We start from the raw sequence: 72,089 nt of genomic DNA on the forward strand, positions 1-72,089 counted from the left end.
TTTTTGAACTTAGAAATGCTATTAATATGATTTATAATAGTATAATTATTTCGAACTTAATAATACTATCAATATATTTAATTATAGTATAATTATTTTGAACTTAGAAATACAATGAATAATTCATAATAGTATTATTATTTTGAACTTAATAATACTATTAATATAATTCGTAATAGTATAATTATTTTGAATTTAGAAATACAGTTAATATAATTCACAATAGTATAATTATTTTGAATTTCGAAATACTATTAATATAATTCATAATTGTATAATTATTTTGAACTTAGAAATGCTATTAATATAATTCATAATAGTATAATTATTTTGAACTTAGAAATACACCTAATATAATTAATAATAGTATAATTATTTGTAATTTAGAAATGCTATTATTTTAATTCACAATAGTATTGTTAGAAATTTCAGAATGCAAGGGCGATAACCGCGTGATCGTTCCAATCACGCGATTATTTCGACCAATGGTATTGCGTTGTTCAGTTGCTGCGGAGGATTCAGAAGTGGCGGGAATATTATGTTTCAAATAACAGATTCAATTTTGTGTCGAGCAAAGCAGACGCGTAATCTCGCTCCGTGCCTAATAAATTAAGGCAGGGTTCTACCTATTTATTTCTCCGCTCATTTAAATGCGGATACTAGCCGGAGGCGGAGGCTAACATGTTCTACGGATTAATTACTTCATTATCATTGCCCGCAGGGGGGCATATTATTTTATGAACATCGATCGCAAAGTGCGTTGTTCGTATCGACAGTCTGGAAGGATTTTGAGAACCCTCAACCATTTCTACGAGCGGCCGATTCTACCAGCATCTTCAACAAAAAAGAAAACTACCTTCGCCTTTCAAGGCATGAACTACCCGCCATTTGGCAGAAGCTGAAGAGGGCACTCTTTTGCAATATGGACTCCTTTTTTACCCTTTTGTAAATAAAATTATTCTTGGATTTAAGGTGAGCCTTTGTTGCTTTTCTGTGTCTCTTTCATTCTGCCAAAGGCAAAAACGAGTAAGAGAATTTCTTACACCGTAATTATTTTAAACTTCGAAATGCTATTAATATAATTTATAATAGTATAATTATTTTGAACTTAGAATGCTATTAATTCATAATAGTATATTTTGAACTTAGAAATGCTAATTATATAACTAATAATAGTATAATTTTTTTTAACTTAGAAATGCTATTAATATAATTAATTAATAATAGAACGATAAAGAAAATTACATAAAAGAACAAGCAACCTTTTTCTGTTAAAAACCGACATGGGACCAAATGGACGTTTAAATCATATAAAGGAAAATTAATATATAAATATACATTTATTTGCCAAGGAAATTATTTGTTTTCTTACGGAAGCAAGAAAAAACGAAAAAGAGCAAAATATAAGAGAGATAAATGTTGCAATTGCATGTGTATTTTCGTACAAAGATTACAAGAACAGAAAACAATAGTCGTTGTGCTGCTTTTATGACTATTTTATTACTTTACTATTACTCGAATATAATTATTTTCTAAATTATTTTTTCCTTAAAATATTAAGAAATCTTAGTTTTATTTATTGATAAATATTAACATGTTCTGGTAAAAAGAAAAACTAGATGGGTTCTACATGTTCGTGTAATTTGTCCTATAAAATAGTTTTCCACTTTAGAAATTGAAATTAACTGAGAAAACGTCACTTTTGCCATTGTTTCGAATATGTTTGATCATGATTTATAATTTACAGAGTGTCAAAAGTGGTGATTTTTTAGCCAAAAACAATTCTAAGATGGAATCAAGTAAAAGATAAAAGTACCAGCACAATAAAAACATAGCAAACATCAATAAGACAAATCCCGTTCGCTTTTTATATTTTTCCAAGATTTGTTTTATTTAAAAAGTAAGAATAACAAAATTTTCCTGAATATGCTTTCATGAATGCGTATTTGATTACTTCGTATTTCTCGAATATTCATTGAAATAAAAAATAATCAATAAACTAAACTATTTTTTAAAATCTAATATCAAATAGAGAATGAGAGTAGGTATTCTTTAAAAATTTGTACCTAAAACCTACAATTGTAAACACATCTTGTTTTAGATCTACTAATAAATATAGATGTAACCTATTGTACTGTGATACAACAGATTCGAATTCATTACGAACTAACAATAAAGCTAAAATGTTGCTCACGAATTAAAGCTGGAAAAATAATGGAGGATTTCAAAAACTATGATGAAATTTCTAAAACAAGGTAAATTACACCAGGAAAAGTTGGGGAAACAATGTTTTGAGAAGCCGTCAAGAAAATACCCAACTAACGCAAAAATATATCAAACGACATTTAAACATATAAAAGATTTGAGAAACTAGTAGAAAAGTAACTTAGCCTTCGGGACAAGATCAAAGTGTATTATCTGTTCTTCAGATGATGCACTTCAATTTCTTGTTCTCTGTCAGTGGAGGAGAAATCCTTCACGACTGAGACAATTTTTTATTTTTGTTCCTTTTCTCCACGTTAAAAAACGACCCTGGTGTCTAAGTTTGTCCCGTGGGGAAGCATTGTAAATAGGAACTAGTAGTAAAGTTTGGCAAAACTGAAATTATTCAGCAAAATCGAATACTTTTCATAGGAGTCGATAATAAATTCAGCCAGCAATTTTATTTACAAACCAGAAGTTACATTCGAAATATACTCACAAGAAATCTTTGACAAAAGACTAAAAATTGGGATGACAAATAGAAAATAAGATTCTTATCAGGAAAATTCAAACCATTCGAACCTAACAAATATGCAAACTTTCTCTTGCCAAAATACCTGTTGAAGTGATGTGCCAAGCAATAATGCACAAATAAAAAAGGCGATGTTCCAAGTATAAATACAAATATAAACGACGATATTTTAAGAACAAAACTACTTAATACTCATTGGAAAAAATTAGAAATGAATACCTCGTTACTAATCAAAGATGAACCAGAAGCTAAACCTGTATATTCTATACTTCAGAGTGGATAACGCAAAAATGTAATCTAGTAAATATTCACATAATAAAAAACAAATCTGAAGGTTAAAAATAAACTTACTCTTAAAATTAATCCTCATTGTTTGTGGGGGATTATATTTATCAAACTGGACTCTTATCAGCATTCGACCATCGTTATAATCTCCAATCCGTTCAGTCTGCTTCTCCAAACTTGACTCCTCGCCATCTTCATTTCAGGTCTTTTATTACATCATTTTGTCGTGTAGATTTGGATATGCAAATTACTGCATATCAAACTACATCACCTCTGATCCTTAAAGAACACCTCAGCCAGTTGGACCCCTGCTAGCCTCTACTGTAGCCTATTGGACCCCTGCTAGTCTCCTCCCTAGCCAATCGGACCCACAGCAGACACACAGCCAGCTCTCACTAACCGGCTTAGCACACCGAATTTCTCATTTAAAAATGACGACTTTTTTTTCCCCAAAACAAAAACAAAAAAAAATCCGACTCGAATTGTACTTTCATTGAAAGAGCTCTTGTTTAAATGACAACTTTTTTCTTTTCAAATATAACCGAATTTAAAATGGCAAATTTTCAAAGTTCGATTTGTATGTATATATAAAAAATTTTCCATAGCCTGACACATTATCACCAAGTTCGAGCTTCAAATGCGTATTTAACTTTTCCATAGCATCAAATTTTTGCAAAGTCAAAGTTTTGAATATGTATATAAAATTATCCACGGCATGACGAATTTTCACTTTGACTTTCAAATGCGCATTTAACATTCAAACGAATAATCGTATGTTAACAAAAAATCGTTTAACTTCTGCCCAAAGTGTATTGAAATATTTAAAGCATGTTACATTTAAACGCTATTAAAAAATTTATGGTTTTATCAAAATAACTACCGGTTAAGTGTTTAAATAAATATGCACATATTTTAAATTATCCATAGCATGGCGAATTTTCTCGTTGACTTTTGAATGTGCCTTCAACATTTAACTGAATCGTATTCCAACATGTTCATTTCACGGGTCACGATGTTATGATGTTATGATTTAGATCTCGTTTTGACTTGAGGACGCCGTCATACTGTCTGCCACGTGTCACCGTGACGACCACCACTCAAGTTTCATGATTCCTGACCGCTTAAGGGAGAAATTGACTACGTAGGGATTCACGCTACGATCGCTACCATGGCACCAAAGTCGAGGCACATGATCATGGTTACCTCCACAAAATTACGAGCAGAACGCTAAGATGCCTTACACACCGTAGCGAAAATAACAACTCAAAAGAAACACAGTTTTCTCGACATGGGGGCAATTTCTTCATCACTAACCATTTGTCTACAACTACGTCCGCGTGCTTGCTATATTTAGCGAAGCCAAGGAAAAGACAGCAGAAGGACCACCAGCCTCGCCATCACCACAACGCTACGGCTGTCGCGACCAATGCTACTACTACTACAACGAAGGCTTCGGCGCGCCTTCTAACAACAACAACTATCGCTATTGACACAGGATTATAACCATCACTGCTCCTACTACCATTACCAACGAAGGCTTCGTCGCGCCTTCTAACAACAACAACTATCGCTATTGACACAGGATTATAACCAGCACTGCTGCTACTACTATAACAAACGAAGGTTTCGTCGCGCCTTCTAACAACAACTATCGCCATTGACACAGGATTATAACCAGACACCAGCACTGCTGCTACTACTATTACAAACGAAGGCTTCGTCGCACCTTCTAACAACAACAACTATCGCTATTGACACAGGATTATAACCATCACTGCTGCTACTACCATTACCAACGAAGGCTTCGTCGCGCCTTCTAACAACAACTATCGCTATTGACACACGATTATAACCAGCACTGCTGCTACTACTATTACAGACGACGGTTTCGTCGCGCCTTCTAACAACAACTATCGCCATTGACACAGGATTATAACCAGACCAGCACTGCTGCTACTACTATTACAAACGAAGGTTTCGTCGTGCCTTATAACAACAATAACAACAACTAACAACAATCTGCCATCTTCACCCCAAGGACAGCTCGTTATTATTCTGTGTTATTTATTCGAAAATAAATTGTTGAGTTCGTTCAAATTTTAATCCTGTGTTGTCTATTCTTTTTGCGTGTCACCATACACTTCGTAACATAACAACGATAACAATAAAAGAAAACCCATCAAATCCCACCAGCAGTTTTTAAAATTCGACGCTAATTCTCTTGAAACTCATTTTTTAAAGGTTGACGTTAATCATGTAAATCTCTTTCCTTCTCAACAAATTTCGACATGGCTTTCTTTTCTCAACGCCTCCAAATTTCGACATGGCTTTCTTTTCTCAACACCTTCAAATTTCGACATGGCTTTCTTTTCTCAACGCCTTCAACTTAAAATATTTTAAGCATATCGTGTAATATTTCCATTCTCTTGACACTTTCAATTGTTTAAGTTCTATGTGAATCATCTTAATCTTTCCATTTGTCAATGTCCTCAACTTTAAAAATTCAACGAATATCATGTAATATTCCCATTCTCTCAACACTCATGTTCATGATGTTCTTCGCTGAAATAGTTTGTAATCAAATCAAATTGGACTCTTATCAGTATTTGACTGCCATTATAATCTCCGATCCTTTCAGTCTGGTTCTCCAAATTGGACTCCCTGCCATCTTGATTTCAGGTCTTTTATTATGACATTTTGGCGTGTAGATTTTGGTATGCAAATTACTGCATATCAAACTACAATTTATATCAAAACTGTAAAAACAAAAATGCTGTAAATTCAAACAACATGAATTTAAACGCAAATCAAAAAAAACTGTGAAAGGATAAGAATAAAACATAAAACGTTGAACAACGGAGAAAGTTCAAGGAAAAATCTATCAATATTTAAATAATAAAAGACTAAACTTACAGGTAGACACTGAATCGAATTAAGCCATAACTAAGTAGACAAAGAGTCGGACATATTAAAAATGCTGAAACTTGAAAAATTAACTAAACAAATTTAAAAAGTAAAAAGTAACAGATTAGAAAATTATGCAAAATTAACAGAATTTATTGAAAACAAAAGGAATTTAAGTCAAAAAAATGCTATTACAACAGATTCACTTGAGTAAAAAGTTTTTAAAAATTCTCAGAAATGTTTCCAAAAAGACATGGATTTTATTCTAAATCTCAGGCAAAGTTCATGTTTGCAGAAAATATAAATAACTAGTTTTCTAAGGAACAGTATCATATGTGTCAGTAGACATCATTGATAAGGAGATAGAACGACTAAAAATTGATAAAATGCATTTTGAGATTGACACCTATTGTTTATGGAAAGGAAAAAATAAAATCAGAATTTTGCTGATTATTCTTGATGTTTTTTGAAATAAATTATTTCCTCCTTCTCAGTGAAAAAAAATTGCAAAACTGAATGAAGAATGTACATTTTCTAATTTAGATTTGTGAGATTCATATTTACAAATTCCAGTAGAAGAGAGTGTGGTAATATATTAACCATTAATACGTATAAGAAATTATGAAAAATAAATCGACCAAAATAAAGGTGGAATCTGCTAGTTTTCAACAAATGGTGAATGCAAACCATGAAGAGCACACAAAGTATGTAACGCAGGAAAGTGCGCCTTTTATTATCATGAATCGTAGCAAACATCTTGTTCTTGTTCCACTACTTAATTATTTATCTACATTTTGTTTTTCATTCATTTAGTATTATTAATATTTTTTCTTCGGTCGAATAGATATTTGTATATGAGTATCAAATACTTTTCTTTATTCCTTTTTACTTGTTTGCTGTATTCGATCTTTATTTTGGAAGGTTACAAGAGGGTATTTGAACTTCAGACACAATGAATCAGCAAGAAATACCATTCTTCTCAATAGAAAATTTAACTGAATTATAATTTCTTTTTATGGTCTTTCTTTGGTGTTGCTGGATTCTTGGAGTAAAGTTAGGTTAATCTGCTGGTATGTTCAGCATAAAGAAGGCATAGCATTGTTTCCTCATCTGACCATAGTAATGTTGAAGGGATCTTTTTTATTCTAGGCAATAATCTGTCATTTTATTAATCGTAGACCATTTTTCATTTTCATTTTAGTTTGAAGTATCTTAAAAGTCAAATCTCTGAAAAACCAAAAAAAAAAAAAACTGAAGACATTGAGTTTTGTCTCTAGTAGCCCCGTCTTTTTCATTTTATTTCAGAGATCAATGGACTCCGTCATGGAGCTAACATCTGAGTTCATTACAATTTGAATTTAAGAAAGTGTTGTGTCCTTACACTATCTTTATTTGTTACAGTTCAGTCTACCAAGTCATAGTCATTTGGAATGATGACACCAATAATGAGTTAAAAGAGGTTTCATATTACAATGTGTGTCTTGATGACTGTATGGCTTTGCCATAGAATACTGACATTTTCTAAGTTGATGTTATTGGTGATGGTTCATGTACTCAGATGTTTGATAATCTGTCAAGTTTCATCTCTCACAGATTTTCCAATGGAGGTGTTTATGTACTTTGTTGTAGTGGAAAATGTAAAGGCCATCAGCCAATAGAATTTCACATCCAGACACCGTTTCATTTTACTTCAGTTGAAGTTCTTTGAAAAAATTGCCCCTTTCTATATAAGATACATCGATAATTGAATATTCCATTAAATCTCTTTACCATCTAAAACACAGATAATAAAGAAGATGTGTTCGAGTATGTCTCGATTTGCTTTCTAAGAGGAGTCACACAATCTACAGGAGTATATATTCATGAATGAGTATGTGCTCATGAATGTTTCAAATAAATTGCTTTCTGACAAAAAACGACAAGAAAATGTAAAGAATATAGTGTTTGTTCACATATGCAGAAAAGATTGTGATGACGAACTAAAAGTCGAGCCATACACTCCACAAGAAAATGATTTTTCTTCAGTGTTTGTAGCTTTATGATCAATCAAGGATAAGAATGTGGCTATTATACAGCATGTGTTAGCCTATGATTAACTAATGTTGATTTTAAGCTAAATGACGAGCCACAAATATCACAAAAATATGGTTTTTCTCCAGTATGTATTCGCATATGTGTAACTAATGTTGATGACCTATTAAAAGACGAACCACAAACATTACAAGAATATGGCTTTTCCCCAGTGTGTATTCGTATATGCGTTACTAATGTTGATTTCTTGGTAAATAGAGAGCCACATATATTACAAGAGTGTGGCTTTTCTCCGCTGTGTGTTTGCATATGTGTAGCTAACGTTGATGATCTACTAAAGGATGAACCACAAACATTACAAGAATATGGCTTTTCTCCAGTGTGTATTCGTATATGATTAACTAATGTTGTTTTCTTGCTAAATGAAGAGCCACATACATTACAAGAATATGGCTTTTCTCCGGTGTGTGTTCGCATATGTTCAACTAAATTTTCCTTAAGACTAAACGCAGAATCACAAACAGTACAAGAATATGGTTTTTCTCCAGTGTGTATTCGCACATGCTTGACTAAAGTTCCTTTCTCACGAAACGAAGCAGCACAGACTTCACAAGAAAATGGCTTTTCCCCAGTGTGTGTTCGCATGTGTGATAACAAATTTGCATTTTGATTAAATGAAGAAGCACAAATTGTACAAGAATATGGTTTTTTCCCAGTGTGTAATCGTTCGTGTCTCAAAAAATTTGCATAATGGTTAAAAGAAGACCCACAAACTTTACAAGAATATGGTTTTTCTCCAGTGTGTGTTCGCATGTGTGAAACTAAATGTGATGACCTATTAAAAGTCGAGCTACACACAGTACAAGTAAATCGCTTTTCTTCACTGTTTTTTTCCATATCTATAACTAATCTATACTTTTGATTAATTGATGAGGAACTTACTTTAGAGGAATGTTTTTGCATGCAGACAACTGTTTTCTCAGAAAAAGAACATCCATACTATATGAGATACATATTTAAATATTCATTTCAAGCATTGAGTTAGTAAAAACGTTAGGAACATAATTTTTTTCTCTCTCTAATTGATCGTTTGTTAAAGTATGGTTTTGTGGTATATTGTTCTTATCATGTTTCCTTAATCAAGTCTGGCAAGATATCTCGCTTATTAATGTTACTAAATACAATATTACTTGATGAAAGTGCACCATTCCTCAAATCTTATTTGTGCATTTAATGGAAAATATCCTCATGCAACATGATCCTGACAAAGAGAGGCATTAACCACTGGGGGATAATAGTGTCTAGTTAGCATTTAGCAACTTTTTCCATTTTCTTCAAATGCTTTTTACCAAAACAATTAGTATCCATTAAAAAATCCAGGAACATCTGTAAGAAAATATAAAAATAATTTTATTATTTATACTCCACGTTTTATATAAGCATTCAATTTATTATAATCATATTTTAATTGATCTAATCACATGGAATTTACACGAACAAATCACATTAGATTGTCTAAATGTGCAAAGCATAGCAAATAAAGTTAAAGTAATAAAATAACGTGTTACAAATCGGAGGGAGAAAAAAAACAACATATTCTATGCTATTGTTGGTATTAACTCATTCGAATATAATCTAAGCCTAAATTCTACAATATCGCTTCAACATTTTGAGTCATAGAATATTGAGAACTTTTTGAGAATTATATATTATATATTATATATACTATCTGTTCTATGTGAAGTGGAATAAATTTTCTTGCATTGAATCGTATAACAAAACATTTTCATGTTTTTCCTGGGAACTTTGGATTGACTTACCACTTATCAAATGTGATACTGTAGTATTACTTGTGTCATTTGGTCAACATCATCTGCTTTGTCTAGTATACAACTAAAAGACAAAAAATTATTTCCACATGCATTTAAAAAAGTAAAATACTGAGCACTATTTCATTGTGCATCACGTACCAGATAAGGTAATCATTATTATGACTCCAAACAATACCGATTAGACTTTGTTGTATAAAATAGTAAAACATAGTGAAGTTGCTTTTCTCAGACAATGCAGCCTTGAAACATACCTCCTCTATCCAGGATATTGATCACTTAAGATTACTTAATGTATATAAATTTATAGATATGATACTGTATTATCCTCTGTATTACTCCCCAGCAAAAATTATTTATTTTGATAAAAGATAAAGCAATTTCCTTCAGCAATGCTGCATTTTAGAATATACTTGCTCTATCTAGGATACTGAGTACACTGCGATATTTAAATAACCCTAACCAGATATGATATTGCATGCTTAATATTATGAAGTTAAGCACTGCCGAGTAGATTCTCTTGTCTAAAGTAGTATAACAAAATATGATATTTTCACCCAGTCAACACAGTCATTAAACATACTTGCTCTATCCAAGGTACTGAACAATTTGGATTGACAACTTAGCAGATATGATATGATATTATTATGGTACAGAACACATTCTGCTTTCTAAAGTATACAAGATAACAAAAGGCAAAACCATTTTTTCTCCTGGGTAATGTTTCATTTATTTATACCTGCTTTTTTCCCCCTAAAATATTGAACACTTTTGACGACTATTTTTATTAAGGAAAAAAAATATATTTCAGATATCCTTCTGTGCATGACCATATGTGTTTTCTAACCTTGATATTTAAAAATCAACATTAATAACACCAAATGCATCTTGTTTTTCTTAGTAGCATCACACCACAAAGAATATTAAAGGTGAAAAAACTATGTCTATCCTAATTGCGCCATCATTACGTCAAAGTCTGTTTTATAATATATATATATACATATATATATATCTATTATGAATTGTCGGTCAATTTAGCTCTTATGCATAGATCATCATATAATGTTTAGATCACTCTGACATAAAAATATTTAAACATAAAAAGCTTAATTTCGATGTTATTTTATGCGATTAACAGGAGCTGAATGGACATGGTCCTTGTTAATCAAGACAAAAATAGCTTGTGTTGTACAGTTTGAATCTATTGATTAGTGTTAATAGTAACAGCCTGTACTGAAGATTCCTGAAAGAATGAAACACTAGTGTCTGTAGGTATGTAATTATCATCGTAAATAATTATGTGTATATATATATATATATATATTGCACTTGTGCTCACACATTAGAGATTACACAATAACACAGAAAATAATAATTGGTAGTGCTGCCTAGAATCTAAGCTTGTGTCGTCAGGTGTGAATCTATCGACTGGTGTTAATCGTAACAGACTGCACTGAAGATTCCTTAAAGAATGAAACACTTATGTCTGTAGGTATTTAATTATCATTGTAAATAATTATATATATATATATATAATGCACTTACTTGTGCTCACACATTAGAGATTACACAATAACATGGATAATAATTGGTAGTGCTGCCTAGAACCTGAGCGACAATAAATTTCCACAGATTTCTCACACACGCAACCTCTTTTAGCTTTGTGTCTCTTGCCATTGATACTGTCAGTGATCATTGGTGTTCACTGGGATTATGGTAGTAATAAGCCTCCTAGAATATCTCAGTCCTCTCTGCACTGTAATCAGTAAATCAAAAAGATAATTAAATTATAAAAAAATGCAAGAAATAATTAAAACAACAATGTATTTCAATGAGATCTGTTTAGTTTAATCTTTTTAAATATTTTATTATATGTTTAAAATACTACAAAGATAAAATATGAAATACCACCATTTGCAATCAAAATAAAAACTGTAAAGATAAAGCAATTATTAAGTCAGATATTTAAAATGGAGTTGAAAGTTGGTGCTGTCTCACATCCGAGCCCTGCCAGAACATTTTAAAAGCTGATTTTTTAAAACTATAAAACCTAAGCGTTCATTAACAAAACTATAAAAATATGTAAGAAAATCAATGGCAGAAAATTGTTATTTGTTTGAATGTAATTTTACTTAGAATAAAAATGGAAGATTTTTTAATCCTGCTGTAAAATGACATCCGAAACAATTTATTCAGCAGAGTATTTTTCTCAAATCAAAATTAAACAAAATTGACATTATTTTTTAAGTTTAAATGAGTTATCACAAACTTAGCAGAACAAGTCTCTCAGCACAAAGATAGCAATGATTATCCAGGCAAGAAGCGACTTGATAATAAAGGCTCAAATGAGTAGAATGTCTAAGAAAAATAGTTTTAAAGCCAACACTTTTTCATTTCACTTTATTTCTTTACAATTATTGATATCTGAACATTTGTAATTGTGTACGAATTCTGTATTCTTTATAAATATACAGAAAAACATTTTTCATTTTATAGCTTATGATATTTGAACATTTGTAATTTAATTAATACAGAAAAACATCTTCAATGTTATATGAAACTAGCTAGGCTACCTGACATTGCCTAAAGCCATGAAAGGAACGTATTTGCATTTGAAAACACCTGTATCTTAGAATATTGCTATTGTCCTGTACACAACATAAAAAATAACAAAGAATATCTTTCTCCCAAGTAAATAACATCTATCCATGTAATAGTTATCAAATTATATACTTCATGATTATTATGACTCCCGACCATGTTATATTGATTATGTTGCATTACATAGTAACACTAAAACATGGTGACTTTATTATTTTTCAGGCTTTTTTTACAAAAGAGTCACCACTTATCATGTGCTGTTTTTTAATATATAATGATTAAATGTTTTTATCGAACAATTAAATGTGCTGTTTGGCATTTAACGGTAGAAAGTGAAAAATACAAGTTTGGTAGCAAAAATAAAAATTCAAGTGTGGCTAAGCAAAGACGAATCATTAAGGTGCCAACAAATTCTACTCTTTAAAAAAGCATGTAAGCATAATACCAAGTTAACAGAGAAACAAACCAAGAAAAGAAGTTTCCTCGACGACTGGATCAGATGAAGTTGAAAGAAGTTTATTAATGTCAAAAACTCCAGGGCAAAAATAGTATATGGACATCATACAATTAAATATAGATGTGTGAGCCCAGTATGTTTCAAAGCCGGACTCTCCTTCCCAAACAGTCTACTTATATAATTCCAAGCCTTATCTTAAGCCAGAAGATGTTATCTGATTCTCCACTGACCAAATATATGTCAAAGAATAGTAATGCAGACCGATTCCTCTCTCAAAGAAAAGCCTTTTCTCTATATCTTTTCAGTTTACTACTCGACAAAATACCCTGCTATTCACTTAGAAAATCACAGCTTTCTGTTTTTCCAGTTCTAAATAACACACATATTAAAAATAACTCTTTACTTCCCAATGAAAGCAGACATTCTCTCTTTATTTTTATCACAGAAGCGACAAAAAGAATAAAAAAACACTTTTCTCCTTTAAAATCACTGTATGTCACAATGAAAAATGATTAGATTTTCAGTTGAAGGTCAGTGGAGAACTCTTTTAGTACACTCAATGCTCCAAGGATCCTTATTGTCATACAAACAAAAAAGGCATAGAATAGATGGAGAATGCTGAACATCTCATCTTAACCATATTTTAAAATACACATTTCTGCAATTTGTAAAATAATACAAATTTGGAATTCAAATCCCCATGCGGTAGTATGGACTTGAATGACTAGACTCAACTTAGATTCAGTATAGCGTTTAAGTGATATTGATCTGTTTGTAATAAAGAGTTAAGTTTACAACTTTTCATAATATAGATTACTTGGATCATAAAATTATTGTTTGTGTAAAAAAACATTGACAAGTTACTGGAAATTAATATATAGTTGTAGGATGTGTAGGACTACTGAAAACAACAAACACTAACTATAATACAGGAAATGACATTAAATGTTGTGGTTAAGAATAAGTGCTGCCATGAACTTAAGAAATCATCAAATCCTTCATTGCAAACTTTATCTGACAAGTTAACACAAAGCAGCAAAATGGACAGTAGAATCTAGATTAGATCAGGTAATGAACGTGAGGGATTGCATTAATATAATTAAGGATAATTTATGTTACCATAATTCGAAAGAAGATAGAAAGAGAGCATTTCTGGCTTTGAAAAGATGAAGATGAGAAAGTTGTATGATTTGGGAAAAAAATGTAAATTTTTTGCTTGTGAACCATTGTCTGAATATAAAATTTCTGGTGCTTTCCTTCCTCAAATATTGCCATTATATTTTTTTTATGAAAGTTGCCCTGAGGTGGAGTGGAGGCTCCATATGAATGGACTTTGACTGTACTGGTCTGCTACAAGTAGATATTTCTCTGGAGCCATAGAAAACAAATGTGTGCTGACATATTGCCAAGAGTAGCTAGGGGTTTCATGTAGGTGCATCGATTCGATTGGAATACTTGTCTGGTATTTTTGGCAGGTGTGACAAGCACTATCTTCAATGTATTATCAGGCAAGTATCCCAATCGAATCGATGCACCTGCATGAAACCCCTAGCTACTCTTGGCAATATGTCAGCACACATTTGTTTTCTATGGCTCCAGAGATGCATGAAGTTCTTCCAATATACCTCTTTGTAGGGAGGCTAGTATTATAATTTTATTTTTATTTCAAAATACCATCTTAAACACCAGTCTCATCTCTTAAGTTCCAAAACGATAAGAGGCATCTTGGGCAGTCAGTTTGATTTGCTGGCCATCCGTACATTACTATATTTGCAAGTTCTTTTAGTAATGAGTCTTGCAAGGTTTCAACTCTGATGTTCTCTAGTCTGTAGTCTGGTTGGTTAAAAATTAAGGTAGTTCACCATATTATGGACATTAAGGTCAGTTCCTTCGATGTGCTTCGGCAATCTGCAATTGGTATCATTTTTTCTGGAGTATAATTCACAATGAAATCGTATCCTTCCACTTTCAGTAGCATCCTTGCCAATCTTGGGGGTGCACGTGATCAGTTTTTTAGCACTATCGATTCCAATGGCTTATGACGTGTGCATTATTATTTTGTGACCCCACACATTTCTCCAAACAAAAACAATGGCTAACATTCCCTTTCGATGCTTAAGTATTGAATAGGCATAGCCAAAATAAAACAGGAGGAAATAAGTATTTTTTGATGTAGTCTCTCTTTAAAAATCTTTCAAAAATCAAGTAATTATCCAATCAATACAAATATTTTCATCAATTATTAAGTGAAGATTTGCGTACAAATTTTGTAGGTACAAATATGTTTAAAATATCCGAAACTAAGCAAAATATATTGTTTCATAGAGAGGGTGAGGATTGTAAATAAAACAAACACAAAAAAGAACAACTATGCATGTATCAGATTTTAAGGTTGAAAATCCGAATTTTGAATGTGTTTGAAATTCAGGTACTTATAATATTTTTGCATATTCTTATAACACATCATCCTAAATATAATTTAGATGAAAAAATAAAATTATTTGGTTCAAAAACCTTTTCAGAAAATATTTTAATGTTTTAGCGATTGAGACAAAAATGGATGGTGTGGTTTTGGAGAAGTTAAAATTTTTAATTCTGTTAAAAATAGTAAAAACAGTTTTATATTATCCTGCTTTTCTTCTTTCGGGCTTTCCATTTGATAAGATTCAGGCTTTTATCTTATCCAGAAAAAAAAAGTCGCTCAAGAATTTAATAGATTTTAATTCATTTTAAAAACAACAAATACTTGTTTATTTTTCAATTTTTTGGCCGTGTCTAATATTGAGTTTCTAGGTCTAAGAGTGTCCTGCTTGCAAATGCAACTAGCATTCCCTTATGTAGCAGAGCTGCACCCATACCTGCATTTGATGCATCCACCTGTAACACAATGGGTTCCTTCAAGTCAAAATATCTTTCGCCACAATATTCACACTGTGTTGGCTTTTTACTATTCCTGAATTGCATGTGTACTGCTCTCTTCAACTTTCTTGCAAGTCGCCTCCTCTGTCTCCATTATGCATAGTGCTCTTGCTATAATCAGATCATTACCTTCTTTGATTAAGAATTTCTGTGTTGACTTTAGATAAATTTAATGGAGTTTTCGACAATCCTTTCTTCTTAATGCCGAAAGATGAATGCGTCACTTATTTCTTGTCCTTCAACACCAGCCCATAACAAAAGATATCTAACCTTGATATCGTTGTTAACATTATGTGGTGGACCTTCAAAGTGAAGCCTGACCTGCCCATTAAATCTGTCCATCGATTTGGTGAGGTTTGCACTGGACCAATCCATTGTTGGTGGTGCAACTTGGGATGAAGCTGCCATGCTTAATTATATTTGGTATAAGATGATTATTTTTTCTTTTGGGTTTAATTTTTTTTTAACTTGTGTTAAAAACAAATGTCACTGCTTATTCATTATTTCTAATTTGATTCATTTTGATAAAAAATGTGTCCTTGTATTCCGACTTCTGAAACCTAGTTATGTTGGGGGGAGTTAATCTGATAAGATGGCTGTGATACAGAATGCATTAGAAGGAGCGAGGCTAAGAATAACCGCCTTTTTTTACAACGGAGTCACAAATAATCAAGGCCAGGAAGCCACTCGAGGATACGGGTTGATGAGTGTACAGTCGTCAAGGGTGGTAATAATTGTTTGTAGTAGAAATTTGGAAAATTGAATCACATAATGGGATGGCTCATCAAGAACTTGTTCACGTTGAACTTGAAGACAACCATATTGTAGTCAGTTAGAAAGTAGGAAAACGGAACAGAGTTCCACAATTGTGCAGTTCTAAGAAAGAAGCTTTGTTCATGGAATCTACATTTTGGTTAAGGCACAAACAAAGAGTGGATGAAATTATTGGTTTCAGCTAGACGAGTGTTTTTTATGAAAGTCAGGCAGTTGCCATAAAAATAAAGACAAAATCGAGCACTTGCCATGAAAAAAAACAATAAAACAAAGACAGGCTTGCAAGGTGTCTTCTGTGGGAAGAGAACAGGGCATCCACCACTAGGCTATGAAGTATATTTTGAACATTGTCAAGGCAGGATAAGCTGCTTCTAGCAGCTTCTGCCCAAATGTGGCAATAGTACTCCATCCTTTCATGTACCTGGCTCTTATACAGGTAGAGAATTGAATCAGCAGTTAGATATCTACTGAGGCGGTAAAACAATCCCATCATTTTTCCAGCAGCTTAGATGTACGAGTTTCATCTCAAATCAGATCAGACCTAGAAGCTTGTTAAAACATGGAGTCGCCTCAAGACAAGAGCCACTCATTTTGATTTATGCCAGGCAAAGATCAGAGCATTGATGATGGAAAGATAGAAACTTGGTTTTAGATGAATTAAAATTAACCAGCCGCCTCTTTCCCATGTTTGTCATAGATTGTAGTGCTGTCATCTTAGAATGTGATTTGGGAGATCATTTATGTAGAGAGTTGGGCTCAGAATTGACCCTTGAGGGACTCCAGCAATAATACTGTGAGCTTCTGATTTCTGCCCATCAACCACTACAGAGAGAAATGATTTAATAATTTGTAATAGAAATCATCACTCTTGTAAACGACCTCATGCTTGCTAAGCCTGTAAAATGCCAGCAGAAAATGTAGAAAAGAAGAAAAGACAAGCATAATTTTGTAGGTCGCCTATTGTTGTAATCAATCTGCATATGTACACAATTGGTAAGCATTAAAGTATGCAAGATTTTTTTTGTTGGACAGTTTAGACTGAGAACAGACAGTGGAAGATAATATTGAATACACGAGGAGTTGTTGTAAGTTGAGAAAAGAAAGGGAAATAGGACGTTTTTTGTATTGACAAGAGGACGTTTTAACACTACCTTTTGTTCCATTTTCATTTTATATAACTGAAAAGACATTTCCAACTAAACCGTAGCTGCAGATTTTGTGAAGTAGACTTTTATGCCATACCCTATCAAAGGCCTTTGATGTGTCAAGAACAATTGCTCAAGAAAGGAAGCCTCTGTCAAGAGATTCGCTAATCCTATGAGATAGAACTGTAGATCTAGCAGAACAGAATTCATAATGTATGTCATGGAGGAGGTTATTTTTGTGGAGATGGTTGACGAGTTCTCTATTTAACAGATTATAGGAACTTATTCATGACGCAAAAAGACTGATTGGTCTGTATTGAGAGGGAGATGACTGATTACCTGAATTTTTAAATACATGATAAACCGATGAGGTTTTCCAGAGTGTTGGGAAGTAATTCTTTTTAAAACATCACTTAAACAGCGTTGGGAGCTAGTTCAGGTTGAAAATTTGGAGCATTATAATAGGAATGCCATCAGAGCCAGTTGCTTTATTGGTATCAAGGTTTTTCATTAGCTTGGCAACATCATGCACATATATTTATATGTCGCATAACATGTTTTTAGACACAGGAGGAAATATGATGAGTTGGCGGCACTGATCACATAGGGTAGAATTAGCTGCAAAATTCTTGGCAAAGAGTTTGGCTTTGTCCGATGCTGACCAGATTACCTTAGGTCCATAGGATGATGGTTGGGATAGAGCACACATTTCAATTCAGGACCATGTTTGTTATTTGCCAAAATTGGTGGGAACCAAGCCGCTGCTCAGCTACTTTAGACTTGACAGACTCTCTTGTGTTCTTTATTATTATTTTACAGTGGTTGCTGGGAGTCCTGAAAGCGGCTTTAGTCTCAGTACATCTATTACATTGGAAGCAATGGGAAAAGTGACTTTTGTGCCCAATGGCAGCAGCACATTCTGGAGAGAACCATGGCTGGCTGTTAGGGTTTTGCTGGAATTTTTTTGGTGGGTATGGTACGGTCTATACCTACAATTAACCATTCCATCAGGTCTGACACTATGGAGGAGACATTCTTTTTAAACATGGAACATAGAGGTAGATCGGATATAAATGTGTGAAAGCTATCCCAGTCAGCAATAGAGTATCGATATACTGTACGATGGAGAGGTATGTCAGAGGACTTATTACATTTGTTTTTATTTTAACTGAGACAACCGAGTGGTCGGAAGATCCCAGTAGGGACAGAATGGAAGATGAACATAGCTCTGGGCAAGTTGTGAGAAAAAGGTCTAAGAGACTTGCATACTGACCAGCAGTGTCGGGTCGGGCACATATGTGGGTTTGTGAACAATCTGAGTTAGGTCAAAGCAATCGAGAAATCGTGACAGAACCTCCCCGCATCATTTGTTTTGTTTGAGTGGGCTAACCATTCCACATTGTGAACACTGAAGTCTCCACAGACGTGAATGTTAGCTAAAGGATGAGCAGACAGGATGTGGTCAATTTTCTCAGACATGCTCTTAAAGATAGTAACAGTTTTGGGACTGATAGACGGCAATAGTGTGAGCACATGCAATCCAAAAGAACATATAGGGCAATTTAGGGTATTTATTTACAAAAAACATCATGAGAGAAAGTGCACAAGGGAAATAACTCTTCCTAACTTTCAATTTGTACAAAAGACTTAACACAACAATTAAAATTACATTTTTTCAATTATATTGTTTTTGAGAAAATATTGAATAAATAATATTTTTTCTTTGAGTTATATTGGCTTCTTTAACAAAGCTTTAATGGCTTTTCCATAATGTTCCTGAAATATTTTTTAATTCATAACATCTACATCTTTTTATTAAAAAAAACAAACAGAAATTCATGCGTCTTTGCTTTAGTACATAAAATTAAACCTGTTTTTTATAAAAATAATACATTTTCACTAAAAGTGATTTTTTAGTAAAAATAATACATTTTCACTAAAAGTGATTTTTTAGTAAAAATAATACATTTTCCTTAAAATTAAAAAAAATAATAATGAGTTCTTTATATTCTATGATCATTAATTAAGAAGTCCAGAAAATTTCATTAAAATTGGTTTATTTTCTGAATTTTAGTGAATTTTTTAAATGTTTATTCACTTTAGGGATCTGCCATTCATTTTTCATGTACCTATACTTGTTTATTATTTGGTTATTAATTGTTTGGTTAGTAATCGTTTGGTTATTCATTGTCTGGTTATTAATCGAACAAAATGCCACAAAACTATAACAAATCTGATTAAGATAAAATTCCTAAATTGGCAGTCATCTAAAAGCTCAAAACTTCAATATAACTGATTAACACCACTTTAGAATTTATTTTAATGATACATTTATTTTAGTAATAGAACTTAAGAATTTGTAAGTAAAAAAATGATAAAAAAGTACCACATGGAGAAAGGATTTGATTTTTTGTTGTAAAATTTTAAACAAAGCCTTTCATTTAAAATAAAGGTAAATGTTTATTTTAACTGCAACATAACGCCGACAACCATTCTACTTTGTGTTTTTAGAGGTTATCGCGGCCACTAAAAATGAATCTGGCATTTAAACCCATTGCAAATTTACCATTTGCATGGTATTAACTCCTGGACCGTGGGACTATTTTGCACCATTTCACTGCCTTCATTAACGCTTTTCTTACATGATGCATTTTCATGTAATAAAGTGACTTGTCATATCGCAGAGGAATCTTTAGTGGACATTTGAAATAATAAGTTTTCAAAAATAAAATGTGGCACATTTTTTTTGTCATGTAGATTTAATGCTTTTTAATTGATCTGAAAAATCAAGTTTTCACACGTTGTTTACAAAGACATATTTTTATGTTTTTTGTTCTTTTTATGCAGAGGGATATTTGATTATATAACCTGTATGGTTTTAAATAGGTGCTTTTGCAGTTTAATTAACTGCTTTTCCAAAAGAATTTGTACATTTTTAAACAGGTGTTTTAATTATTTATTTTTTGTAAGTAACGTGCCAACATTAACCGAGCAGAAGCACCATTAATTATTTCACACAAATTCTGTTTAAACAACATCTCCCCCCCCCCCAATATAAACAGAACTTGTGCAAAATGTTAAACAGGTTTTCTGCTCGGTTAATGTTGGGGTATTACTTGTGTAAAAACAATTAAATTGCTAAAACACTTGTTAAAAAATTTACAAGTTCTATAATTGAATACTCCTGCAGAAAAAGAGAAAAAGAGAAAAATGTTTTTATAAATCGGTCATGAAAACTTAACTTTTTAGATTGATTAAAAAGCATTAAATGTATGTAACAACGTAATAAAATGAACTACATTTTTTTTGGGGGGGGGGAACTTATTTATTTCAAATGTCAGCTAAAGATTCCTCTATGATGTAACACATTACTTTACTATGCATGCACGTGCAAACGCATCATGTGACAAAAGCGTTAACGAAAGCTGTGAAATGGTGCAAAATAGTCCAGGGTTTATTTGCAATGGGTTCAAATGCCAGATTTGTTTTCAGAAGCCTTGATAATCCCTAAAAAGCATAAACTATAATGGTCGGCTTGTGTTACAGTTAAAATTAGATACGGGCAAAATGAATGCCGACGCTCAAATTGTATAAACATTTTGACCCTTTCCTTTACTTAAAAATTCACCAAAATTCAGGAAATTAACAAATTTTAATGAAATTTTCAGTATTTATCAAAATTTTGAACCCATTATTTAAATCTTAGTGTAAATATATTATTTTGTTTAAACAAAAAATACTTTTACTAAAGTTATGCTTTTCTGTAGTAAAAATGAAATGAATGATTTTACTTTTGCATTAAAAAAATAAAGCATCGTAAATTATAACAATTAAAAAAATAAAGCATCGTAAATTTTAACAATTAAAAAAATAAAGCATCGTAAATTATAACAATTAAAAAAATAAAGCATCGTAAATTATAACAATTAAAAAAATAAAGCATCGTAAATTATAACAATTAAAAAAATAAAGCATCGTAAATTATAACAATTAAAAAAATAAAGCATCGTAAATTATAACAATTAAAAAAATAAAGCATCGTAAATTTTAACAATTAAAAAAATAAAGCATCGTAAATTATAACAATTAAAAAAAATTATTTAACTTTTACAGGAACATTACAAAAAAAAACAAAAAAAAACTACTAAAGTCCAGATTAATGTATTCGATATAATTCAAAGAAAAATTTATCTCTCGAACTACCGATATTATCATTGGATGAAGCATTGTTTATTTAATATTTTCACACAAAATATTAAATAGCAAAAAATATTTCTACTTTTTTTTAATTACGGAGTTCGCATAATTTTTATATATAAGATTTTAATATTTTCTTTGCTTGCATGAATGTGAAATTTTTGATGTAACATAATAATTATATAATCTTGAACAATAATTTTAAAAAAATTAATTTCAAAACAAGAACATAGAAAAATAATTAAATTTAAAAATGGTAAAAATGATACAAACGTTCAGGATATGAATGTACGGCTGCATGTCTGAGGAAAAAGGAAACTAGCACCCCTACCTACGTTTAATTACATGACGTCATTTTTAGTCAGCCTTTTGACTGACTGACATTTTGGGCTTCCATATAATCCGTGTTTACAAAACTTCCGGTTGTGTTTACAAAACTTCCGGTTGTTGTGATTTTGCAAATGGCAGAATCCCTCACCCTTTTTTAGGCTAATTAAGCTGTTTTTTGTACAAACAAGCTTTTTTTTTAAATTTTATTTAATTCAATATCTCAGGACTTTACTAATAATCTTTGAAATAGACCCAGAAAACTAATATTTATCTTTTAAAGGACTTTTTCAATGAATTTCTTTAACTTCCAAATTTAGCTGAATTGGTTAGCTCGCTGTGAAAACATTTTCATAACTTTTTTTTTTTTTTTTCACGTATACAAATACTTTTTTCCTTTTGGAAATTAAGTTTAGTCCTTAATCTTTAAAATACAATCAAAAAGTAGCCGGAAACCTACAAAAAAAATATGATAAATCGGCTTTCAAAACTAGGTTCCCCTATCTTTATTCGTTTATTTTTGCCCGTACCTAGTTTAAATTAAACATTTACCAAAATAAATTATGTTTTATTTTATTCTTATCAGTTATGAGTTCTCAAGTGTTAACTATACTGCACTTTCAAGAAATTCGTATTTATTTTATTCATATGCCCCCACCCCAATCCATAAGATCGACTCGTATTTATCTTACTAATTTTGCTTATAAACGATTGTCGCAAAATCTTTTGTTGAAATCTTTTTAAAATATCAAGAAAATTCTTCTTTTTCCATGACTTCAATTCTCCAATAACTCGTCTGCATTAATAAAATGCCAACACGATTTGTCAATTTTTAGAAAATCAGAAAAAAAAATTCAATACTTACTTTTGTTTCAATCTGTTTTTAAAATGAGTGATTTGCTTTCAAGAAACGAACGTATGAAAATGAGAAGAAAAAAAAACAAAAAACTTCCTTTGTATGCAAGATGGCGTAGGGCAGATTCGCAGAAAATGAAAGCGGAACATCAGAGTGAGAGTGGATAACGATTTCGTAACATTGCCGACTTCTTTAATGATCGCAGGTGAAAATATTATCAATGGATTTGTTTCAATGTTTTAACATTTTGTTGCGAAAGTACGAAGGAGATACCATCTTGTGTTTTTGATGAAATAGTCGCGCGACAATAGGAGAGAGGGTATAAGAGGAGGAGTAGGAAAGGGGGAGGAAATGGCGTCACAGATTGATCACGTGACGTTGTTTGTTCCCCCCCCCCCCACACACACACACTCATGTTTTACATTTTTATTTTATTTTATTTTATTTACGGCACGTGCATTAAGGACGAAAACTGATAGAAGGAAATAGTTTCAAAAGCCATAATATTATAATTATTTGTAGGTTTCCGACTACGTTTTTTTTATTATTGTATTTGAAAGATTAAAGCGTAAATTTTTTATTATTGTATTTGAAAGATTAAAGCGTAAAGTTAATTCCCAAAAGGGAACAAATATTTTTACACGTAAAAAAAAAGTTATAAGGAAAAATGTTTTCAATGCGACATTGGAAAGTGACAAATTCAGCTAAATTTGGGATGCTTGTTAATCAAGACATTAAAAAATTATATATATATATATATATATATATATATATATATATATATATATATATATATATATATATATATATATAATTAAGTTCTCATAAAGAAATCACTTAATTTGATCAAGTATGTTGTTATATTAAGGCGAGAAGGAACCAGACAAACAATATGGGTTTAAATTTTAAATGATTGTTTTCTCAATCGTTTATTTAAAAAAAAAAAAAAAAAAAAAAAACATAACGAAAGCAAAAACAAACGAAAGTGTTCAAAGTTCGTAAGGAAAGAAGATTTTTGGCGTAAAGTTATTGTTTGTAACTTCTTAAGAGAGAAAAGTCGGGCGCTTAATGGGAAACATGATGAAATAAGAAATGTAAATTTTAATTGGGTTTGTATTACTGTACACATAGATTCGAAAAAGTTGTCAAAACTAGACAAAATACTGTTAGAAAACAACCGAATATATGTCAACTTATGTCACGGTAACATATATTGAGCGAATTTCTAACGGTATTTTGTCTAGTTTATTATTTATAATACCTTTTCCCAAACGTACCCTCTCCGAGAGAGAGTCGGCTGCCATTTTGAATTTTCCAATACATCGGTAAACACTGCATGTTTTTCGAGCTGAATAAACATGTTACACTGAATAAAAACACAAAAAATATATCCAGTTAGGTAGAAAAGTAACTTATCTTGCCTTTGATAACATTTATTTGTTCTATATTTGTTTTTTGACAACTTTTTCGAATCTATGTGTACAGTAATACAAACCCGAATTTTTGACACCCCTAACACGAAACTGCGAATAAAATATAAAAATCTCGTAATTCCTCTTTTAAAAGTGGGTTGTTTATTTTCTTTATGGGTTATACTTCCAAAATAAACCATTAAAGTTGTTTTAAAAGTAATAGAAATATTTTTTTTTTTAAAGCAGTAATGAATTTTACGAACTCAATATTTTTCAATTTTTAAACTTTAAAAATCTATCAAAATTTTTCTATTGATTCTATTTTCACGATATTTTCAGGGTCAATGTGAAATTTTATGCTCTTTCGAATATAATATTTTAGACAAACGTTTTTTTTTAAATTCACGCCCCCCCCATTTTCAAGTGTCTATTAAAAAGTAAATAATTAATTTACTCACCAAAGTGTCATATATCAAAAATTGAAGAAAAAAGGTCAATAAATAATATATTCAAATTAAAAAAAAAAGTAGTGTTTTTTAGAAATTTACCTGTAAAATTCGAAGTTTAAAATTTTTTTTTTTTAACCGCGTTGATTGTTTTTTCTTTTTTTTTTTTTTTTAATGGAACCTTGGTCCTTGCTCCTTTAATTAAAAAAAAAATAGGGGTTGAATTACATTTTTCGAGTAGTTATAAGCTTGGAAGGACAGGGGGTCGAATAATTCATGCCTCCCATTTTGAAATGTATATTAAAAAGTAAGTAATTAATTTACTCACCAAAGTGTCATATATCACAAATTGAAGAGAAAAGGTCAATAAATGATATATTCAAATTTAAAACAAAAAAGTAGTGTTTTTTTTTTAGAAATTTACATGTAAAATCCGAAGTTTAAAACCTTTTTTTTTAAAAAAAAAAACGTTGTTTGTTTTTTTTTTTGTTTGTTTTTTTTAATAATGAAACCTTGGTCCTTGCTCCTTTAATTGAAAAAAAAATTGGGCTTGAATTACATTTTTCGAGGAGTTATAAGCTTGGAAAGATGGGGTGGAATTATTCACTATTTTTCACGAAATTTCTGACACACCTAATGATGCCGTAGCAGTGTCAAAAAACGCCATTAAAAATGCGTGATAAAAAATTGAATAATTCGACCTCTTTTCTTTCCAAGCTTATAACTACTTGAAAAATGTAATTTAAACCCTAAATTTTTTTTCAATTAAAGGAGCAAAGACCAAATTAAAAAAAATAACAGGTTTAATAGTGAATTATGCAATATTTGTTTTTTTTTCTTTTACATCTATTTTCTTTAAAAAAGATTTAAAGAAAATCAACGAATTTTAAATTACTTTGAATATCAAAAAATATATAAATTCCAAAAAATCACTTACCTATAAAGAATACTAATCAATGGGTACTTCCATTCTTCATTGTTAAGAATTTATCCATATTTATATTTTATATTCTATGTCCTTTTTAAATACAATAATTTTTTTTAGTGAGTATTAAAAAAATACCACGACATGAGAGATGTTGCACAACTGGAATAAAGGGAGACAAACGCCGCCTTGTCTTCAAGTGGAGAACTTTGGTGCCAGAATTAATCTTCCTTTCTATTGCGGGCTGTAAACAAAAGTTAGTAAATATGAGCCACCGTAGGTGAAAAATAATCCCATTTCACTTATCAGTTTTTGCAGATAAAAAAAAAAGGAAAAAAACAGTCGACCTATTTTTTATTTTATTTTATTTTTTATTCTTTTAAAGAAATACATGAGTTTTTGATTCAATATATTTTATTTCTTCTTTATGGAGTGAATTTTTTTTAAATATCTAAAAAAAAATACATTGAATGAAATAGAAAAAAAATTATTGTAACTCTACGAAATTTTCTGAACAATATAACAAGATTATAATAAGGTTTCACATAAAAAAAACAAAAAATTCAACGTGTTTTTTTAAAAAAGGGTTTTAAACTTTGGACTTTACAGGTAAATTTGCAAATAACTGTTCTTTTTCTTTTGTTTGTTTTCAATTAGCTTATTTTATTCATTGATCTTTTATCTTCAATTTGGGATATATAAATTTGAGGTGAGAAAATTAATTATTTTCATTTGAATAGACATTTCAAAATAGGAGTGGGTGAATTTAAAAAATTCCCTGAAAATATCTTAAAAATTGAACCAATAGAAAAATTTTGATAGATTTAAAAATCTATCAAAATTTTTCTATTTTATTAATTATTGATATATTGGATTATTTTTTATTAGTTATTGATATATTTGATTATTTTTTTATTAGTTATTGATATATTGGATTATTATTTTTATTAGTTATTGATATATTGGATTATTATTTTTATTAGTTATTGATATATTGGATTATTATTTTTATTAGTTATTGGTATATTGGATTATAATTTTTATTAGTTATTGATATATTGGATTATTATTTTTATTAGTTATTGATATATTAGATTATTTTTTATTAGTTATTGATATATTGGATTTTTTTTATTAGTTATTGATATATTGGAATATTATTTTTATTAGTTATTGATATATTCGATTATTTTTTATTAGTTATTGATATATTGGATTATTTTTTTATAAGTTATTGATAAATTTGATTATTATTTTTATTAGTTATTGATATATAGGATTTTTTTATTAGTTATTGATATATTGGATTATTTTTTCTTAGTTATTGATATATTGGATTATTTTTATATCAGTTATTGATATATTGGATTATTATTTTTATTAGTTATTGATATATAGGATTATTTTTATAAGTTATTGATATATTGGATTATTTTTTATTAGTTATTGATATATTGGATTATTTTTTTATTTAATTATTGATATATTGGATAATTTTTAATAAGTTATGTATATATTGGATTATTTTTTATAAGTTATTGATATATTGGATTATTTTCTGTGAGTTATTGATATATTGGATTATTATTTTTATTAGTTATTGATATATTGGATTATTTTTTATTACTTATTGATATATTGGATTATTTTTTATTAGTTATTGATATATTGGATTATTATTTTTATTAGTTATTAATATATTGGATTATTTTTTTTATTAGTTATTGATATATTGGATTATTTTTTATTAGTTATTGATATATTGGATTATTTTTGTTTAGTTATTGATATATTGGATTATTTTTATATTAGTTATTGATATATGTGATTATTATTTTTATTAGTTATTGATATATTGGATTATTATTTTTATTAGTTATTGGTATATTGGATTATTATTTTTATTAGTTGTCGATATATTGGATTATTTTTATTAGTTATTGATATATTGGATTATTTTTATTAGTTATTGATATATTGGATTATTTTTTATTAGTTATTGATATATTGGATAATTATTTTTATTAGTTATTGATATATTGGATTATTTTTTATAATACAATTAGTTTTACATATCTTAAATTAATTCTTAATATTCCAATTACTTTAACATATGTTGAATTAATTTTAATATTCCTATTAATTTTACATATGTTATATTATATCTTCGTCTTCCAATATTTTTTACATATGCTAAATTATTTTTTAATATTTCAATTTGTTTTATATATGTTAAATTATCTTCTGTATTCCAATTTATTTTACATATGTTAAATTATTTTTTATATTTCAATTAGTTTTACATATATTAAATTATTTTTTATATTTAAAATAATTTTACATATCTAAAATTATTTTGCACATTCATTATACATATGAAAAATTCCAATAACATTAAGATATGTTAAATTGTTTTTAATATTCCGATTAAGTTTACATGTATTAATTTTTTTTACATTCCAATGTTTAACGTATGTTAAGTTATTATTTACAAATTATGAAGTATTATTTACTATATTACAATTAGTTTTACATATGTTTATTTATTTTTTTCTATTCCAATTAGTTTGGCATATGTGTAATTATTTTTATGACCAATTAGTTTTATATACGTTAAATATTTTATAATATTGGAATTAGTTTAACAAATCTTAAATTAATATTTTTTCTATTCCAATTAGTTTTACATATTTTTAATTATTTTTCATTATTTTCCATATCCCAATAAGTTTTACATGTGTTCAATTATTTTTATATTCCAATTAGTTTTTTATATTCAAATTATTTTTTATATTACAATTACTTTTACTATAATTTATGTTAAATTACGTTTTATATTCGAATTAATTTTTTTAATATTCAAATTAGTTTTCAAATGTGAGATTTTTTTTTGTTCTATTCACATTAGTTTTACAAATGTTAAATTTTTTTCTCTATTCCAATTAATTTCACAAATGCTAAATTATTTATTTCTCTATATATTGGATTATTTTTTATTACTTATTGATATATTGGATTATTTTTTTTATTAGTTATTGATATATTGGATTATTTTTTATTTGTTATTGATATATTGGATTATTTTTTATTAGTTATTGATATATTGGATTATTTTTTATTACTTATTGATATATTGGATTATTTTTTTTTATTAGTTTTGATATATTGGATTATTCTTTATTTGTTATTGATATATTGGATTATTTTTTATTAGTTATTGATATATTGGATTATTTTTTATTAGTTATTGATATATTGGAATATTTTTTATTAGTTATTGATATATTGGATTATTTTTTATTAGTTATTGATATATTGGATTATTTTTTTTATTAGTTATTGATATATTGGAATATTTTTTATTAGTTATTGATATATAATGGATTATTTTTTTAATTAGTTGTTGATATATTGGATTATTTTTTTTATTAGTTATTGATATATTGGATTATTTTTTTTATTACTTATTGATATATTGGAATATTTTTTATTAGTTATTGATATATTGGATTATTTTTTCTTAGTTATTGATATATTTGATTATTTTTTTAATTAGTTATTGATATATTGGATTATTTTTTATTAGTTATTGATATATTGGATTATTTTTTATTAGTTATTGATATATTGGATTATTTTTTATTACTTGTAGATATATTGGATTATTTTTTTTTATTAGTTATTGATGTATTGGATTATTTTTTATTAGTTATTGATGTATTGGATTATTTTTTTATTTAATTATTGATATATTGGATTATTTTTTATTAATTATTGATATATTGGTTTATTTTTTATTACTTATTGATATATTGCATTTTTTTTTATTAGTTATTGATATATTGGATTATTTTTTATTAGTTATGTATATATTGGATTATTTTTTTATTTAATTATTGATATATTGGATAATTTTTAATAAGTTATGTATATATTGGATTATTTTTTATAAGTTATTGATATATTGGATTATTTTCTGTGAGTTATTGATATATTGGATTATTATTTTTATTACTTATTGATATATTGGATTATTTTTTATTACTTATTGATATATTGGATTATTTTTTATTAGTTATTGATATATTCGATTATTTTTCATTAGTTATTGATATATTGGATTATTATTTTTATTAGTTATTGATATATTGGATTATTTTTTATTAGTTATTGATATATTGGTTTACTTTTTTTATTAGTTATTGATATATTGGATTATTTTTCATTAGTTATTGATATATTGGATTATGTTTTATTAGTTATTGACATATTGGATTATTTTTTATTAGTTATTGATATATTGGATTATTTTTTTATTAGTTATTGATATATTGAATTATTTCTTACTAGTTATTGATATATTGGATTATTTTTATTAGTTATTGATATATTGGATTATTTGTATATAACTTATTGATATATTGGATTATTATTTTTATTAGTTATTGATATATTGGGTTATTATTTTTATTAGTTATTGGTATATTGGATTATTATTTTTATTAGTTGTTAATATATTGGATTATTTTTATTAGTTATTGATATATTGGATTATTTTTTATTAGTTATTGATATATTAGATTTTTTTTGATTAGTTATTGATATATTGGATTATTTTTATTAGTTATTGATATATTGGATTATTTTTTATTAGTTATTGATATATTTGATTATTATTTTTATTAGTTGTTGATATATAGGATTATTTTTATTAGTTATTGATATATTGGATTATTTTTTATTAGTTATTGATATATTGGATTATTTTTTTTATTAGTTCTTGATATATTGGATTTTTTTTTATTAGTGATTGATATATTGGATTATTTTTTTATAAGTTATTGATATATTGGATTTTTTTTATAAGTCATTGATATATTGGATTATTTGTGAATTAGTTATTGATATATTTGATTATTATTTTTATTAGTTATTGATATATTGGATTATTTTTATGACTTATTGATATATTGGATAATTTATATTAGTTATATATATTGGATTATTTTTTATTAGTTATTGATATATTGGATTATTATTTATATTAGTTATTGATATATTGGATTATTTTTTATTAGTTACTGATATATTGGATTATTTTTTATTAGTTATTGATATATTGGATTATTTTGTTTTAGTTATTGATATATTGGATTATTTTTTATTAGTTGTTGATATATTGGATTATGTTTTATTAGTTATTGATATATTGGATTATTCTTTATTAGTTATTGATATATTGGATTATTATTTTTATTAGTTCTTGATATATTGGATTATTTTTATTAGTTATTGATATATTGGATTATTTTTATTAGTTATTGATATATTGGATTTTTTTTTATTAGTGATTGATATATTGGATTATTTTTTTATAAGTTATTGATATATTGGATTTTTTTTATAAGTCATTGATATATTGGATTATTTGTGAATTAGTTATTGATATATTTGATTATTATTTTTATTAGTTATTGATATATTGGATTATTTTTATGACTTATGGATATATTGGATAATTTTTATTAGTTATATATATTGGATTATTTTTTATTAGTTATTGATATATTGGATTATTATTTATATTAGTTATTGATATGTTGGATTATTATTTTTATTAGTTACTGATATATTGGATTATTTTTTATTAGTTATTGATATATTGGATTATTTTGTTTTAGTTATTGATATATTGGATTATTTTTTATTAGTTATTGATATATTGGATTATTATTTTTATTAATTATTGATATATTGGATTATATTTTATTAGTTATTGATATATTGGATTATTATTTTTATTAGTTACTGATATATTGGATTATTTTTTTATTCGTTATTGATATATTGAATTATTATTTTTATTAGTTATTGGTATATTGGATGTTTGTTTTTATTAGTTATTGATATATTGGATTATTATTTTATAAGTTATTGATATATTAGATTATCTTTTATTAGTTATTGATATATTGGATGTTTTTTTGTTAGTTATTGATATATTGTTTTTTTTATTGGTTATTGATATATTGGATTATTATTTTTATTAGTTATTGATATATTAGATTATTTTTTATTAGTTATTGATATATTGGATTATTTTTTATTAGTTATTGATATATTAGATTTTTTTTGATTAGTTATTGATATATTGGATTTTTTTTATTAGTTATTGATATATTGGATTATTTTTTATTAGTTATTGATATATTTGATTATTATTTTTATTAGTTGTTGATATATAGGATTATTTTTATTAGTTATTGATATATTGGATTATTTTTTATTAGTTATTGATATATTGGATTATTTTTTTTATTAGTTATTGATATATCGGATTATTATTCTTTTTAGTTATTGATATATTGGGTTATTTTTTATTAGTTATTGATATATTTGAGTATTTTTATTAGTTATTGATATATTGGATTATTTTTTATTAGTTATTGATATATTGGATTTTTTTTATTAGTTATTGATATATTGGATTATTATTTTTATTAGTTGTTGATATATAGGATTATTTTTAGTAGTTATTGATATATTGGATTATTTTTTATAAGTTATTGATATATTGGATTATTTTTATTAGTTATTGATATATTGGATTATTTTTTATTAGTTATTGATATATTGGATTATTTTTTATTAGTTGTTGATATATTGGATTATGTTTTATTAGTTATTGATATATTGGATTATTTTTTATTAGTTATTGATATATTGGATTATTATTTTTATTAGTTCTTGATATATTGGATTATTTTTATTAGTTATTGATATATTGGATTATTTTTATTAGTTATTGATATATTGGATTTTTTTTTATTAGTGATTGATATATTGGATTATTTTTTTATAAGTTATTGATATATTGGATTTTTTTTATAAGTCATTGATATATTGGATTATTTGTGAATTAGTTATTGATATATTTTATTATTATTTTTATTAGTTATTGATATATTGGATTATTTTTATGACTTATTGATATATTGGATAATTTTTATTAGTTATATATATTGGATTATTTTTTAATAGTTATTGTTATATTGGATTATTATTTATATTAGTTATTGATATATTGGATTATTATTTTTATTAGTTACTGATATATTGGATTATTTTTTATTAGTTATTGATATATTGGATTATTTTGTTTTAGTTATTGATATATTGGATTATGTTTTATTAGTTATTGATATATTGGATTATTCTTTATTAGTTATTGATATATTGGATTATTATTTTTATTAGTTCTTGATATATTGGATTATTTTTATTTGTTATTGATATATTGGATTATTTTTATTAGTTATTGATATATTGGATTTTTTTTTATTAGTGATTGATATATTGGATTATTTTTTTATAAGTTATTGATATATTGGATTTTTTTTATAAGTCATTGATATATTGGATTATTTGTGAATTAGTTATTGATATATTTGATTATTATTTTTATTAGTGATTGATATATTGGATTATTTTTATGACTTATTGATATATTGGATAATTTTTATTAGTTATATATATTGGATTATTTTTTATTAGTTATTGATATATTGGATTATTATTTATATTAGTTATTGATATATTGGATTATTATTTTTATTAGTTACTGATATATTGGATTATTTTTTATTAGTTATTGATATATTGGATTATTTTGTTTTAGTTATTGATATAGTGGATTATTTTTTATTAGTTATTGATATATTGGATTATTATTTTTATTAGTTATTGATATATTGGATTAATATTTTAATTAGTTATTGGTATATTGGATTATTATTTTTATTAGTTGTTGATATATTGGATTATTTTTATTAATTATTGATATATTGGATTATATTTTATTAGTTATTGATATATTGGATTATTATTTTTATTAGTTACTGATATATTGGATTATTTTTTTATTAGTTATTGATATATTGAATTATTATTTTTATTAGTTATTGGTATATTGGATGTTTGTTTTTATTAGTTATTGATATATTGGATTATTATTTTTATAAGTTATTGATATATTAGATTATCTTTTATTAGTTATTGATATATTGGATGTTTTTTTGTTAGTTATTGATATATTGTTTTTTTTTATTGGTTATTGATATATTGGATTATTATTTTTATTAGTTATTGATATATTAGATTATTTTTTATTAGTTATTGATATATTGGATTATTTTTTATTAGTTATTATCTTATTGGATTATTATGTTTATTAGTTATTGATATATTCGATTATTATTTTTATTAGTTATTATCTTATTGGATTATTTTTTTAATTAGTTATTGATATATTCGAGTTTTTATTTATTTATTGATATATTGGATTATTGTTTATTAGTTATTAATATATTGGATTATTTTTTATTAGTTATTGATATATTGGATTATTATCATTATTAGTTATTGGTATATTGGATTATTATTTTTATTAGTTGTTGATATATTGGATTATTTTTATTAGTTATTGATATATTGGATTATTTTTGTATTAGTTATTGGTATATTTGATTATTATTTTTATTAGTTATTGATATATTCGATTAATTTTATGACTTATTGATATATTGGATTATGTTTTAGTAGTTATTGATATATTGGATTATTTTTATATTAGTTATCGATATATTGGATTATTATTTTTATTAGTTCTTGATATATTGGATTATTTTTTATTAGTTATTGATATATTTGATTATTTTTTTATTAGTACTTGATATATTGGATTACTTATTTTATTAGTTATTGATATATTGGATTATTGTTTTTATTAGTTATTGATATATTGGATTATTTTTTTTATTAGTTATTGGTATAATGGATTATAATTTTTATTAGTTATTGATATATTGGATTATTATTTTTATTAGTTGTTGGTATATTGGATTATTATTTTTATTAGTTGTTGATATATTGGATTATTTTTATTAATTATTGATATATTGGATTATTTTTTTTTAGTTATTGATATATTTTATGATTTTTTTATTAGTTATTGATATATTGGATTATTATTTTTATTAGTTATTGATATATTGGATTATTATTTTTATTAGTTACGAATATATTGGATAATTATTTTTATTAATTATTGGTATATTGGATTATAATTTTTATTAGTTATTGATATATTGAATTATTATTTTTATTATTTGTTGATATATTGGATTATTTTTATTAGTTATTGATATATTGGATTATTTTTATTAGTTATTGATATATTGGATTATTTTTTATTAGTTATTGATATATCGGATTATTTTTTCTTAGTTGTTGATATATTGGATTATTTTTTATTAGGTATTTATATATTGGATTATTTTTTATTAGTTATTGGTATATTGGATTATTATTTTTATTAGTTGTTGATATATTGGATTATTTTTATTAGTTATTGATATATTGGATTGTTTTTATAAGTTATTGATATATTGGATTATTTTTTTATTAGTGATTGATATATTGGATTATTTTTTTAATTAGTTATTGATACATTGGATTTTGTTTATTAGTTATTGATATATTGGATTATTTGTTAATTAGTTATTGATATATTTGATTATTATTTTTATTAGTTATTGATATATTGGATTATTTTTTTTTTTTTTTTTTTTACAAAGGCAACACAACATTATCAAGGCCCAGAGGCCACTCAAGGATAAGGGTTAAAGAGTGTACAGTAGAAATTGGTCAATATAGTAATCATTAGTAATGAAAATTTGGTAAATTTAATAACTTATATGGAACGGCTCATCAAGAACTTATTTACTTTAGACTTGAACACAACCATATTGTAGTCAGCTGGAAAGCAGGAAAACGGAAGACAATTCCACAGGCGTGCAGTTCGAAGAAAGAAGCTTTGTTCATGGAATCTACGTTTAGGTTTAGGCACAGATAAAGAGTGGGGGAAATTATTGATAGTGTTTACAGCTAGACGAGTGTTTCTTGTGAAAGTTTGGCGAGGGGGGACCAAAGATTGAAGCTCAGTTGAACACTTTCCATGAAAATAACGATACATCAGAGACAAACTCGCAACATCTCTTCTGTGAGATAGAGGTTGCAAGGAGGAGAAAAGGACATCTCCTACAAGGCTACGAAGTCTATTTTGAACTCTATCAAGGCAGGACAAGTCCTTTCTAGCAGCTCCTGCCCAGATGTGGCAACAGTATTCCATCCTTGGACGTACCTGGCTCTTATATAGGTAGAGAATAGCATCAGCAGTGAGATATCTACTGGATCGATAGAAAGATCCCACCATTTTTCCAGCGGCCTTGGCAACAGATTTGATATACGTGTTCCATTTAAGATCAGGAGTAATGGTCAAGCCCAGAAGCTTGTCAAAACTTGAGGCCTCCTGAAGACGAGAGCCATTCATTTCATTTTTATGACTTATTGATATATTGGATTATGTTTTATTAGTTATTGATATATTGGATTATTTTTTATTACTTATTGATATATTGGATTATTATTTTTATTAGTTATTGATATATTGGATTATTTTGATGACTTTTTGATATATTAGATTATTTTTTATTAGTTATTGATATATTGGATTATTTTTTATTAATTATTGATATATTGGATTATTATTTTTATTAGTTATTGGTATATTTGATTTTTATTTTTATTAGTTTTTGATATATTGGATGTTTTTTATTAATTATTGATATATTGGATTATATTTTATTAGTTATTGATATATTGGATTATTATTTTTATTAGTTACTGATATATTGGATTATTTTTTTTATTAGTTATTGATATATTTGATTATTATTTTTATTAGTTATTGGTATATTGGATTATATTTTTATTAGTTATTGATATATTGGATTATTATTTTTATAAGTTATTGATATATTAGATTATCTTTTATTAGTTATTGATATATTGGATTATTTTTTGTTAGTTATTGATATATTGTTTTTTTTATTAGTTATTGATATATTGGATTATTATTTTTATTAGTAATTGATATATTAGATTATTTGTTATTAGTTATTGATATATTGGATTATTTTTTATTAGTTATTGATATATTGGATTATTATTTTTATTAGTTATTGATATATTGGATTATTATTTTATTAGTTATTAATATAGTAGATTATTTTTTATTAGTTATTGATATATCCGATTATTTTTTTTTAGTTATTTATATATTGGATTATTGTTTATTAGTTATTAATATATTGGATTTTTTTTTTATTAGTTATTGATATATTGGATTATTATTTTTATTAGTTATTGGTATATTGGATTATATTTTTTATTAGTTATTGATATATTGGATTATTTTTTATTAGTTATTTATATATTTGATTATTTATTATTAGTTATTGATATATTCGCTTATTTTTTATTAGTTATTGATATATTTGATTATTATTTTTATTATGTATTGATATATTTGATTATTTTCATGACTTATTGATATATTGGATTATGTTTTATTAGTTATTGATATATTGGATTATTTTTATATTAGTTATTGATATATTGGATTATTATTTTATTAGTTATTGATATATTGGATTATTTTGTTTTAGTTATGTATATATTGGATTATTTTTTATTAGTTATTGATATATTTGATAATTTTTTATTAGTTATTGATATATTGGATTATTATCTTTATTAGTTATTGATATAATGGATTATTATTTTTATTAGTTATTGATATATTGGATTATTTTTTTTATTAGTTATTGGTATATTGGATTTTAATTTTTATTAGTTATTGATATATTGGATTATTATTTTTATTAGTTGTTTTTATATTGGATTATTATTTTTATTAGTTGTTGATATATTGGATTATTTTTATTAATTATTGATATATTGGATTATTTTTTTTTAGTTATTGATATATTTGAGGATTTTTTTATTAGTTATTGATATATTGGATTATTATTTTTATTAGTTATTGATATATTGGATTATTATTTTTATTAGTTATTGATATATTGGATGATTATTTTTATTAGTTATTGGTATATTGGATTATAATTTTTATTAGTTATTGATATATTGGATTATTATGTTTTATTAGTTATTGATATATTAGATTATTTTTTATCAGTTATTGATATATTGGATTTTTATTTTTATTAGTTATTGATATATTGGATTATTTTTTATTAGTTATTGATATATTGGATTTGTATTTTTATTAGTTATTGATACATTGGATTACTATTTGTATTAGTTATTGATATATTGGATTATTGTTTTTATTAGTTATTGATATATTGGATTATTTTTTTTATTAGTTATTGATATATTTGATTATTATTTGTATTAGTTATTGATATATTTTATTATTTTTTATTATTGATATATTGGATCATTTTTTATTAGTTATTGATATATTGGATTATTTCTTATTAGTTATTGATACATTGGATTATTATTTTTATTAGTTATTGATATATTGGATTATTTTTTTGATTAGTTATTGATATATTGGATTATTTTTTATTGGTTATTGATATATTGGATTATTATTTTTATTAGTTATTGGTATATTGGATTATTTTTTATTATTTATTGATATATTGGATAATTATTTTTATTAGTTATTGATATATTGGATTTTTTTTTATAATACAATTAGTTTTACATATCTTAAATTAATTCTTAATATTCCAATTACTTTAACATATGTTGAATTAATTTTAATATTCCTATTAATTTTACATATGTTATATTATATCTTCGTCTTCGAATATTTTTTACATATGCTAAATTAGTTTTTAATATTCCAATTTGTTTTATATATATTAAATTATCTTCTGTATTCCAATTAATTTTACATATGTTAAATTATGTTTTATATTTCAATTAGTTTTACATATATTAAATTATTTTTTATATTTAAAATAATTTTACACATCTAAAATTTTTTTGCACATTTATTATACGTATGAAAAATTCCAATAACATTAAGATATGTGAAATTGTTTTTAATATTCCGATTAAGTTTACATGTATTAATTTTTTTTACATTCCAATGTTTAACGTATGTTAAGTTATTATTTACAAATTATGAAGTATTATTTACTATATTACAATTAGTTTTACATATGTTTATTTATTTTTTTCTATTCCAATTAGTTTGGCATATGTGTAATTATTTTTATGACCAATTAGTTTTATATACGTTAAATATTTTATAATATTGGAATTAGTTTAACAAATCTTAAATTAATATTTTTTCTATTCCAATTAGTTTTACATATTTTTAATTATTTTTCATTATTTTCCATATCCCAATAAGTTTTACATGTGTTCAATTATTTTTATATTCCAATTAGTTTTTTATATTCAAATTATTTTTTATATTACAATTACTTTTACTATAATTTATGTTAAATTACGTTTTATATTCGAATTAATTTTTTTAATATTCAAATTAGTTTTACAAATGTGAGATTTTTTTTGTTCTATTCACATTAGTTTTACAAATGTTAAATGTTTTTTCTCTATTCCAATTAATTTTACAAATGCTAAATTATTTATTTCTCTATATATTGCAATATTTTTTTATTACTTATTGATATATTGGATTATTTTTTTTATTAGTTATTGATATATTGGATTATTTTTTATTAGTTATTGATATATTGGATTATTTTTTATTAGTTATTGATATATTGGATTATTTTTTATTAGTTATTGATATATTCGATTATTTTTTTATTAGTTATTGATATATTGGATCATTTTTTATTAGTTATTGATATATTGGATTATTTTTTATTGGTTATTGATATATTGCATTATTTTTTATTAGTTATTGATATATTGGATTATTTTTTATTAGTTATTGATATATTGGATTATTTTTTATTAGTTATTGATATATTGGATAATTTTTTATTAGTTATTGATATATTGGATTATTTTTTATTAGTTATTGATATATTGGATTATTTTTTATTACTTATTGATATATTGGATTATTTTTTTTTTATTAGTTACTGATTTTTTTTATTGGTTATTGATATATTGGATTATTTTTTATTACTTATTGATATATTGGATTATTTTTTTTATTAGTTTTGATATATTGGAATTTTTTTTATTAGTTATTGATATATTGGATTATTTTTTTATTTAATTATTGATATATTGGATTATTTTTTTATTCGTTATGTATATATTGGATTATTTTTTATAAGTTATTGATATATTGGATTATTTTCTATGAGTTATTGATATATTGGATTATTATTTTTATTAGTTATTGATGTATTGGATTATTTTTTATTAGTTATTGATATATTTGATTATATTTTATTAGTTATTGATATATTTGATTATTTTTCATTAGTTATTGACATATTAGATTATTTTTTATTAATTATTGATATATTGGAATATTTTTTTTATTAGTTATTGATATAATGGATTATTTCTCACTAGTTATTGATATATTGGATTATTTTTATTAGTTATTGATATATTGGATTATTTTTATATAAGTTATTGATATATTAAATTATTATTCTGATTAGTTATTGATATATTGGATTATTATTTTTATTAGTTATTGATATATTGGATTATTATTTTTATTAGTTGTTGATATATTGGATTATTTTGATTAGTTATTGATATATTGGATTATTTGTTATTAGTTATTGATATATTGAATTATTCTTTATTGGTTGTTGATATATTGGATTATTTTTTATTAGTTATTGATATATTGGATTATTTTTTATTAGTTGTTGATATATTTGTTTATTATTTTTATTAGTTGTTGATATATAGGATTATTTTTATTAGTTATTGATATATTGGATTATTTTTTTTATTAGTTATTGATATATTGGATTATTTTTTCGTACTTATTTATAAATTGGATTATTTCGTTTATTAGTTATTGATATATTGGATTATTATTTTTATTAGTTATTAATATATTGGATTATTTTTTATTAGTTATTGATATATTGGATTATTGTTTATTAGTTATTGATATATTAGAGTATGTTTTTTAGCTATTGATATATTGGATTATTTTTGTATTAGTTATTGATATATTGGATTATTATTTTTATTAGTTATTGATATATTGGAATATTTTTTATTAGTTATTGATATATTGGATTATTTTTTTATTTTATTATTGATATATTGGAGTATTTTTTAATAAGTTATGTATATATTGGATTATTTTTTATACGTTATAGATATATTGGATTATTTTTTATAAGTTATTGATATATTGGATTATTTTTTTTATTAGTTATTGGTATATTTGATTATTATTTTTATTAGTTAATGATATATTGTATTATGTTTATGACTTATTGATATATTGGATTATGTTTTATTAGTAATTGATATATTGGATTATTTTTATATTAGTGATTGATATATTGGATTATTATTTTTAATAGTTATTGATATATGTGATTATTTTGTGTTAGTTATTGATATATTGGATTATTTTTTGTTAGTTATTGATATATTGGATTAATATTTTATTTAGTTATTGATATATTGGATTATTATTTTTATTAGTTATTAGTATATTGGATTATGAGTTTTATTAGTTGTTGATATATTGGATCATTTTGTGTTAGTTATTGATATATTGGATTATTTTTTATTAGTTATTGATATATTGGAATATGTTTTATTAGTTATTGATATATTGGATTATTTTTATATTAGTTATTGATATATTGGATGATTATTTTTATTAGTTATTGATATATTGGATTATTTTCTGTTAGTTATTGATATATTGGATTATTTTTTATTAGTTATTTATATATTGGATTATTGTTTGTATTAGTTATTGATATATTGGATTATTTTTTATTAGTTATTGATATATTTTATTATATTTTATTAGTTATTGATATATTTGATTATTTTTCATTAGTTATTGACATATTAGATTATTTTTTATTAATTATTGATATATTGGAATTTTTTTTTATTAGTTATTGATATAATGGATTATTTCTCACTAGTTATTGATATATTGGATTATTTTTTATTAGTTATTGATATATTGGATTATTTTTATATAAGTTATTGATATATTAGATTATTATTCTGATTAGTTATAGATATATTGGATTATTATTTTATTAGTTATTGATATATTGGATTATTATTTTTATTAGTTGTTGATATATTGGATTATTTTGATTAGTTATTGATATATTGGATTATTTGTTATTAGTTATTGATATATGGAATTATTCTTTATTGGTTGTTGATATATTGGATTATTTTTTATTAGTTATTGATATATTGGATTAGTTTTTATTAGTTGTTGATATATTGGATTATTTTTTTTATTAGTTATTGATATATTGGATTATTTTTTCTTACTTATTGATATATTGGATTATTTGGTTTATTAGTTATTGATATATTGGATTATTATTTTTATTAGTTATTAATATATTGGATTATTTTTTATTAGTTATTGATATATTGGATTTTTGTTTATTAGTTATTGATATATTGGAGTATGTTTTTTAGCTATTGATATATTGGATTATTTTTTTATTAGTTATTGATATATTGGATTATTATTTTTATTAGTTATTGATATATTGGAATATTTTTTATTAGTTATTGATATATTGGATTATTTTTTTATTTTATTATTGATATATTGGATTATTTTTTAATAAGTTATGTATATATTGGATTATTTTTTATAAGGTAAAGATATATTGGATTATTTTTTATAAGTTATTGATATATTGGATTATTTTTTTCATTAGTTATTGGTATATTTGATTATTATTTTTATTAGTTATTGGTATATTGGATTATTTTTATGACTTATTGATATATTGGATTATGTTTTATTAGTAATTGATATATTGGATTATTTTTATATTAGTGATTGATATATTGGATTATTATTTTTATTAGTTATTGATATATTGGATTATTTTGTGTTAGTTATTGATATATTGGATTATTTTTTATTAGTTATTGATATATTGGATTAATATTTTATTTAGTTATTGATATATTGGATTATTATTTTTATTAGTTATTAGTATATTGGATTAGGATTTGTATTAGTTGTTGATATATTGGATTATTTTGTGTTAGTTATTGATATATTGGATTATTTTTTATTAGTTATTGATATATTGGAATATGTTTTATTAGTTATTGATATATTGGAGTATTTTTATATTAGTTATTGATAAATTGGATGATTATTTTTATTAGTTATTGATATATTGGATTATTTTGTGTTAGTTATTGATATATTGGATTATTTTTTATTAGTTATTGATATATTGGATTATTGTTTGTATTAGTTATTGATATATTGGATTATTTTTTATTAGTTATTGATATATTTTATTATATTTTATTAGTTATTGATATATTTGATTATTTTTCATTAGTTATTGACATATTAGATTATTTTTTATTAATTATTGATATATTGGAATTTTTTTTTATTAGTTATTGATATAATGGATTATTTCTCACTAGTTATTGATATATTGGATTATTTTTTATTAGTTATTGATATATTGGATTATTTTTATATAAGTTATTGATATATTAGATTATTATTCTGATTAGTTATAGATATATTGGATTATTATTTTATTAGTTATTGATATATTGGATTATTATTTTTATTAGTTGTTGATATATTGGATTTTTTTGATTAGTTATTGATATATTGGATTATTTGTTAATAGTTATTGATATATGGAATTATTCTTTATTGGTTGTTGATATATTGGATTATTTTTTATTAGTAATTGATATATTGGATTAGTTTTTATTAGTTGTTGTTATATTGGATTATTTTTTTTATTAGTTATTGATATATTGGATTATTTTTTCTTACTTATTGATATATTGGATTATTTGGTTTATTAGTTATTGATATATTGGATTATTATTTTTATTAGTTATTAATATATTGGATTATTTTTTATTAGTTATTGATATATTGGATTTTTGTTTATTAGTTATTGATATATTGGAGTATGTTTTTTAGCTATTGATATATTGGATTATTTTTTTATTAGTTATTGATATATTGGATTATTATTTTTATTAGTTATTGATATATTGGAATATTTTTTATTAGTTATTGATATATTGGATTATTTTTTTATTTTATTATTGATATATTGGATTATTTTTTAATAAGTTATGTATATATTGGATTATTTTTTATAAGGTAAAGATATATTGGATTATTTTTTATAAGTTATTGATATATTGGATTATTTTTTTTATTAGTTATTGGTATATTTGATTATTATTTTTATTAGTTATTGGTATATTGGATTATTTTTATGACTTATTGATATATTGGATTATGTTTTATTAGTAATTGATATATTGGATTATTTTTATATTAGTGATTGATATATTGGATTATTATTTTTATTAGTTATTGATATATTGGATTATTTTGTGTTAGTTATTGATATATTGGATTATTTTTTATTAGGTGTTGATATATTGGATTAATATTTTATTTAGTTATTGATATATTGGATTATTATTTTTATTAGTTATTAGTATATTGGATTAGGATTTGTATTAGTTGTTGATATATTGGATTATTTTGTGTTAGTTATTGATATATTGGATTATTTTTTATTAGTTATTGATATATTGGAATATGTTTTATTAGTTATTGATATATTGGATTATTTTTATATTAGTTATTGATATATTGGATGATTATTTTTATTAGTTATTGATATATTGGATTATTTTGTGTTAGTTATTGATATATTGGATTATGTTTTATTAGTTATTGATATATTGGATTATTATTTTTATTAGTTATTGATATATTGGATTATTATTTTTATTAGTTATTAGTATATTGGATTATGATTTTTATTAGTTGTTGATATATTGGATTATGTTTATTAATTATTGATAAATTGGATTATTTTTTATTAGTTATTGATATATTTGATGATTTTTTTTATTAGTTATTGGTATATTGGATTAATATTTTTATTAGTTATTGATATATTGGATTATTATTTTTATTAGTTATTTATATATTGGATTATTATTTTTATTAGTTATTGGTATATTGGATTATTATTTTTATTAGTTATCGATATATTGGATTATTATTTTTATTAGTTATTGGTATATTGGATTATTATTTTTATTAGTTGTTGATATATTGGATTATTTTTATTAATTATTGATATATTGGATAATTTTTTATTAGTTATTGATATATTTGTTTTTTTTTTATTAGGCAATGTATATATTGGATTTTTATTTTTATTAGTTATTGATATATTGGATTATTATTTTTATTAGTTATTGATATATTGGATAATTATTTTTATTAGTTATTGGTATATTGGATTATAATTTTTATTAGTTATTTATATATTGGATTAATATTTTTATTAGTTATTGATATATTAGATTTTTTTTATTAGTTATTGATATATTTGATTATTTTTTATTAGTTATTGATATATTGGATTTGTTTTTATTAGTTATTGATATTGGATTATTATTTTCATTAGGTATTGATATATTGGATTTTTTTGTATTAGTTATTGATATATTGGATTATTTTTTTATAAGTTATTGATAAATTTGATTATTATTTTTATTAGTTATTGATATATGGGATTATTTTTATTAGTTATTGATATATTGTATTATTTTTTCTTAGTTATTGATATATTGGATGATTTTTATATCAGTTATTTATATATTGGATTATTATTTTTATTAGTTATTGATATATTGGATTATTTGTTTTTAGTTATTGATATATTGGATTATTTGTTTTTAGTTATTGATATATTGGATTATTTTTTATTAGTTATTGATATATTGGATTATTTCTTTTATTAGTTATTGATATATTTGATTATTATTTTTATTAGTTATTGATATATTTTATTATTTTTTAATATTGATATATTGGATCATTGTTTATTAGTTATTGATATATTGGATTAATTTTTATTAGTTATTTATATATTGGATGATTATTTTTATTAGTTATTGATATATTGGATTATTTTTTTTATAAGTTATTGATATATTGGATTATTTTTATTAGTTATTGATATATTTGATTATTTTTCATTAGTTATTGACATATTAGATTATTTTTTATTAATTATTGATATATTGGAATTTTTTTTTATTAGTTATTGATATAATCGATTATTTCTCACTAGTTATTGATATATTGGATTATTTTTTATTAGTTATTGATATATTGGATTATTTTTATATAAGTTATTGATATATTAGATTATTATTCTGATTAGTTATTGATATATTGGATTATTATTTTATTAGTTATTGATATATTGGATTATTATTTTTATTAGTTGTTGATATATTGGATTATTTTGATTAGTTATTGATATATTGGATTATTTGTTATTAGTTATTGATATATGGAATTATTCTTTATTGGTTGTTGATATATTGGATTATTTTTTATTAGTTATTGATATATTGGATTAGTTTTTATTAGTTGTTGATATATTGGATTATTTTTTTTATTAATTATTGATATATTGGATTATTTTCTCTTACTTATTGATATATTGGATTATTTGGTTTATTAGTTATTGATATATTGGACTATTATTTTTATTAGTTATTAATATATTGGATTATTTTTTATTAGTTATTGATATATTGGATTTTTGTTTATTAGTTATTGATATATTGGAGTATGTTTTTTAGCTATTGATATATTGGATTATTTTTTTATTAGTTATTGATATATTGGATTATTATTTTTATTAGTTATTGATATATTGGAATATTTTTTATTAGTTATTGATATATTGGATTATTTTTTTATTTTATTATTGATATATTGGATTATTTTTTAATAAGTTATGTATATATTGGATTATTTTTTATAAGGTAAAGATATATTGGATTATTTTTTATAAGTTATTGATATATTGGATTATTTTTTTTATTAGTTATTGGTATATTTGATTATTATTTTTATTAGTTATTGGTATATTGGATTATTTTTATGACTTATTGATATATTGGATTATGTTTTATTAGTAATTGATATATTGGATTATTTTTATATTAGTGATTGATATAATGGATTATTATTTTTATTAGTTATTGATATATTGGATTATTTTGTGTTAGTTATTGATATATTGGATTATTTTTTATTAGTTATTGATATATTGGATTAATATTTTATTTAGTTATTGATATATTGGATTATTATTTTTATTAGTTATTAGTATATTGGATTAGGATTTGTATTAGTTGTTGATATATTGGATTATTTTGTGTTAGTTATTGATATATTGGATTATTTTTTATTAGTTATTGATATATTGGAATATGTTTTATTAGTTATTGATATATTGGATTATTTTTATATTAGTTATTGATATATTGGATAATTATTTTTATTAGTTATTGATATATTGGATTATTTTGTGTTAGTTATTGATATATTGGATTATTTTTTATTAGTTATTGATATATTGGATTATTTTTTTTATTAGTTATTGATATATTGGATTATTATTTTTATTAGTTATTAGTATATTGGATTATGATTTTTATTAGTTGTTGATATATTGGATTATGTTTATTAATTATTGATAAATTGGATTATTTTTTATTAGTTATTGATATATTTGATGATTTTTTTTATTAGTTATTGATATATTGGATTAATATTTTTATTAGTTATTGATATATTGGATTATTATTTTTATTAGTTATTGATATATTGGATTATTATTTTTATTAGTTATTGGTATATTGGATTATTATTTTTATTAGTTATCGATATATTGGATTATTATTTTTATTAGTTATTGGTATATTGGATTATTATTTTTATTAGTTGTTGATATATTGGATTATTTTTATTAATTATTGATATATTGGATAATTTTTTATTAGTTATTGATATATTTGTTTTTTTTTATTAGGCAATGTATATATTGGATTTTTATTTTTATTAGTTATTGATATATTGGATTATTATTTTTATTAGTTATTGATATATTGGATAATTATTTTTATTAGTTATTGGTATATTGGATTATAATTTTTATTAGTTATTTATATATTGGATTAATATTTTTATTAGTTATTGATATATTAGATTTTTTTTATTAGTTATTGATATATTTGATTATTTTTTATTAGTTATTGATATATTGGATTATTTTTTTATTTTATTATTGATATATTGGAGTATTTTTTAATAAGTTATGTATATATTGGATTATTTTTTATACGTTATAGATATATTGGATTTTTTTTTATAAGTTATTGATATATTGGATTATTTTTTTTATTAGTTATTGGTATATTTGATTATTATTTTTATTAGTTAATGATATATTGTATTATGTTTATGACTTATTGATATATTGGATTATGTTTTATTAGTAATTGATATATTGGATTATTTTTATATTAGTGATTGATATATTGGATTATTATTTTTAATAGTTATTGATATATGTGATTATTTTGTGTTAGTTATTGATATATTGGATTATTTTTTGTTAGTTATTGATATATTGGATTAATATTTTATTTAGTTATTGATATATTGGATTATTATTTTTATTAGTTATTAGTATATTGGATTATGAGTTTTATTAGTTGTTGATATATTGGATCATTTTGTGTTAGTTATTGATATATTGGATTATTTTTTATTAGTTATTGATATATTGGAATATGTTTTATTAGTTATTGATATATTGGATTATTTTTATATTAGTTATTGATATATTGGATGATTATTTTTATTAGTTATTGATATATTGTATTATTTTCTGTTAGTTATTGATATATTGGATTATTTTTTATTAGTTATTTATATATTGGATTATTGTTTGTATTAGTTATTGATATATTGGATTATTTTTTCTTAGTTATTGATATATTTTATTATATTTTATTAGTTATTGATATATTTGATTATTTTTCATTAGTTATTGACATATTAGATTATTTTTTATTAATTATTGATATATTGGAATTTTTTTTTATTAGTTATTGATATAATGGATTATTTCTCACTAGTTATTGATATATTGGATTATTTTTTATTAGTTATTGATATATTGGATTATTTTTATATAAGTTATTGATATATTAGATTATTATTCTGATTAGTTATAGATATATTGGATTATTATTTTATTAGTTATTGATATATTGGATTATTATTTTTATTAGTTGTTGATATATTGGATTATTTTGATTAGTTATTGATATATTGGATTATTTGTTATTAGTTATTGATATATGGAATTATTCTTTATTGGTTGTTGATATATTGGATTATTTTTTATTAGTTATTGATATATTGGATTAGTTTTTATTAGTTGTTGATATATTGGATTATTTTTTTTATTAGTTATTGATATATTGGATTATTTTTTCTTACTTATTGATATATTGGATTATTTGGTTTATTAGTTATTGATATATTGGATTATTATTTTTATTAGTTATTAATATATTGGATTATTTTTTATTAGTTATTGATATATTGGATTTTTGTTTATTAGTTATTGATATATTGGAGTATGTTTTTTAGCTATTGATATATTGGATTATTTTTTTATTAGTTATTGATATATTGGATTATTATTTTTATTAGTTATTGATATATTGGAATATTTTTTATTAGTTATTGATATATTGGATTATTTTTTTATTTTATTATTGATATATTGGATTATTTTTTAATAAGTTATGTATATATTGGATTATTTTTTATAAGGTAAAGATATATTGGATTATTTTTTATAAGTTATTGATATATTGGATTATTTTTTTTATTAGTTATTGGTATATTTGATTATTATTTTTATTAGTTATTGGTATATTGGATTATTTTTATGACTTATTGATATATTGGATTATGTTTTATTAGTAATTGATATATTGGATTATTTTTATATTAGTGATTGATATATTGGATTATTATTTTTATTAGTTATTGATATATTGGATTATTTTGTGTTAGTTATTGATATATTGGATTATTTTTTATTAGTTATTGATATATTGGATTAATATTTTATTTAGTTATTGATATATTGGATTATTATTTTTATTAGTTATTAGTATATTGGATTAGGATTTGTATTAGTTGTTGATATATTGGATTATTTTGTGTTAGTTATTGATATATTGGATTATTTTTTATTAGTTATTGATATATTGGAATATGTTTTATTAGTTATTGATATATTGGATTATTTTTATATTAGTTATTGATAAATTGGATGATTATTTTTATTAGTTATTGATATATTGGATTATTTTGTGTTAGTTATTGATATATTGGATTATTTTTTATTAGTTATTGATATATTGGATTATTGTTTGTATTAGTTATTGATATATTGGATTATTTTTTATTAGTTATTGATATATTTTATTATATTTTATTAGTTATTGATATATTTGATTATTTTTCATTAGTTATTGACATATTAGATTATTTTTTATTAATTATTGATATATTGGAATTTTTTTTTATTAGTTATTGATATAATGGATTATTTCTCACTAGTTATTGATATATTGGATTATTTTTTATTAGTTATTGATATATTGGATTATTTTTATATAAGTTATTGATATATTAGATTATTATTCTGATTAGTTATAGATATATTGGATTATTATTTTATTAGTTATTGATATATTGGATTATTATTTTTATTAGTTGTTGATATATTGGATTTTTTTGATTAGTTATTGATATATTGGATTATTTGTTAATAGTTATTGATATATGGAATTATTCTTTATTGGTTGTTGATATATTGGATTATTTTTTATTAGTAATTGATATATTGGATTAGTTTTTATTAGTTGTTGATATATTGGATTATTTTTTTTATTAGTTATTGATATATTGGATTATTTTTTCTTACTTATTGATATATTGGATTATTTGGTTTATTAGTTATTGATATATTGGATTATTATTTTTATTAGTTATTAATATATTGGATTATTTTTTATTAGTTATTGATATATTGGATTTTTGTTTATTAGTTATTGATATATTGGAGTATGTTTTTTAGCTATTGATATATTGGATTATTTTTTTATTAGTTATTGATATATTGGATTATTATTTTTATTAGTTATTGATATATTGGAATATTTTTTATTAGTTATTGATATATTGGATTATTTTTTTATTTTATTATTGATATATTGGATTATTTTTTAATAAGTTATGTATATATTGGATTATTTTTTATAAGGTAAAGATATATTGGATTATTTTTTATAAGTTATTGATATATTGGATTATTTTTTTTATTAGTTATTGGTATATTTGATTATTATTTTTATTAGTTATTGGTATATTGAATTATTTTTATGACTTATTGATATATTGGATTATGTTTTATTAGTAATTGATATATTGGATTATTTTTATATTAGTGATTGATATATTGGATTATTATTTTTATTAGTTATTGATATATTGGATTATTTTGTGTTAGTTATTGATATATTGGATTATTTTTTATTAGGTGTTGATATATTGGATTAATATTTTATTTAGTTATTGATATATTGGATTATTATTTTTATTAGTTATTAGTATATTGGATTAGGATTTGTATTAGTTGTTGATATATTGGATTATTTTGTGTTAGTTATTGATATATTGGATTATTTTTTATTAGTTATTGATATATTGGAATATGTTTTATTAGTTATTGATATATTGGATTATTTTTATATTAGTTATTGATATATTGGATGATTATTTTTATTAGTTATTGATATATTGGATTATTTTGTGTTAGTTATTGATATATTGGATTATGTTTTATTAGTTATTGATATATTGGATTATTATTTTTATTAGTTATTGATATATTGGATTATTATTTTTATTAGTTATTAGTATATTGGATTATGATTTTTATTAGTTGTTGATATATTGGATTATGTTTATTAATTATTGATAAATTGGATTATTTTTTATTAGTTATTGATATATTTGATGATTTTTTTTATTAGTTATTGGTATATTGGATTAATATTTTTATTAGTTATTGATATATTGGATTATTATTTTTATTAGTTATTTATATATTGGATTATTATTTTTATTAGTTATTGGTATATTGGATTATTATTTTTATTAGTTATCGATATATTGGATTATTATTTTTATTAGTTATTGGTATATTGGATTATTATTTTTATTAGTTGTTGATATATTGGATTATTTTTATTAATTATTGATATATTGGATAATTTTTTATTAGTTATTGATATATTTGTTTTTTTTTTATTAGGCAATGTATATATTGGATTTTTATTTTTATTAGTTATTGATATATTGGATTATTATTTTTATTAGTTATTGATATATTGGATAATTATTTTTATTAGTTATTGGTATATTGGATTATAATTTTTATTAGTTATTTATATATTGGATTAATATTTTTATTAGTTATTGATATATTAGATTTTTTTTATTAGTTATTGATATATTTGATTATTTTTTATTAGTTATTGATATATTGGATTTGTTTTTATTAGTTATTGATATTGGATTATTATTTTCATTAGGTATTGATATATTGGATTTTTTTGTATTAGTTATTGATATATTGGATTATTTTTTTATAAGTTATTGATAAATTTGATTATTATTTTTATTAGTTATTGATATATGGGATTATTTTTATTAGTTATTGATATATTGTATTATTTTTTCTTAGTTATTGATATATTGGATGATTTTTATATCAGTTATTTATATATTGGATTATTATTTTTATTAGTTATTGATATATTGGATTATTTGTTTTTAGTTATTGATATATTGGATTATTTGTTTTTAGTTATTGATATATTGGATTATTTTTTATTAGTTATTGATATATTGGATTATTTCTTTTATTAGTTATTGATATATTTGATTATTATTTTTATTAGTTATTGATATATTTTATTATTTTTTAATATTGATATATTGGATCATTGTTTATTAGTTATTGATATATTGGATTAATTTTTATTAGTTATTTATATATTGGATGATTATTTTTATTAGTTATTGATATATTGGATTATTTTTTTTATAAGTTATTGATATATTGGATTATTTTTATTAGTTATTGATATATTTGATTATTTTTCATTAGTTATTGACATATTAGATTATTTTTTATTAATTATTGATATATTGGAATTTTTTTTTATTAGTTATTGATATAATCGATTATTTCTCACTAGTTATTGATATATTGGATTATTTTTTATTAGTTATTGATATATTGGATTATTTTTATATAAGTTATTGATATATTAGATTATTATTCTGATTAGTTATTGATATATTGGATTATTATTTTATTAGTTATTGATATATTGGATTATTATTTTTATTAGTTGTTGATATATTGGATTATTTTGATTAGTTATTGATATATTGGATTATTTGTTATTAGTTATTGATATATGGAATTATTCTTTATTGGTTGTTGATATATTGGATTATTTTTTATTAGTTATTGATATATTGGATTAGTTTTTATTAGTTGTTGATATATTGGATTATTTTTTTTATTAATTATTGATATATTGGATTATTTTTTCTTACTTATTGATATATTGGATTATTTGGTTTATTAGTTATTGATATATTGGACTATTATTTTTATTAGTTATTAATATATTGGATTATTTTTTATTAGTTATTGATATATTGGATTTTTGTTTATTAGTTATTGATATATTGGAGTATGTTTTTTAGCTATTGATATATTGGATTATTTTTTTTATTAGTTATTGATATATTGGATTATTATTTTTATTAGTTATTGATATATTGGAATATTTTTTATTAGTTATTGATATATTGGATTATTTTTTTATTTTATTATTGATATATTGGATTATTTTTTAATAAGTTATGTATATATTGGATTATTTTTTATAAGGTAAAGATATATTGGATTATTTTTTATAAGTTATTGATATATTGGATTATTTTTTTTATTAGTTATTGGTATATTTGATTATTATTTTTATTAGTTATTGGTATATTGGATTATTTTTATGACTTATTGATATATTGGATTATGTTTTATTAGTAATTGATATATTGGATTATTTTTATATTAGTGATTGATATAATGGATTATTATTTTTATTAGTTATTGATATATTGGATTATTTTGTGTTAGTTATTGATATATTGGATTATTTTTTATTAGTTATTGATATATTGGATTAATATTTTATTTAGTTATTGATATATTGGATTATTATTTTTATTAGTTATTAGTATATTGGATTAGGATTTGTATTAGTTGTTGATATATTGGATTATTTTGTGTTAGTTATTGATATATTGGATTATTTTTTATTAGTTATTGATATATTGGAATATGTTTTATTAGTTATTGATATATTGGATTATTTTTATATTAGTTATTGATATATTGGATAATTATTTTTATTAGTTATTGATATATTGGATTATTTTGTGTTAGTTATTGATATATTGGATTATTTTTTATTAGTTATTGATATATTGGATTATTTTTTTTATTAGTTATTGATATATTGGATTATTATTTTTATTAGTTATTAGTATATTGGATTATGATTTTTATTAGTTGTTGATATATTGGATTATGTTTATTAATTATTGATAAATTGGATTATTTTTTATTAGTTATTGATATATTTGATGATTTTTTTTATTAGTTATTGATATATTGGATTAATATTTTTATTAGTTATTGATATATTGGATTATTATTTTTATTAGTTATTGATATATTGGATTATTATTTTTATTAGTTATTGGTATATTGGATTATTATTTTTATTAGTTATCGATATATTGGATTATTATTTTTATTAGTTATTGGTATATTGGATTATTATTTTTATTAGTTGTTGATATATTGGATTATTTTTATTAATTATTGATATATTGGATAATTTTTTATTAGTTATTGATATATTTGTTTTTTTTTATTAGGCAATGTATATATTGGATTTTTATTTTTATTAGTTATTGATATATTGGATTATTATTTTTATTAGTTATTGATATATTGGATAATTATTTTTATTAGTTATTGGTATATTGGATTATAATTTTTATTAGTTATTTATATATTGGATTAATATTTTTATTAGTTATTGATATATTAGATTTTTTTTATTAGTTATTGATATTTTTGATTATTTTTTATTAGTTATTGATATATTGGATTTGTTTTTATTAGTTATTGATATTGGATTATTATTTTCATTAGGTATTGATATATTGGATTTTTTTGTATTAGTTATTGATATATTGGATTATTTTTTTATAAGTTATTGATAAATTTGATTATTATTTTTATTAGTTATTGATATATGGGATTATTTTTATTAGTTATTGATATATTGTATTATTTTTTCTTAGTTATTGATATATTGGATGATTTTTATATCAGTTATTTATATATTGGATTATTATTTTTATTAGTTATTGATATATTGGATTATTTGTTTTTAGTTATTGATATATTGGATTATTTGTTTTTAGTTATTGATATATTGGATTATTTTTTATTAGTTATTGATATATTGGATTATTTCTTTTATTAGTTATTGATATATTATATTATTATTTTTATTAGTTATTGATATATTTTATTATTTTTTATTATTGATATATTGGATCATTGTTTATTAGTTATTGATATATTGGATTAATTTTTATTAGTTATTTATATATTGGATTATTATTTTTATTAGTTATTGATATATTGGATAATTATTTTTATTAGTTATTGGTATATTGGATTATAATTTTTATTAGTTATTTATATATTGGATTAATATTTTTATTAGTTATTGATATATTAGATTTTTTTTATTAGTTATTGATATATTTGATTATTTTTTATTAGTTATTGATATATTGGATTTGTTTTTATTAGTTATTGATATTGGATTATTATTTTCATTAGGTATTGATATATTGGATTTTTTTGTATTAGTTATTGATATATTGGATTATTTTTTTATAAGTTATTGATAAATTTGATTATTATTTTTATTAGTTATTGATATATGGGATTATTTTTATTAGTTATTGATATATTGTATTATTTTTTCTTAGTTATTGATATATTGGATGATTTTTATATCAGTTATTTATATATTGGATTATTATTTTTATTAGTTATTGATATATTGGATTATTTGTTTTTAGTTATTGATATATTGGATTATTTGTTTTTAGTTATTGATATATTGGATTATTTTTTATTAGTTATTGATATATTGGATTATTTCTTTTATTAGTTATTGATATATTTGATTATTATTTTTATTAGTTATTGATATATTTTATTATTTTTTAATATTGATATATTGGATCATTGTTTATTAGTTATTGATATATTGGATTAATTTTTATTAGTTATTTATATATTGGATGATTATTTTTATTAGTTATTGATATATTGGATTATTTTTTTTATAAGTTATTGATATATTGGATTATTTTTATTAGTTATTGATATATTTGATTATTTTTCATTAGTTATTGACATATTAGATTATTTTTTATTAATTATTGATATATTGGAATTTTTTTTTATTAGTTATTGATATAATCGATTATTTCTCACTAGTTATTGATATATTGGATTATTTTTTATTAGTTATTGATATATTGGATTATTTTTATATAAGTTATTGATATATTAGATTATTATTCTGATTAGTTATTGATATATTGGATTATTATTTTATTAGTTATTGATATATTGGATTATTATTTTTATTAGTTGTTGATATATTGGATTATTTTGATTAGTTATTGATATATTGGATTATTTGTTATTAGTTATTGATATATGGAATTATTCTTTATTGGTTGTTGATATATTGGATTATTTTTTATTAGTTATTGATATATTGGATTAGTTTTTATTAGTTGTTGATATATTGGATTATTTTTTTTATTAGTTATTGATATATTGGATTATTTTTTCTTACTTATTGATATATTGGATTATTTGGTTTATTAGTTATTGATATATTGGACTATTATTTTTATTAGTTATTAATATATTGGATTATTTTTTATTAGTTATTGATATATTGGATTTTTGTTTATTAGTTATTGATATATTGGAGTATGTTTTTTAGCTATTGATATATTGGATTATTTTTTTATTAGTTATTGATATATTGGATTATTATTTTTATTAGTTATTGATATATTGGAATATTTTTTATTAGTTATTGATATATTGGATTATTTTTTTATTTTATTATTGATATATTGGATTATTTTTTAATAAGTTATGTATATATTGGATTATTTTTTATAAGGTAAAGATATATTGGATTATTTTTTATAAGTTATTGATATATTGGATTATTTTTTTTATTAGTTATTGGTATATTTGATTATTATTTTTATTAGTTATTGGTATATTGGATTATTTTTATGACTTATTGATATATTGGATTATGTTTTATTAGTAATTGATATATTGGATTATTTTTATATTAGTGATTGATATAATGGATTATTATTTTTATTAGTTATTGATATATTGGATTATTTTGTGTTAGTTATTGATATATTGGATTATTTTTTATTAGTTATTGATATATTGGATTAATATTTTATTTAGTTATTGATATATTGGATTATTATTTTTATTAGTTATTAGTATATTGGATTAGGATTTGTATTAGTTGTTGATATATTGGATTATTTTGTGTTAGTTATTGATATATTGGATTATTTTTTATTAGTTATTGATATATTGGAATATGTTTTATTAGTTATTGATATATTGGATTATTTTTATATTAGTTATTGATATATTGGATAATTATTTTTATTAGTTATTGATATATTGGATTATTTTGTGTTAGTTATTGATATATTGGATTATTTTTTATTAGTTATTGATATATTGGATTATTTTTTTTATTAGTTATTGATATATTGGATTATTATTTTTATTAGTTATTAGTATATTGGATTATGATTTTTATTAGTTGTTGATATATTGGATTATGTTTATTAATTATTGATAAATTGGATTATTTTTTATTAGTTATTGATATATTTGATGATTTTTTTTATTAGTTATTGATATATTGGATTAATATTTTTATTAGTTATTGATATATTGGATTATTATTTTTATTAGTTATTGATATATTGGATTATTATTTTTATTAGTTATTGGTATATTGGATTATTATTTTTATTAGTTATCGATATATTGGATTATTATTTTTATTAGTTATTGGTATATTGGATTATTATTTTTATTAGTTGTTGATATATTGGATTATTTTTATTAATTATTGATATATTGGATAATTTTTTATTAGTTATTGATATATTTGTTTTTTTTTATTAGGCAATGTATATATTGGATTTTTATTTTTATTAGTTATTGATATATTGGATTATTATTTTTATTAGTTATTGATATATTGGATAATTATTTTTATTAGTTATTGGTATATTGGATTATAATTTTTATTAGTTATTTATATATTGGATTAATATTTTTATTAGTTATTGATATATTAGATTTTTTTTATTAGTTATTGATATATTTGATTATTTTTTATTAGTTATTGATATATTGGATTTGTTTTTATTAGTTATTGATATTGGATTATTATTTTCATTAGGTATTGATATATTGGATTTTTTTGTATTAGTTATTGATATATTGGATTATTTTTTTATAAGTTATTGATAAATTTGATTATTATTTTTATTAGTTATTGATATATGGGATTATTTTTATTAGTTATTGATATATTGTATTATTTTTTCTTAGTTATTGATATATTGGATGATTTTTATATCAGTTATTTATATATTGGATTATTATTTTTATTAGTTATTGATATATTGGATTATTTGTTTTTAGTTATTGATATATTGGATTATTTGTTTTTAGTTATTGATATATTGGATTATTTGTTTTTAGTTATTGATATATTGGATTATTTTTTATTAGTTATTGATATATTGGATTATTTCTTTTATTAGTTATTGATATATTATATTATTATTTTTATTAGTTATTGATATATTTTATTATTTTTTATTATTGATATATTGGATCATTGTTTATTAGTTATTGATATATTGGATTAATTTTTATTAGTTATTTATATATTGGATGATTATTTTTATTAGTTATTGATATATTGGATTATTTTTTTTATAAGTTATTGATATATTGGATTATTTTTATTAGTTATTGATATATTGGATTATTTTTCGTAAGTTATTGATATATTGGATTATTTTTATATTAGTTATTGATATATTGGATGATTATTTTTATTAGTTATTGATATATTGGATTATTATTTTTATTAGTAATTGGTATATTGGATTATTATTTTTATTAGTTGTCGATATATTGGATTATTTTTATTAGTTATTGATATATTGGATTATTTTTTATTAGTTATTGATATATTGGATTATTTTTTATTAGTTATTGATATATTGGATAATTATTTTTATTAGTTATTGATATATTGGATTATTTTTTATAATACAATTAGTTTTACATATCTTAAATTAATTCTTAATATTCCAATTACTTTAACATATGTTGAATTAATTTTAATATTCCTATTAATTTTACATATGTTATATTATATCTTCGTCTTCCAATATTTTTTACATATGCTAAATTAGTTATTAATATTCCAATTTTTTTTATATATGTTAAATTATCTTCTGTATTCCAATTAATTTTACATATGTTAAATTATTTTTTATATTTCAATTAGTTTTACATATATTAAATTTTTTTTTATATTTAAAATAATTTTACATATCTAAAATTATTTTGCACATTCATTATACATATGAAAAATTCCAATAACATTAAGATATGTTAAATTGTTTTTAATATTCCGATTAATTTTACATGTATTAATTTTTTTTTACATTTCAATGTTTAACGTATGTTAAGTTATTATTTACAAATTATGACGTATTATTTACTATATTACAATTAGTTTTACATATGTTTATTTATTTTTTTCTATTCCAATTAGTTTGGCATATGTGTAATTATTTTTATGACCAATTAGTTTTATATACGTTTAATATTTTATAATATTGCAATTAGTTTAACAAATCTTAAATTAATATTTTTTCTATTCCAATTAGTTTTACATATTTTTAATTATTTTTAATTATTTTCCATATCCCAATAAGTTTTACATGTGGTCAATTATTTTTATATTCCAATTATTTTTTAATATTAAAATTATTTTTTATATTACAATTACTTTTACTATAATTTATGTTAAATTACGTTTTATATTCGAATTAATTATTTTAATATTCAAATTAGTTTTACAAATGTGAGATTTTTTTTGTTCTATTCACATTAGTTTTACAAATGTTAATTTTTTTTTTCTCTATTCCAATTAATTTTACAAATGCTAAATTATTTATTTCTCTATTCCAATTAGTTTTAACATATATTAAATTAATTTTTATATTCCAATTAGTTTTACATATATTAAATATATTTTATATTACAATTAGTTTTACATATGTTAAATTATGTTTTATATTCCAATTAGTTTTACATATGTAAAATTATTTTTTATATTCCAATTAGTTTTACATATTTTAAATTATTTTTTGTATTCCAATTAGTTTTATATATATTAAATTATTTTTTATATTCCAATTAGTTTTACATATATTAAATTTTTTTTTTGTATTCCAATTAGTTTGATATATATTAAATTATTTTTTATATTCCAATTAGTTTTACATATTTTAAATTATTTTTTTGTATTCCAATTAGTTTTACATAATTTAAATTATTTTTTATATTCCAATTAGTTTTACATATGTTAAATCTTTTTTATATTCCAATTAGTTTTACATATGTTAAATTATTTTTTATATTCCAATTAGTTTTACATATTTTAAATTATTTTTTGTATTCCAATTAGCTTTACATATATGAAATTATTTTTTATATTCAGATTAGTTTTACATATATTAAATTATATTTTATAATCCAATTAGTTTCACATATATTAAATTATTTTTTATATTCCAATTAGTTTTACATATGTTAAATTATTTTTTTGTATTCCAATTAGCTTTACATAATTTAAATTATTTTTTATATTCCAATTAGTTTTACATATGTTAAATAATTTTCTATATTCCAATTAGTTTTACATATTTTAAATTATTTTTTGTATTACAATTAGCTTTAAATTATTTTTTATATTCAGATTAGTTTTACATATGTTAAATTATTTTTTATATTCCAATCAGTTTTACATATATTAAATTATGTTTTATATTCCAATTATTTTTATATATATTACATTTTTTTTAATATTCCAATTAGTTTTACATATGTTAAATTATTTTTTATATTCCAATTAGTTTTACATATGTTAAATTATTTTTTTGTATTCCAATTACTTTTACATAATTTAAATTATTTTTTATATTCCAATTAGATTTACATATGTTAAATTATTTTTAATATTCCAATTAGTTTTACATATGTTATATTTTTTTAATATTCTTATAAGTTTTACACATGTAAAATTTTTTTTAATATTCGAATTAGCTTTACATATATTAAATTATTTTTCATATTCCAATTAGTTTACATATATAAAATTATTTTTTATATTCAAATTAGTTTTACATATGTTAAATTATTTTTTATGTTCCAATTAGCTTTACATATATTAAATCATTTTTTACATTCAAATTAGTTTTACATATATTAAATTATTTTTTATATTTCAATTAGTTTTACATATATTAAATTATTTTTATACATCAATTAGTTTCACATATATTAAATACTTTTTATATTCCAATTAGTTTTACATATGTTAAATTGTTTTTAATATTCCAATAAGCTTTACATATATTAAATTATTTTTTATATTCCAATTAGTTTTACATATGTAAAATTATTTTTAATATTCCAATTTGTTTTACATATTTTAAATTATTTTTAATATTCCAATTAGCTTTACGTATATTAAATTATTTTTTATAGTCCTATTAGTTTTACATATGATAATTATTTTTATTTTTAATATTCCAATTAGTTTTACATATATTAAATTATTTTTTTTGTATTGCAATTAGTTTTATATAAGTAAAATTATTTTTTATATTCCAATTAGCTTTAAATGTATGAAATTATTTTATATATTCCAATTAGTTGTACATATATTAAATTATATTTAATATTCCTATAATTTTTACATATTTAAAATTATTTTTTAAATTTAAATTTGTTTAACATGTTCACTTATTTTCAATATTCCAATTAGTTTTACATATGTTCATTTTTTTTTATATTCTAATTAGTTTTATATATATAAAATTATTGTTTATATTTCAATTAGTTTTACATATATTAAATTATTTTTTATATTTCAATTAGTTTTACATATATTAATTTTTTTATGTATTCCCATTAGTTTTACATATGTTTAATTATTTTTTCATATTCCAATTAGTTTTAAATGTTTAAAATTATTTTTTATATTCCAATTAGTTTTATACATATTAAATTATTTTTTGTATTCCAATTAGTTTTATATATATTAAATTATTTTTTGTATTCCAATTAGTTTTATATATATTACATTATTTTTTGTATTCCAATTAGTTTTAAATATATTAAGTTATGTTTGCATATTCCAATTAGTTTTCAATATATTAAATTATTTTTTATATTCCAATTAGTTTTAAATATATTACATTATTTTTTATATTCCAATTAGTTTTATATATATTAAATTATTTTTTATATTCCAATTAGTTTTATATATATTAAATTATTTTTTGTATTCCAATTAGTTTTATATATATTAAATTATTTTTTGTATTCCTATTAGTTTTATATATATTAAATTATTTTTTTTATTCCAATTAGTTTTAAATATATTAAATTATTTTTTGTATTCCAATTAGTTTTATATATATTAAATTATTTTTTATATTCCAATTAGTTTTACAAATGTTAAATTATTTTTTATATTCCAATTAGTTTTATATATATTAAATTATTTTTTATATTCAAATTAGTTTTATATATATTAAATTATTTTTTCATATTCCAATTAGTTTTACATATATTAAATTATGTTTTATATTCCAATTAGTTTTATATATATTTAATTTTTTTTTCATATTCCAATTAGTTTTACATATATTAAATTATTTTTTATATTCCAATTAGTTTTATATATATTAAATTATTTTTTCATATTCCAATTAGTTTTATATCTATTAAATTATTTTTTATATTCCAATTAGTTTTATATATATTACATTATTTTTTCATATTCCAATTAGTTTTACATATATTAAATTATTTTTTATATTCCAATTAGTTTTATATATATTAAATTATTTTTTCCTATTCCAATTAGTTTTATATATATTAAATTATTTTTTATATTCCAATTAGTTTTATATATATTAAATTATATTTTATATTCCAATTAGTTTTATATATATTAAATTATTTTTTCATATTTTAATTAGTTTTATATATATTAAATTATTTTTTATATTCCAAATAGTTTTATATGTATTAAATTATTTTTTATATTCCAATTAGTTTTATATATATTAAATTATTTTTTATATTCCAATTAGTTTTATATATAGTAAATTATTTTTTCCTATTCCAATTAGTTTTATATATATTAAATTATTTTTAATATTCCAATTAGTTTTATATATATTAAATTATTTTTTCATATTCCAATTAGTTTTAAATATATTAAATTATTTTTTCATATTCCAATTAGTTTTATATATATTAAATTATTTTTTATATTCCAAGTAATTTTAAATATATTAAATTATTTTTTCATATTCCAATTTGTTTTATATATATTAAATTATTTTTTCATATTCCAATTAGTTTTACATATATTAAATTATGTTTTATATTCCAATTAGTTTTATATATATTAAATTTTTTTTTCATATTCCAATTAGTTTTACATATATTAAATTATTTTTTATATTCCAATTAGTTTTATATATATTAAATTATTTTTTCATATTCCAATTAGTTTTATATCTATTAAATTATTTTTTATATTCCAATTAGTTTTATATATATTACATTATTTTTTCATATTCCAATTAGTTTTACATATATTAAATTATTTTTTATATTCCAATTAGTTTTATATATATTAAATTATTTTTTCCTATTCCAATTAGTTTTATATATATTAAATTATTTTTTATATTCCAATTAGTTTTATATATATTAAATTATATTTTATATTCCAATTAGTTTTATATATATTAAATTATTTTTTCATATTCCAATTAGTTTTATATATATTAAATTATTTTTTATATTCCAATTAGTTTTATATGTATTAAATTATTTTTTATATTCCAATTAGTTTTATATATATTAAATTATTTTTTATATTCCAATTAGTTTTATATATATTAAATTATTTTTTCCTATTCCAATTAGTTTTATATATATTAAATTATTTTTAATATTCCAATTAGTTTTAGATATATTAAATTATTTTTTATCTTCCAATTAGTTTTAAATATATTAAATTATTTTTTCATATTCCAATTAGTTTTATATATATAAAATTATTTTTTATATTCCAAGTAATTTTAAATATATTAAATTATTTTTTCATATTCCAATTTGTTTTGTATATATTAAATTATTTTTTCATATTCCAATTAGTTTTATATATATTAAATTAGTTTTTATATCCCAATTAGTTTTATATATATTAAATTATTTTTTTGTATTCCAATATGTTTTATATATAGTAAATTATTTTTTCCTATTCCAATTTGTTTTATATATATTAAATGATTTTTTGTATTCCAATTAGTTTTACATATGTTAAATTATTTTTTGTGTTCCAATTAGCTTTACATATATTAAATCATTTTTAATTTTCCAATTGGTTTTACATATGTTAAATTATTTTTAATATTTTAATTAGTTTTACATATGTTAAATTGTTTTTATATTCCAATTAGTTTTACATATATTAAATTATTTTTATACATCAATTAGTTTCACATATATTTAATAATTTTTTGTATTCAAATTAGATTTACATATGTTAAATTGTTTTTAATATTCCAATAAGCTTTACATATATACAATTATTTTTTATATTCCAATTAGTTTTACATATGTAAAATTATTTTTAATATTCCAATTAGTTTTACATATTTAAAATTATTTTTAATATTCCAATTAGCTCTACATATATTAAATTATTTTTTATAGTCCTATTAGTTTTACATATGATAATTATTTTTATTTTTAATATTCCAATTAGTTTTACATATGTTAAATTATTTTTTATATTCCAATTAGTTTTACATATATTAAATTATTTTTTATATTCTAATTAGTTTTACATATGATAATTATTTTTTTGGATTCCAATTAGTTTTACATAATTTAAATTATTATTTGTATTCCAATTAATTTTAACTATATATTAAATTATTTTTTATATTCCAATTAGTTTTACATATGTTAAATTATTTTTTTGTATTTCAGTTAGTTTTACATATATTAAATTATGTTTTATATTCCAATTAGTTTTACATATGTAAAAATCTTTTTAATATTCGAATTAGCTTTACATATATTAAATTTTTTTTATATTCCAATTAGTTTTACATATATTAAATCATTTTTAATATTCCAATTAGTTTTACATATATTAAATTATTTTTTATATTCAAATTAGTTTTACATATGTTAAATTATTTTTAATTTTCCAATTAGCTTTACATATATTAAATCATTTTTTATATTCCAATTAGTTTTACATATATTAAATTATTTTTGATGTTCCAATTAGTTTTACATATGTTAAATTATTTTTAATATTTAAATTAGTTTTACATATGTTAAATTGTGTTTATATTCCAATTAGTTTTACATATATTAAATTATTTTTTATACATCAATTAGTATCACATATATTAAATAATTTTTTATATTCCAATTAGTTTTACATATGTTAACTTGTTTTTAATATTCCAATAAGTTTTAAATATATTAAACTATTTTTTATATTCCAATTAGTTTTACATATGTTAAATTATTTTTATATTCGAATTAGTTTTACACATATCAAATTATTTTTTTTGTATTGCAATTAGTTTTATATATGTAAAATTATTTTTTATATTCGAATTAGCTGTAAATGTATGAAATTATTTTATATATTCCAATTAGTCGTACATATATTAAATTATATTTAATATTACTATTTTACATATTTAAAATTATTTTTTAAATTTCAATTAGTTTAGCATGTTAACTTATTTTCAATATTCCAATTAGTTTTACATATGTTAAATTATTTTTTATATTCTAATTAGTTTTACATATATTAAACTATTTTTTATATTCCAATTAGTTTTACATATATTAAATTATTTTTTTGTATTCCAATAAGTTTTAAATATATTAAACTATTTTTTATATTCCAATTAGTTTCACACATGTTAAATTATTTTTTATATTCCAATTAGTTTTAAATATATTAAATTATTTTTTTGTATTCCAATTAGTTTTAAATATATAAAACTATTTTTTATATTCCAATTAGCTTTACATATATTAAATTATTTTTTATATTTCAATTAGTTTTACATATATTAAATTATTTTTTATATTTCAATTAGTTTTACATAAATAAATTTTTTTTTATATTCCCATTAGTTTTACATATGTTTAATTATTTTTTGTATTCCAATTAGTTTTAAATATATTAAATTATTTTTTCATATTCCAATTAGTTTTACATATATTAATTTTTTTTTGTCTTCCCATTAGTTTTACATATGTTTAATTATTTTTTATATTCCAATTAGTTTTAAATATATTAAATTATTTTTTCATATTCCAATTAGTTTTAAATGTTTAAAATTATTTTTTATATTCCAATTAGTTTTACACATATTAAATTATTTTTTGTATTCCAATTAGTTTTATATATATTAAATTATTTTTTGTATTCCAATTAGTTTTATATATATTAAATTATTTTTTGTATTCCAATTAGTTTTAAGTATATTAAGTTATGTTTGCATATTCCAATTAGTTTTCAATATATTAAATTATTTTTTATATTCTAATTAGTTTTAAGTATTTTAAATTATTTTTTATATTCCAATTAGTTTTACATATATTAAATTATTTTTTATATTCCAATTAGTTTTATATATATTAAATTATTTTTTGTATTCCAATTAGTTTTATATATATTAAATTATTTTTTGTATTCCAATTAGTTTTATATATATTTAATTATTTTTTATATTCCAATTAGTTTTATATATATTAAATTATTTTTTATATTCCAATTAGTTTTACATATATTAATTTATTTTTTATATTCCAATTAGTTTTATATATATTAAATTATTTTTATTAATCAAATTAGTTTTATATATATTAAATTATTTTTTCATAATCCAATTAGTTTTATATATATTAAATTATTTTTTCAGATTCCAATTAGTTTTATATATATTAAATTATTTTTTCATATTCCAATTAGTTTTATATATATTAAATTTTTTTTTATATTCCAAGTAGTTTTATATATATTAAATTATTTTTTCATATTCCAATTAGTTTTATATATATTAATTTATTTTTTCATATTCCAATTAGTTTTATATATATTAAATTATTTTTTATATTCCAAGTAATTTTAAATATATTAAATTATTTTTTCATATTCCAATTTGTTTTATATATATTAAATTATTTTTTCATATTCCAATTAGTTTTACATATATTAAATTATGTTTTATATTCCAATTAGTTTTATATATATTAAATTTTTTTTTCATATTCCAATTAGTTTTACATATATTAAATTATTTTTTATATTCCAATTAGTTTTATATATATTAAATTATTTTTTCATATTCCAATTAGTTTTATATCTATTAAATTATTTTTTATATTCCAATTAGTTTTATATATATTACATTATTTTTTCATATTCCAATTAGTTTTACATATATTAAATTATTTTTTATATTCCAATTAGTTTTATATATATTAAATTATTTTTTCCTATTCCAATTAGTTTTATATATATTAAATTATTTTTTATATTCCAATTAGTTTTATATATATTAAATTATATTTTATATTCCAATTAGTTTTATATATATTAAATTATTTTTTCATATTCCAATTAGTTTTATATATATTAAATTATTTTTTATATTCCAATTAGTTTTATATGTATTAAATTATTTTTTATATTCCAATTAGTTTTATATATATTAAATTATTTTTTATATTCCAATTAGTTTTATATATATTAAATTATTTTTTCCTATTCCAATTAGTTTTATATATATTAAATTATTTTTAATATTCCAATTAGTTTTAGATATATTAAATTATTTTTTATATTCCAATTAGTTTTAAATATATTAAATTATTTTTTCATATTCCAATTAGTTTTATATATATAAAATTATTTTTTATATTCCAAGTAATTTTAAATATATTAAATTATTTTTTCATATTCCAATTTGTTTTGTATATATTAAATTATTTTTTCATATTCCAATTAGTTTTATATATATTAAATTAGTTTTTATATCCCAATTAGTTTTATATATATTAAATTATTTTTTTGTATTCCAATATGTTTTATATATAGTAAATTATTTTTTCCTATTCCAATTTGTTTTATATATATTAAATGATTTTTTGTATTCCAATTAGTTTTACATATGTTAAATTATTTTTTGTGTTCCAATTAGCTTTACATATATTAAATCATTTTTAATTTTCCAATTGGTTTTACATATGTTAAATTATTTTTAATATTTTAATTAGTTTTACATATGTTAAATTGTTTTTATATTCCAATTAGTTTTACATATATTAAATTATTTTTATACATCAATTAGTTTCACATATATTTAATAATTTTTTGTATTCAAATTAGATTTACATATGTTAAATTGTTTTTAATATTCCAATAAGCTTTACATATATACAATTATTTTTTATATTCCAATTAGTTTTACATATGTAAAATTATTTTTAATATTCCAATTAGTTTTACATATTTAAAATTATTTTTAATATTCCAATTAGCTCTACATATATTAAATTATTTTTTATAGTCCTATTAGTTTTACATATGATAATTATTTTTATTTTTAATATTCCAATTAGTTTTACATATGTTAAATTATTTTTTATATTCCAATTAGTTTTACATATATTAAATTATTTTTTATATTCTAATTAGTTTTACATATGATAATTATTTTTTTGGATTCCAATTAGTTTTACATAATTTAAATTATTATTTGTATTCCAATTAATTTTAACTATATATTAAATTATTTTTTATATTCCAATTAGTTTTACATATGTTAAATTATTTTTTTGTATTTCAGTTAGTTTTACATATATTAAATTATGTTTTATATTCCAATTAGTTTTACATATGTAAAAATCTTTTTAATATTCGAATTAGCTTTACATATATTAAATTTTTTTTATATTCCAATTAGTTTTACATATATTAAATCATTTTTAATATTCCAATTAGTTTTACATATATTAAATTATTTTTTATATTCAAATTAGTTTTACATATGTTAAATTATTTTTAATTTTCCAATTAGCTTTACATATATTAAATCATTTTTTATATTCCAATTAGTTTTACATATATTAAATTATTTTTGATGTTCCAATTAGTTTTACATATGTTAAATTATTTTTAATATTTAAATTAGTTTTACATATGTTAAATTGTGTTTATATTCCAATTAGTTTTACATATATTAAATTATTTTTTATACATCAATTAGTATCACATATATTAAATAATTTTTTATATTCCAATTAGTTTTACATATGTTAACTTGTTTTTAATATTCCAATAAGTTTTAAATATATTAAACTATTTTTTATATTCCAATTAGTTTTACATATGTTAAATTATTTTTATATTCGAATTAGTTTTACACATATCAAATTATTTTTTTTGTATTGCAATTAGTTTTATATATGTAAAATTATTTTTTATATTCGAATTAGCTGTAAATGTATGAAATTATTTTATATATTCCAATTAGTCGTACATATATTAAATTATATTTAATATTACTATTTTACATATTTAAAATTATTTTTTAAATTTCAATTAGTTTAGCATGTTAACTTATTTTCAATATTCCAATTAGTTTTACATATGTTAAATTATTTTTTATATTCTAATTAGTTTTACATATATTAAACTATTTTTTATATTCCAATTAGTTTTACATATATTAAATTATTTTTTTGTATTCCAATAAGTTTTAAATATATTAAACTATTTTTTATATTCCAATTAGTTTCACACATGTTAAATTATTTTTTATATTCCAATTAGTTTTAAATATATTAAATTATTTTTTTGTATTCCAATTAGTTTTAAATATATAAAACTATTTTTTATATTCCAATTAGCTTTACATATATTAAATTATTTTTTATATTTCAATTAGTTTTACATATATTAAATTATTTTTTATATTTCAATTAGTTTTACATAAATAAATTTTTTTTTATATTCCCATTAGTTTTACATATGTTTAATTATTTTTTGTATTCCAATTAGTTTTAAATATATTAAATTATTTTTTCATATTCCAATTAGTTTTACATATATTAATTTTTTTTTGTCTTCCCATTAGTTTTACATATGTTTAATTATTTTTTATATTCCAATTAGTTTTAAATATATTAAATTATTTTTTCATATTCCAATTAGTTTTAAATGTTTAAAATTATTTTTTATATTCCAATTAGTTTTACACATATAAAATTATTTTTTGTATTCCAATTAGTTTTATATATATTAAATTATTTTTTGTATTCCAATTAGTTTTATATATATTAAATTATTTTTTGTATTCCAATTAGTTTTAAGTATATTAAGTTATGTTTGCATATTCCAATTAGTTTTCAATATATTAAATTATTTTTTATATTCTAATTAGTTTTAAGTATTTTAAATTATTTTTTATATTCCAATTAGTTTTACATATATTAAATTATTTTTTATATTCCAATTAGTTTTATATATATTAAATTATTTTTTGTATTCCAATTAGTTTTATATATATTAAATTATTTTTTGTATTCCAATTAGTTTTATATATATTTAATTATTTTTTATATTCCAATTAGTTTTATATATATTAAATTATTTTTTATATTCCAATTAGTTTTACATATATTAATTTATTTTTTATATTCCAATTAGTTTTATATATATTAAATTATTTTTATTTATCAAATTAGTTTTATATATATTAAATTATTTTTTCATAATCCAATTAGTTTTATATATATTAAATTATTTTTTCAGATTCCAATTAGTTTTATATATATTAAATTATTTTTTCATATTCCAATTAGTTTTATATATATTAAATTTTTTTTTATATTCCAAGTAGTTTTATATATATTAAATTATTTTTTATATTCCAATTAGTTTTATATATATTAATTTATTTTTTCATATTCCAATTAGTTTTATATATATTAAATTATTTTTTATATTCCAAGTAATTTTAAATATATTAAATTATTTTTTCATATTCCAATTAGTTTTATATATATTAAATTATTTTTTCATATTCCAATTAGTTTTATATATATTAAATTATTTTTTCATATTTTAATTAGTTTTATATATATTAAATTATTTTTTATATTACATATATTAAATTATTTTTTATATTCCAATTAGTTTTACATATGTTAAATTATTTTTTATATTCCAATTAGTTTTACATATGAAAATTATTTTTTATATTCCAATTAGTTTTACATATATTAAATTATTTTTTATATTCCAATTAGTTTTACATATGTTAAATTATTTTTTGTATTCCAATTAGCTTTACATATATTAAATTATTTTTAATATTCCAATTAGCTGTACATATATTAAATTATTTTTAATATTCCAATTAGTTTTACATATATTAAATTATTTTTTCATATTTCAATTAGTTTTACAAATGTTAAATTATTTTTTATATTCCAATTAGCTTTACATATAATAAA

The 72,089-nt window shown here is 20.6% G+C and overlaps 1 long non-coding RNA gene across 1 annotated transcript; it reads right to left on the minus strand.

Moving 5' to 3' along the window:
* Positions 1-6,831: 6,831 nt before the first annotated feature.
* LOC145270809 (uncharacterized) lies at positions 6,832-23,431 on the minus strand. The gene is made up of 2 exons (XR_013865574.1): positions 23,069-23,431; positions 6,832-9,340 (listed from the first exon to the last, which is right to left on the minus strand). It is a non-coding gene; the product is annotated as an uncharacterized LOC145270809 (long non-coding RNA).
* Between the last annotated feature and the right edge of the window lie 48,658 nt (positions 23,432-72,089).

The sequence above is a fragment of the Euprymna scolopes genome, chromosome 46 (assembly GCF_053919585.1).
Source record: "Euprymna scolopes isolate OS-2025 chromosome 46, ASM5391958v1, whole genome shotgun sequence".
Lineage (NCBI taxonomy): Eukaryota > Metazoa > Mollusca > Cephalopoda > Sepiida > Sepiolidae > Euprymna > Euprymna scolopes.